The 72089-nt window shown below is 41.9% G+C and overlaps 5 protein-coding genes and 3 pseudogenes across 5 annotated transcripts; 4 read left to right on the plus strand and 4 right to left on the minus strand.

Annotated features, from left to right (window-relative positions):
• Positions 1–6150: 6150 nt before the first annotated feature.
• LOC106847409 (ras-related protein Rab-40B pseudogene) lies at positions 6151–7164 on the minus strand (annotated as a pseudogene).
• On the plus strand, positions 7041–10917 carry LOC106847381 (olfactory receptor 13H1-like; annotated as a pseudogene).
• Positions 10918–21035: 10118 nt separating this feature from the next.
• On the plus strand, positions 21036–22001 carry LOC106847380 (olfactory receptor 2A1/2A42-like). The gene has a single exon (XM_014866635.3). It carries the CDS (start codon positions 21036–21038, stop codon positions 21999–22001), a length of 966 nt encoding a protein of 321 aa, XP_014722121.1.
• Positions 22002–28537: 6536 nt separating this feature from the next.
• On the plus strand, positions 28538–29521 carry LOC106847379 (olfactory receptor 10A7-like). Its single transcript, XM_014866634.3, has one exon. It carries the CDS (start codon positions 28538–28540, stop codon positions 29519–29521), a length of 984 nt encoding a protein of 327 aa, XP_014722120.2.
• A 9700-nt stretch (positions 29522–39221) lies between these two features.
• Positions 39222–40160, plus strand: LOC106847378 (olfactory receptor 6Z7). The gene has a single exon (XM_014866633.1). It carries the CDS (start codon positions 39222–39224, stop codon positions 40158–40160), a length of 939 nt encoding a protein of 312 aa, XP_014722119.1.
• Positions 40161–43944: 3784 nt separating this feature from the next.
• Positions 43945–44883, minus strand: LOC106847377 (olfactory receptor 6Z7-like). The gene has a single exon (XM_014866632.3). It carries the CDS (start codon positions 44881–44883, stop codon positions 43945–43947), a length of 939 nt encoding a protein of 312 aa, XP_014722118.2.
• A 10689-nt stretch (positions 44884–55572) lies between these two features.
• Positions 55573–56500, minus strand: LOC106847376 (olfactory receptor 6Z7-like; annotated as a pseudogene).
• A 7066-nt stretch (positions 56501–63566) lies between these two features.
• LOC106847375 (olfactory receptor 6Z7-like) lies at positions 63567–64505 on the minus strand. Its single transcript, XM_014866628.3, has one exon. The coding sequence runs from the start codon at positions 64503–64505 to the stop codon at positions 63567–63569; it is 939 nt and encodes a 312-aa protein (XP_014722114.3).
• Between the last annotated feature and the right edge of the window lie 7584 nt (positions 64506–72089).

A 72089-nucleotide genomic window follows, 5' to 3' on the forward strand; every position in this document is an offset into this window, starting at 1 on the left:
CAGGATGTGGATAGCTGGGAGTTGTGGGAAGATCATGGATATTAGCATATCTAATATGCTTGCCTCAGCAGTATTGAGATTTGGGGCTGGACCGTTCTTTGTGTGGGAGAGAGGGCTGTTCTGTGGATGTAGCATGTTGAGAACTTTGCTCTTTTTTACCCAAATGAGCCAGTAGCACCTCCTCCAGTTGTGACAGCCAAAAAAGTCTCCAGATTTTGCTAGATGTCCCCAGGGGGCATCATTGCCCCTGGTTTATAAATATTGATCTACATGTATCTTAAGATCATTTGGAATGTAGAGAGAGGTGGTGTTGGTGAGCTGACCATCCACGCCCACAGGGGTAAATCAAGGAATCAGCGTGGTTCCTGAGGATGTCTGTTCCAACTCAGATTTTATTGTCTGTGTTCTGCTGATAGAACATCTGGGCATTGCTGACCCTGGAGGACTTCTCCTCTCAGGGCAAGTCATCTCCTCGCGAGAGTAAACTACTCACCTGAGAGTGTGCCTTCTTATGCCAACAGTCCAACCCAGATCCCTCACCCCTACCTACCTCCTTTAAGGGGCTCCCACACTCAGGGGTACAATCCACTTGTCCTACTCACCCCAGGGCCATGCACCTGACCCCTAGGCACAGCGTCTATGCTCCTGAACACAGTGAATTATTCAAATCAGCCAATCCCAGCCTGCTTACCCTGTCTTGCCCCGTCCCTGGTGTGGAAACCACAATAGAGGCCCTTGACCACACTCCTCACCTCCCTCTGCTTCCTGACTGACCCTGCTGCTCCCTGTCAGGCCCCTGAGCCATGACGTGTGCCCTCCTTAGGGCCTGTGAGTGACAAACTGTCTGTTCAATGACAGTTGTTCCCTGATCTGTTGGCCTCACATACCTCAGATTCTCTATGAATGCACTATGTTTTAAATCAATGAGGAGGTGACAGTTTCCCTTGAGACATGTGCCAGCACATCTCCCTGTCTAGGAGATTGAGCATCCTTGACTGTAATGCATTGTGTGTCCCTCTGTGTGTGTGTGACTCTGTGTGGTTGTGTTCTTTAGGACTGTGAGTGGTCATGTGTCTGGTATTGCACACGTGATTGTCCCTGACTCTGTGTGTCCATGTGTGATTCTGTGGGACTGCCCATGGGAATGTCTGTGTCTAATCCCGATGGGTCTGCACCATCTGTGTTTCCAAGTCTTTCTGTGTTTGATAAGAAAGTGCTGCATGATTGTGTGTCCTGGGTGAGTGTGTTATATGTCGGTTGTGTGTGAGACCGGCCCAAGTGTGAGGGTGACCCTACATGGGGATAAAGCCCTGTGTGTGAGTTAATGACTGGGAGGTGTGCACTGATTATGTGGGTATGTGAGTGTCACTTGAGTGTGGAGGCAAGTGTGTTAGTTTGCTGGGGTTGCCACACAACAGAAACTTATCATCTCACGGTCCTGGAGGCCTGAGGTCTGAGGTCCAGTGTCAGCAGGTTTGGATTCTCCTGAGGCCTCTTTCATTTGTTTGTGGATGGCTGTCTTCTTGCTCTGTCCCCACACAGTCTTTCCTCTGCGTGAAGTCAAGTTTTGTGTCCAAAATTTGCCTTCTTATAAGGACACCAGTCAGATTGGTCTAGGCCCCCCCCAATGATCTCATTTTAACTTAGTCACCTCTCTAAGAACCAATTTCAGTCACATTCTGAAGCCCAGGGCTTAAGGCTTCAAGATAAAACCTTTGGGAGACCTCAATGCGGCCCATAGCAATGTGTTTGCCCGTGGCTATGTGCCTACTTAGGAGACAGTGTGAGAGAGTCATTGACTTCACATGAGTGTGTGTGAAACTGAGAGATTAATGCACTTATGAACCCCATTTTGCGAGCCCCATGAGAACCCAGACACATCTCTTCACGTGTGCATGTGTGTGTGTGCACACGTGTGTGTGTGGTTGAAGGGGCATTTGGAGACTACTCCATGGACAACCAAACTGGAGTCTCAGTCACTTTTCCTGCCCCATATCTATCCTATTAGGACCCTTCCCAAACCCCAAATGCACAAGCCAAAGGGGGAAGAGAGAAGCCAAGTCTGGAATCCTCCATCTTGGAGGTGGCCCAGGACACCTGGCCCCCGATGTTCACAGAGATAGGATGGGGTGCTTGATGAAGGTGACATGGACTCAGGGTGAGACAGTCAGGAGACTCCGCTCTCTGAGCCCAGTGTTCTCACCTGGCAAATGCACACCCTCCTAGGACCATGCTCACAGCAGGAGTGCTGGGCGTATCTGTGTCATTTCATTCTGCTCTGAGGCACCCGTCCAGGAGGTGAGCGCATGTGACATCCAGCCTCACTGACTCACCCATCTGTGTCCACGCCAGGGCTGCAGGATCCCACAGGAGCATGGTGCTGACGTATGCACAGTCCTGCAGCCTTTCCAGGCCATGTGAGCAATGACTGGAATTTGGTGAAAACCTTTTATTAAACACAACCAAAAAAACCCACAAATAAATACCAATTTTAAACATATTCATTTTTTTTCTTCTAGTTTGAGGCAATGACTATGAGATTGTCCAGTGCCTTTTGCCATCCATAGATGGCGCTCTTGAATCAAGGAAAACCAAGGAAGCATTTCTTTAAAAAATGATTTTAGCTTCTGTATTTTCAATTTTACTAAAATACACAACATAAACATTTACCATTTTAAGCATTTTTAACTAATATCCATCTATCAGAATACGCACGCTTTTTACTATTTATTTTTGAAGTGTGGTAAAAGATTCAGAACATAGAATTTACCATTTTAACCATTTTTTAAAGTATACAGTTCAGTGGCATTAAGTACATTCGCATTGTTTTGCAGCAAACATGGCTGTCCATCTCTAGAACTTTTCAATCATACCACCTGACGCTATATATTCATTAAATAAAAAGTCCCCATTCCTCTGCTTTCAGCCCTGGCACTCTTTGTCCTTGAAGACAGACTTATTTCACCTGGCATTGTGTTCTGAAGGTTCATCCCCGTTGCAGCATGCATCAGGATGCACTTCCTTTTTAAGGCTGAATGATATTCCACTGCATCTATAGAGCACGTTATGCTCATCCACTCGTTGTTGACGGGCACTTGGTTGCTTCCTTCTTTGGCCCCTGTGATTAGTGCTGCTAAAAGCGTAGGGGAACAGCTATCTCTTCTGGACCCTACTTTCAGTTCTTTGGGTGTGTATTCAGAAGTTGAATTACTGGATCACATGGTAGTTCTAGTTTTAATTCTGTGAGGAAATGCTATTCTGTTTTCCACAGAGCTGCACCACCAACAGCACACAAGCGTTCCTGTTTCTTCACTTCACCAAATCTTCCCCAACACTCATTATTTTCTTTCTTTCTTTTTTTCATGGTAGCCATCTCAATGGGTGTGAGGTCATATTTCATTGTGGATTTGATTTGCATTTTTTCAAATGATTAGTGATATTGAGCATCTTTTCACCTGCTTACGGGCCATTAGTTTGCTGTTTTTAAAGGGATTAGATTCTATTGGTCAGGTTAACATCACTGCCCGTCCTGCCCAGGTGTGTCTGTGAAACCACCTTGGAAACATGAAGCAAGAAGTCTACACTTAGGGAAGTGGAAGGAGTGGGAGACAGGCGTGAAAAAGACAAGAGGTGTCATGACCAGGATATTGCAGTCTGAGCAAATGACTCACATAATTCCCATTACAGGGGTGAATCAGGCAGACTGGAGCAGGCAGAGCTCTCAGAGCTGGAAGGAGAGAAGAAGCAACCCTGGTGAAGGAGATCGGGAGGGAAAGTGTTGTTGGCAGAATAACAGCCCCAAAGATGTCCGCAGCCTCATCTCCAGACCTGGGAATGTGTTACCTTACATGGCAAAGGGACTTTGCAAGTGTAATTAAGGTTGTGGGCCTTGAGGTGGGGAGATCATCTTGGACCATCCTAGTGGGTCCATCTATCCACTTAAATCCTTAAAAGCAGAGGCTCTTTCTGAGCTGCAGTCAGAGCGAGATGTGAGGATGGAAGAAAAGCATGAAGAGATGCAACACTGCTGGGTTCAAGTTGGAGGAAGGAGACCTTGAGTGGAGGAATGGGGCAGCCTGGGAAGATGCAAAAGTCAAAGAAATGGACTCTTCCCTAGGACCTCCTGGAGGACTGCATCCCTGCTGCCACATTGAACTTAACCAAGATCATGTCGCACTTATGACTCGCAGGACTATAAGATAATAAATTTCTCTTACACAAAGCCACAAAGTTTGTGATATTTTTTTTACAGCTGTGTTTTAAAGGCTTTATTACCAATACAAGTTTTTTTCTCTGTATTAATGGTTCATCGCTATTGATCACTTTTATTAGATTTTTTTCCCCTCCTACTTCCAAATTCATCCCTGGAGGCTTAAAAATATACTAGATATTAATCCTTTACTTGCCATATTTGTTGCAAATCCCTTCTCCCAGATTTTCATGTGTCTTCATACTGTTTACTCCAAGTCTTGTCATTCATATGTTTTCTCATGCTTTTAGTAAAAATTTTCTCTATGGCTTTTGGATTTTGCAAAAATCAAAGAAAAATATCTTCTCTAAGAAAAACTCTCTTATGCCAAGGTTATAAACATCAGCATATGTTTCTGATGAAAATAATTTTCTTTTTGGTGAGGAAGATTACCCCTAGCTAACATATATGCCAATCTTCCTTTATTTTATATGTGGGACACTGCCACAGCATGGCTCGATGAGCGGTGTGTAGGTCTGCACCCGGTACCTGAACCCGTGAACCTCGGCCTGCCAAAGTGGAGCACACGAACTTAACCACCACACCAGTGGGCTGGCCCCCAAAATCATTTTTTTATTTTTAAAAATGAGATAGTCATACCATCTGGAATTTAATTTTGTAAAGAGTATACCATAAAGCCATAGATTTATTTCCTTCTAAATGGATAGTCTGTTGTTCCTACGGAAGAGGGAATTCTTTTACAGCGGAACTGGAACACTTTATGCTTCTCTGAGGATGCCTATTTATCTGGCCTTGACACTTGGCCAAGATAAGTGTGGCAAGATTTCTGATGTGCTTACTCTGGGATTTCTCTGTCCATTTCAAAGGTAAGAAGTGTGATGCTCAGAAAGGCCCCATAACTAACAGACGTTGTAACTGAGATGGCATCCACACGTCCAAACTGTGAGTTTCCACCTGCAGTCACCTGCACACTCACAGCAGCACAGGTTCTGGTGGGAGGGAGGAATCCACTCTTCTTCCCCTGCCCTGGCTCCATCCTTTCCCACTGTACTTTCAGGACACTGTGGGCTACTGAAAGGGAAGATACAGAGAGAGGGAGAGAGACAGGATGTCCTTATTCTCAGGGATACTGCTTGAGCAAGTGCTCGGATCCAAGACTTTGTACCTGGGCCTCCCTGGGACTTTTTTCTTCTATCCCAACAGCATCCCAAATCCTGCTTCTGTGTGGCTTCTTTTTTACCAAGAAACAAGTACACATTTTATTGTTGAGAAACATTTTCTTAAATAATAGTGTTCACTTCATTCCTTACCGAAACAGCTCTGAGTGACACTTTCCTTGCCAGTCTGCATCTGTAGTGCCTATGTTGTGGCTATGTTCAATATAACAAGAGATATCTTTGGCATTTTCTTCCCGTAGCTTCATAACTTGTGGCACATCTTATACAAAAAAAATGTAGATTTACAGAAAAATATGCATATAAATGACTTATTAATTCCAAAACGTAGTAAATAACATAGCAAAAGCTTTATCAAACCCATTTCACGCACAGCCGGACAGATCTGTTATGCATAATCTCTAATGTATCTGCAGCATTTTATAAATTAGTGCTCTGACGTGAAAAAGGAGGTTTAAAAAAAGCCCCTTTCATAATGTTGATGACTCTAATTTGTCTATCATTGCTTTTCAGAGTCCTTGAATTTATACTCATCACACACATATCACCATTCTTATAAAAGCAGTTATTTTAAGGGAAAAGTTGCAATCATGATATAAGTGACACTCAAAATTTGATGTTATTAGGAGTTGAGTAGAGAACTAACTTTCCCTTTACAAACACAAGTCTGAAACAGGAGCGTCATGCACATCCACGTAGAAACATCAAAGTCAAACCACAGGAAGAGCTTCACTGTGGGGAGTGGTATGGTCACCACCAGGAGGTGTCTCTTGGATCTAGAATGGCCTCTCGTCTCCCAGTGCAACTGCTCCGAGTCTCCTGGAGATTCCAGCCCGTGTCTTTCTTATGCCTTTTCTAGGAGACTTTACAACTATTTCTGGTGCAGCGTTTGGGCGGGCTCTGGGGTGGGCGGGAGACCTTAACTTTGCGGAGGCTGCTCCTCTTGTGAGTGGAGCTGGCGGTGAGGGAGTAGGATCGGCCGTGCATCCTCCTGGTGTTCAGGCCATTGGCCATCAGCCATCGAGAATGATTTGAGGTGGCTTCTTAAGGCCATAGGGAGCGGTAGCTTGTCCATCAGGTGCACAGGCGTGCAAGACACCACTGCTCGGCAGCCTAGGTCCTGCGGGCTCAGTACCTTGCTGGGCCACGAGAGCCGGTCCATCTCATGCCACAGCAGCACGACCCTGGCCAGCTCCGTGAAGGACTCGGTGACGTTGAAATTGCAGAGGGCTGACCTCAAAGAAGATCACGCCCAGGCGCTCCCCGTAGGCCTGGGCCTGCTCTGTGGGGAGCTGCCGCTTAAAAGCCAGATGCAGGCGGATCAAGGATTTTAGGGACACTGGGGGCGGACTCATCGATCTCCTTGATCCACCGGTCGATGCCATCAAAGGACCAGCAGTTTGCGATGTCGTAGACGAGGATCACACCCTGTGCACCCCGCGAACAGGAGCGGAATATGGTACAAAATCTTCCCTGCCCAGACGTGTCCCGGCCGGGTGGCCGTACCGGGACTCGGCCGCGTCGTCCTGCAGGCTCGCCAGGATCTCGCCCTTGCCCACGTCGCTGTCGCCCACCAGCAGGAACTTGAGCAGGAAGTCGCAGGCGCGCACCGGGCTGCCCAAGGCGCTCATCGTGCTGCCGCCGCGCCGGTGCCCATGCCCGGCCAGCGGAAGCGCAAAGGGGGCGGCCCGGCACGCGGGACCCCGCGGACCCGCTGCCCGCGACCGCCGCCTGTGTGTGTGGTTTCTTCATGGAAGAAATAGAGGGAGTTCCTGGATTAGACTCTGCTGGTGGCTAGGTAGGGGAGAAGTGTGGGAAGAGGGTGTTCTACCAGATACAGCTTTATCTCTGCATCCATCCATCCATCCATCCTATCCACCCACCCATTCATCAATCTATGCTGGGAGGTTCTTTGCGACGGGATCATGGTCAGAACACAGCAAGGTCTTTGGTCGTTCCAGGAGCGGCGGGAGCCTCTGGGTTGGTAAAGGGAAAGGTAGGAGAGCTTGTGTTTACTCAGCGTCCAGGACGGACTTGGTCAGCCTTCTGCCTTGCTGCTCTCCTCTCATTCAACCCCCTAACTCACCTCTCCGCATAGTTGGGGCAATTCTTCCCATTTTTAGATGAAGAGCTGAGACCACGGGCAGTGACCGGACTTGGTGATGGTGACACCAGCTTCCAGAACACAGTGACTCTTCATGTGAGGTAGTTGTCACAATCAGCTCCCTCAGGGGACTCTTTTCTCTAAGGATGTCCAGATTCCTCATTGAGGACAAAAAGACCAGCACTGTCTGTATACCTTTTGTCATCAGTTCCCTTGATAAACCACTGCAGGGTTTCAGGGTTTGTTTGTTGATTTATCTACATAGCTGCTGTCTGTATCCTTGGCTCCGCTTATAGTTGGAATAATTTTGATGTCAGGCACATTAACTTCTTTATTACTTGTCCCTATACCTAGAACAGACTCCTAGGAAACAGGTAGTAAACATTTGTCAAAGTAATGAATGAATGAATGAATGGCAGGGCTCGCTATTTTTCTTTTAGATTTCCTTTATATCTCCACTTCGTTCTTAACACGATTTTAAATATCTAGCCTTACCCGGTGCTAGGAGATTTCACTTCTTGATAATTGTCTTAAGGAAATAATCTTACAAGTGTGCTAAGGTGTGCAAAATAATGCTTAAGAAATTATTGTTTACAGTAATCAAAAAAATGGAAAGAATCTAACTGTTCAAAATGAGGGATTAATTACACGAACAATGACACATATCCTAATGCTTTGGAAAATGTCATAACTTGAAAGAAACAAATCTGGTTTATTTCTATGGACTATGTCAGTGCTATCTTGATAAGAGAAAAAGAAGCTAGAAAATAGAATGATGTACATATTTCTGTTTTGCTTCTTATGTGCGTGTGTGCATGGGTGTATGTTCACAGAAAAATATTGCAAATGAGTTATATTAAAAAGTAACAGTGGCTAAATCTGGTAGTGGACCAATGGGTTTTATTTTATTTCTTTATCTTTGCATTAATTTCTATGTCTGAAAATTTTGAATGTAATTAATTGAACATTGAAGAGGTTACTGACATAAGTAGTTGCCTTAATTTATACCTACAATGAGCCAGAGTCTGTGCTTAGTACTTAAACATAATTGCATGTAATCCTCCCAGCATTCCTGGGAGGGAGATTCTTTCTTTCCACTTTACAGATGAGCTCAGGATCCTCAGTGGGTTTTCCAAGTTTTAACAGCTACTGAGACACAGAACTAGGATTTAAACCTGGACAAAAGTGACACCTGAGGTCTTACACAATGCTATCTCCATTCTGATGGTATTAACACAAGTCTATACATGTGACAGAAGTCATGGAACTGTAGACCAAAATATCCAGCGTTATATATATTAGTTTTAAAATTAAAAATTAAGTCATTCAGGATGAAGAAGATGTGTAGTGTATATATATATATATTATACACACACAATGGAATACTACTCAGCCATAAAAAAGACAAAATCGTCCCATGTGCAACAACATGGATGGAACTTGAGGGAATTATGTTAAGTGAGGTAAGCCAGACAGAGAAAGACAGACACCATATGATTTCACTCATATGCGGAGGATAAAGGAACACATGGACAATGAGATCAGATTAGTGGTTTCCAGAGGGGAAAGGGGTTGGGCGTGGTCATAATGGGTAAAGGAGCACACATATATTGTGACTGACAAATAATAATGTATAACTGAGATTTCACAACGTTAAAAACTATTGTGACATTAATAAAAATGTTAAGCTATTCATCTGAAGGATTAATAAATGAAGGAAGGAGCCATCTGCATATCCCACACTTTAGTGGGAAGATAGAAGACTATTTTGAGATCATTACTCATAAACTCAAACATAAATGGGGACCAGCTGGATATATCAACGTGTGAAGCAGGACAGGAGAAAAAGTTCACAGCTTCAGTGAGACATCAAGTGACTGACAGAAGTCTTCAGCGTCCCAGACACTGTAGTAAATAAGCTGGAGAGAATCCTCATCTGAAGAAGGTAGGTCACATCCCAATCTCTAGATGATTCTAAATGTTTTCATTGCTAATAAGTGAGCCAGTTAAGCACAAATGTGAGCCAAACTTAACATACTAGTGTTGCTTTTCCAATTTTCCTTTAGGCTGTCAACTCTATGAGGACAGAGCCTGTTTCCCTTGTTCTCCACTGTAATTCCATTGCTTGGGATAGAGTGTTGACCTAGTTAGTAGCTGCTCAAAAATGTTCGTTGAATGAGTGAGTGAATACATTAAAGAAAGACTCAACTATAAATGAATGAGTGAAAAAAGCAATTAACCAATTTTAAAAGAATCAAGGAATGAGTGACTGAATCCATCCAACAATCCATCAATCCACAAATCAGTGAATGATTAATTGAATGAGTCAATGAGTGCTGCTGAATGGTAGAATCTATTAGGCAACATTCCCAGCATGGGACACAGCAATGGAGGGTAAATGGGTAAGAATCCAGGTAGTAGTTCCCAACACCTTAATGTTGGTGCTTGAAAGACTCAAACGTTATTTATATGAAGTTGCCAGTCTCTGAACACCCCCTGAAGATGATCCATATTTTTCTAAGCGGCTAGTTTCAGCGGGAGCATGGACAGCCAGAACAGCACAGAGGAGGTCTACTTCCTCTGGTTGGGCTCTCCCAGTACCCACGGGCTCAGACCATCTTCTTCTGCCTGTTCCTCACGTCCTCTGTCATCACCCTTTTAAGGAACAGCCTCATCCTGCTCCTGCTCTACTATAATCCCCAGCTCCACACTCCCATGTACTTCTTCCTCAGCAACCTGTCTTCCTGGACGTGTGCTGCACCACATCCAGTGTGCCCAAGATGCTCATCAACTGTTTAGTGACTATTCCTATGATCTCATGAGGACAGTGTTCAGCCTAGATGGCTGCAAAACTTTATCTGAGAGTTGTGGAGTGTCTTCTGTTGGCCACCAATGCCTATGATCACTGTGTGGCCACTGTTGACCCCCTGCACTACTCCCTGTGCACGGGGCCCTAACTTTGTGGCCTGTCGGCTGGGACCTCATGGACTGCAGCCTTTCTTCTGACTGTGGTCCCCGTGCTGACTATGCCCTTGGAGTTCTGTGGTCACCAGGTCATCAATCACTTCTCATGTGAGCTCCTGGCCCTGTTCAAGCTTGCCTGCTCTGACCTGAAGTTCTATGAGCTGTTCATGGTGAGCACTGGTGCCCTGATCCTGCTGGCTCCTTTTGCTTTCATTGTGGGTTCCTATGGAAGGGTCTTGGTGGCTGTGCTGCAGATGTGGCCCATGGAGGGCTGTGGCAAGGCCTTTTCTACATGTGGATCACATCTCATAGTGGTGGCCCTCTTCTAAAGCATGGCCACCTTCATGTATATGATGCCTCAGAATAAGACCATCCATGACTGAGACAAGATCATCTCCATCTCCTATGACATCCTCACCCTCATGATGAACCCCTCATCTACAGCCTGCAGAACAAAGACATGAAAGGGACCTTCAGGAGACACTTGGGGAAAAAGATTAACCTCTAAGATGTGCTGCTGAGGGAAAAAGAAATAAATTAATATTCTGGATTACCTAGTTCAGACTGTGAACTGTGTGTTATTTCTTTGCAAGAGTTCTATGGAGGATAGACACACTTACACATTTATACACACTTACACAGAAACACACAAAAACTCATATTTTAAAAAGTGGTTCTGGGGCCAGCCAAGTGGCGCAGTGGTTAAGTTCACACCTTCCACATTCGCGGCCCGGGATCCACCGGTTCAGATCCCCGGTGTGGACATGGCACCACTCATCAAGCCATGCTGTGGCAGGTGTCCCACATATAAAGTAGAGGAAGATAGGCGTGGATGTTAGCTCAGGGCTAGTCTTCCTCAACAAAAAAAGAGGAAGATTGGCAGCAGATGTTGGCTCAGGGCTGATCTTCCTAAAAAAAAAAAAAGTGGTTCTATACTACTTTCCCTGAGGAAATCAAGCAAGGTCAGTGTGTGTGTGTGTGTGTGTGTGTGTGTGATGTGGACAAGAAGGAAACTGTTCTAGAGATTCTCAATGACTGAATGGGAAAAGGGATGACCAGATGGTGCCCTTCACATATTGACTAGTCTTACAGCCTGTTTCAGGCCACAGAAGCCAGCCCCCAGTAAGAACTGACTGTAGTCTCATCTGCTGCCTCAGTAGCTCACTCTAGGAAGCCACAAATGGTGTGTGCACGTTAGAAGCATTTGTACTGCTGCAAGAGTGGCACCTGCCAACTTGTGCTTTCCTACCTGGGCAGTGTGTTTCTGTCAAGAACTATGAAAGATCTCGGATTTCACTCTAGGTGGTAGAAGATGTTGGTAGAAGACGAGAGACTACTGGGTCAGAGACAAAGGACTTTAGTACTCCAGCTAAAGAATTAGCTAACGCTTCTTGTTTGTTTGTGCCAGTTCTCTATGCTCTCTAAGTCCCACAGGGACAATCACAAAGAGCTTTTGATGGATAACTACGTGTGCAGTGGGATGCATTAAAGGAGAGGAACACTGAGTTTGGAGGATTTACTCTTTGTATTCAGTGGAAGCAAGTCTGCTCTTTCTCTGTGTAGGAGACGTCTTTTCATGCTGCAAGGTTTCTCACTGCCAACACAAGCCTGAGAATTGTCTTTGGGAAAGAGTAGTCAGGTTTGCAGTCCTGGCATTCCCATGAAGAAGCTGCATGGGCACTCAGGACCCAGTGATGATTGCTTCTCCCAACACCCTCCCTTCCCTCTCCAGTGCTCTCTGGTGTGGTCCCATTTGGCAAAAGGGGAAAATTGAAGCACATAGAGTGACAGACTAGCCCAAGACCCACCACTTGACATTGGTACAGGCAAGATTGAAACCAGTTCATCTGATGTGATGTGCCCTTGCAGCATATCATTGCTGAATATTGCAAGGAAAAGACTAGATATTAAGTCTTCAGCTGGCTGTGGTTCCCTTATGTCCTGGCCTGGCTGACTCTACACTATCCCCTATGACAGAGGTGTCATACTTTCCCATTTTGCAGAGAATTTTGAAAATCATAATCATAGGTGGCATGTTTAACTACTGCTGTGTACTAAACTCTCCAAATTACTTTACTTGCATTGTTTCCTTGTCCATAAGTTCGATATTATCTTTATAGGAAAGACTGGTACTTTGCACGGAGAAAGCAGGCAAATATTTCCATGGTTAAGCCCATGACTTAATCTGCCCAGCCCCTCCATTGCCCAAGATCTGTCCGTGGTGCTGAAATCACAGTGAGACTATGGTCTCGATGACGGCTAAGGGAGGCATGTGATGCTAACTGTCTTGTGCAAAGGTGACCTTAAAGCATATTTATGGGGTAAAGTGAGGTCAAGCTCCATAGTTTTTAAAAGAAGAACCGGGGTCATGACATGCCTTCAGCCACACATACAGTCTGGGTATGTATTTATCCCATCACTCCACAGTCACATAGCATACACATGTGAAGGACCCATGCTGGGTGATGAGGCCATAGAGTAGAGATAAAGTATCTGTGATTCCTAAATTCAAAGCATCTACAGTCCATGATGTGTCTATGGTTCTATGGTGTGTGTAGGTACTATGCTGATCACAACATTCACATGCTTGTTTCCTTAATTTTAGAGCAGTGCCTATATAAAAAACTGCGCTGATTGTTAAAAAATTGGGTTTGATGACCCTGAAAAAAATCATACTATTTTTAAGAACAGATGACAAAAAAGAGGAAAAAGGACAATATGGGAGAAGGAGAGTGAAAATATGGTGGGAGAGAAAGTGAAAGAGTGGGAGAAAAGTACCTTCAGATAGAAAGAAATTCTAGGAGAGAAATAGAGAAGTAAATAGAGAAAGTCAGAGAGAGACAGAGAGTAGAAGAAACCAGAGATGCAGATACTGACCAGGTGAGTCAGAGAGACAAAGAGAAATGAAACAGAGTGAGGGACAGAAAGGTAGTGACAGGGAGACAAATAGAGATATTTGCAAAGACTACAGCAGAGAAAGACTAAGGAAAAAAGGCAGAGATATAAAGAACGATGAGACATTGAAGAGGGAGGCAGAGAGAGAACTTCAGAGAAATGGATGGGGAGATATTTAAACAGATCTATGAAAAGGGAAAAGACAGGAAGAGAAGGAAAGAGGGAGGAAAATACAAAAGACAAAGAAATAAGCAAGGTTTCCTCCCAGGCTGCCTTCAATTCTCGCATCCAGAGAGGGTAGGCAGAGGTCCCAGAAGAGCCCAAGAGAGTCTGTGCTCTTGTGCCAAGGCCTCCCCACCAAAACCTCATTAGCAATGGCCAATTAGGGTTCCTTGTGGGAGCTGAGGGTGGTGCCCAGAGCCCTGGCCTGGGGTGTGTGTTTAAAATGGGGAGACTGATAGTTACTTCCTTCAGTCCCTCGTGACAAGGTTCTCCAAGGAACCAGTTAGAATGCTTTAACTCTTCCTGTGATGAGGCCAATTGGACTTCTTGCTACTGTCTCAGCTTCTGAGCCCCAGCACCGTGAATCCCAGACAGAGTGCCCACCGCTAGTCTTGGGCAACCATCTGACTGCTCTGCTATGGGGATGTGGAGCTTCGAAGCTGCCTTACAGTGAAGAAGGAATTAGGAGATTTCTGTGTGGAGGTGAGTCTGTTGCAGGTCATGGATTCCTGGAGAGACTCACATGCAGGCATTTTTGTGCTTCAGAGATCAAAACGTGCAAAATCACTTATGAGTGAGTGTGTTTATGAGGGTGATTTTTCTCCTCAAAGACTGTCGTGACCCAAATGGCACACACTAGCTCTGCATGCACCTCTTCCGTATGGCCTCACCTGCACCCATGACTTCAGTTGGTTTTTAAGTGCTGAGGGCATTTGATCATCCAAAATCTCCATTTCTAGCCATCATCCCTCTCCTGAGCCCCAGAGTCATGCATACAATTGCCTATTGTAGACACTATTTCCCCCCTCCCCCAAAGTCCTAAAAAACAACAATTTCAAGAGACCAAGTTGCCTTCCAAAATGGGAGTATTTGGAGAGCAAGGATTCTTAGCATTCACTACATTCATCAAATTATAAGCACAGCTGCACACGCATAAGACCCCTGTTCACTCAGAGACTAGAACCCACAACTTTTCTCTGATTACCTCAGGTTTTGCAAATCAGAATTGTGCTCTCTGTCGTGCTCCATGTCTTCTAGCTCCTACATGATCTGCCCCGTGCTAGCCTCTCCATCCTCACCCATATTATCTTTCCTTTTACTCACAACACTCTGGCCACTGACCTTCTGTCTGTTAAACCAACCAAGCTACTCCTGCCTCAGGACATTTTCACTTGCTGCTCCTCCACCTTGAATGTTCTTTCTCCAGATCTTCACTTTGTGGATCCTCCTCGTCTTCAGGATATCCACATATCTAACATATGACTCAAGTGTTACATTCACTGGCCTCTGCTTTAAAATAACCCACTTGCTGATCACATTCTATCATATTACACCCTAGTATTTCCTCCATAATGCATAGTCTCTCTATGAAATTACAGGACTGATTAATTGTTAGTTGGTTGGTTATCTCCCTCCTAAGCTGCAATATACATTCCGTGAGAGGAAGGACATCATCTATGAGTTTCTCTAATGAACCCCAGGGCCCAGCACAGTTCCTAACATTTGTTCAGCGGGTGTTCAATAAATGCTTGAGTGGGTGAACAGCAAGGCATAAAGGTCTCTAGAGGCTGATGTATAAGTGGAAGGTGCTGGGGGTGCTGGAAAGATATTCCAAGGGATGAAGGGTCTCGTAGGAGTGTTAAGGAATTTCCACCTTATCCTGGAGGCCAAGGAGACCCATTGAAGATTTTCAAGCAGGGAAGGGACATGATTAATATGTTGCTCAGGAAAATCACTAGTATTGAATCTGGAGATGGGAGACAAGACAGTGGCCACTGCAGCAGACAAGACCAGAGGGGATGCCCTCAATGAGGTGAGGGAAGGATGAGAGAGGATCAGGAAACGGGGGGCTTTCAGCACCATCTGTCTTTATTCTGAGATGAAAACAATTCAGTGTTAGTGAGAGTTATAGTCCTAGGAAATTTGAGAACATTTCTTTAAGTCTTTGAAGAGAAAGTCTGCTAAGCATTTTTTAAAAAAGTCTCCCTTGGTCCTTCCTTCACAAGTCTAAATATATTTAATTCTTTCAGTATTTTTCCTATAACATGGTTTCACAAAGCTTTGAGCACACTGTTCTCCTCAAGGGCCCTAGAATTGGCTCAGGGACCAATCACCTCCAAATTTATATGCAAAATGTTATGCATGGGATATTTCCTGGGGAAAGATCTGTGTCTTTTCCGCACTCTCAAAAGGAGCCCTGATACAAAAGAGATTAAGAACCAGTGTCCTATAATGGCTGGAGCTTGGTGTACGGGGAGATACCAACAACATCAATAAAAGTAATAGATTATAACAGTAATAATCATAACAACAACAATTATAATAGTTACACTCATAGGGCACATTCCATGTGACAGGCAGTTTTCTTAGGGCTTTATGTGTATAAACATTTTTCAGATAAGTGTTTTTTATTTGTAAAGCAAAATATTTAGGCAGGGTTTCACTCTTTTTACTCCAACAGAATTTCTGATTTTCAGAGATTTTATTGACTTTTAAGAAAATTGTACTAAGTCATAAGTGTAAAACTCAACATCTCGCGGAATTTATGATATTAATGTTATGTCAAATATGTACAATTTAATGGGAAGCTAAATGACTATGAGACACTTTTTAATTAGAGATCTGGTATGCACAAATTGAAAATTGTCAGAAGTTAATTTGAGACTGTATCCTCCAACATTAGTTTAAAATGAGAATAAAGTTGATATTGTAGCAATCTAAAGAAACAACTTATTATTAGAGATTTTACCACAGATCTGGAAATCTATCTAGGCCACGTTGAAGATAAATTAAATAACTCTAAAATGAAAGGAAGTATGCCAACTTTGCTCATCATTATATCTCCAGCACCTAACACCAAATCTAGCCTGCAAATTATTCACAAAGTATATTTGCTGAATAAAGAAGAAAGCACGCACACACTCTATATAATTATTCTCTTTCTAAAAAGTTGTAGCAAAGACCTCTTGCTGGCTTCTACATTAATTTCATCAGATCTAGACATACTTCTGTATAGACTCTAAATGCTTCTTTACTTAACAATAATTTCAGCTTTCACGCTACAGAATGCCTAATAGACCAGTCCTAGGTAGGAATTGGAACTCATTACCTATTGAAACAGTAATCAGGTTAGGATTATAATGCTCTTATAACACTCTTTACTTAACCAATATATTCTTCAAATGTTTGTGACTTAGGTATAGTAATTGTCATCACCTTACAAATGAGGAAACTGAGGGTCAGAGAGTCTACACCATTATTCCATGACAAAGGCAGAATCTTCACAGAACCAATCAGTTGCAGAGACCCCCACTCTCAGCCACTGTCCTCCATTCTTTCAACAAATATATACGGGAATTTCCTCATTGAAGGCTCTGGGGTCAGCCCCAGGGATGTGGTCAGCTGGGAACAAGGCCAACAAATTCCCTGTGACTTCTGAAAGATGGGTGCCCTCTATAGACTTCCTAGGAGTGGTCTTCTCCTGGTGGAGGACCAGGCCAGATTTCTCATGTGTTCACTGCCTGCCCTGTGCTTGTCTGTTCCAGGCCCTGTGCTTAGAGAGGAGGAGTGGAGACCAGAGTCATAAGCCCAGCTCTCCCCAGAATGGACTGACAGCAGCCACTGGTACAAAGCAGGAGAAGGAAGGAAAAGGAGGAGGGAGAAGCCAGGGAAAAAGTTGGGAAGGATGTTGAGAGATGAAGGAGAGAGGAAAGCAGGAAGATGAAGGGAAGAATGATGATGCAGAGGAATAGCCTGAGAGGAGGCGAAGAAAGTGACTATCAGAGACAGAGAAATCTGTAGGGAGAGGAGAAAATTGAGAACTGCAAGGAACCATGAGAGTGATAGGGAGGGAAGGAAAGACAAGAGAGCAGAGAGAAGACAGATGTGTGAAAATAAGGGACAGGCAGAGGGAAAGGAAAGAGAAAGACATAGAGACAAATAAAGCTGGAAAGAAGGAAGAAAAAGGAAAAAGAGAAATAGAGACTAAGGAAGGAAGAGAGGGAAGCGGGAGTGAGAGAGGGAAAATGAAAGACCCAACTGGAGGATCCACAGCAGGACACCGCAGAGAAAATAAGACACAGAATAAATAGAAATGGAAGAAAACCATGGAATACAGAAGCAATGAAATAAGGAGAGGAAAGGAGAAATAGAAATGAAAAGATTGTGAGAGATCAAGAGGAAACGGGGGAAGGAGAAGACAACCCCAGAGAGGGGAAGGGAAAGAGGAGTTAGGAAGAGAGAGAGCAAGGAGGTGCTGACCATGGCTCTCTCTTGTGTGGGTCATGAGCTCTTAGAGAAAATTGCCCTCATTCCAGCAAAATGGACAAAGGCAACTCACAATTTAATGTTGGGGGTTTGCAGACTCCTGAAGCATGACTGTGGACTCAGGGTAACTGAGCTTGGTCCATGGAGTGGAAAAAGGGGCTTTCAGAATCTGTGCCTGGTCCATGGAGCAAGATGAGAGGAGTGTAGAGAAAGAAATGAAGGGAGAGCATAAGAGGTGAAAAGAAGGTGGCAGAGAAGGTGGGACTGGGCGGTGTGTAAATGACCCCTGGGCTTATGTTTGGGGATGGGGGTCATGACCCACCGGGGGAATGGGTTCCTGTGACCCCCATGTGTACACACACATGCCCTTGCCACAGGATGAGAAGACCAAAAAGAGAGGTGAAGACAGAAATGGAGGGAAACGGATAAGGGAGAAGAGAGGAAATAAAATAGGAGAGAGAGAGAAGTGGAGAGAGAACAGAATGAGGTTTTACTAAATCTCCCAAGTAATTGATCAAGCAATTCCTGTACGAAACATTACAGAAAAGAGAAAAAGATACAATGCCATCTAGTTTATTTCAGGCATGGATAATTTTTGATTGATAACTGGTCAAAAGATTGATAGTTGACGAAACTTTTGTCAGGCACGGATAATTTTGATCTGATAATTGGTCAAAATAGTACAGGAAACACAGTCTAAAAGTATAATCAATATGAAACAAAAGACCCAAATAAACTTGTAATTAAGCAAAACCAGCATTCTAACAAAATATGTATACAACATGAAACAAGTAAGTTTTATTCCAGGAATGTAAAGATGAAATATTCAATATAACTGGAATGGCATAGAGAGAAGATTATTGGTTCCAAATTGAGAATGTTTAGGTTTGAATCACACCCTGAAAGTTTAAATGGCTGTATTAACTTGGGCAAATTAGTTCACCTCTCTATACCTCAGTTTTCTCATTTATAAGATGGCAATAACAGGAAAATAATAATAACATAGCAATATTAAGAAGAAAACTTACCTCATAGGGTATTTATGAGGATTAAATGTATTAATCCACATAAAAGCTCCTGAATTACTTCCTAGGACATAATTGGTGCTCAAAAACTATTAGATATAACTGTTCGAATGTATATCAGTGTACAGCCATGTGTCACTGAATGACAGGGATACATTCTGAGAAATGCATTGTTAGGCAATTTTATCACTGTGTGAACATCACAGAGTATACTTACACAAACCTAGACAGTATAGCCTGCTACACACCTATGCTCTATGGTACTAATCTTATGGGGCCACCATCGTATATGTGGTCCGTTGTTGACCAAAACGTCGTTATGTGGTGCATGACTCTAATTCACGTTAACAGGATGAAGAATAATGTATGATGATGAAAAGCAATAAATGTCAGAAAAGTATTAGATATAATACAGCATTTACTTATGATCCAAATAAACAAATATCTTAGTAGATTAGAAGAAGGGGTAGCTTTCCTTAATCTGATAAAGGATGTAAAGAAAAGACACCAGTAAACATTAGTTGAATCCTTACAAAGGTCGGGAGAAGGCAAGAATCTCTGTTGTCATGGCCACCATTCAACCCTGTCCTCAAGTTCTCAGCCAATGCAAGAAGACAAGAGAAGGAAATGAGACGAATGTGGATTCAAAAGGCAGAGAGAGGAGAAAAGAATAGAGCTGGATGTGATGGTTAAAAGCCTGGCCTCAACAGTCAGGCAAGACTTGGTTTTTGGTTTGTTTTTTCCTCTGGTTGACATTAACAAAAAATGTGTCTCAGCATTTGTTTCCTCATGTGTAAAATGGGAATAATAATAACACCACTTTCCTTGCAAATAAGTGAGTTAGTGCATACACGGTGCTTAGTGGAATGTGTGGCCCACCCACAGTGTTCAAACAATGGCAGCTGCTGGTATTATCATTGTGAAACAGAAAGCAAGATGTGGATACAGAGAAATATGAGGTAAGAGGCAGAGGAAAGAGGGAACCAGGAGCATAAGAAATGACAGGAAGACCAGAGAAGGATGAAGGGTGTGGGAAGACAGATGGAGAAACAAGAGAGAGGAGAGGAATAAAAATACAATATTGTGAATGAGGCACTGTGCTGGGTGTATCCATTATGCAACCTTCCCAATCCTGTGAGATGGATTTTATGATCATTACTTTATTTATTTTTTATTTTAAAAATTATTTTATTGAGGTCACATTGGTTTATAACATTGTGTAAATTTCAAGTATGCGTTATTATATATCAATTTCTCTGTAGACTGCATTGTGTTCACAGAAAGCCTAGCTTTCATACACCACCATGCACATGTTCCCCTTTACCCCTTTCACCCTCCCCCCATCTCCTTCCCTTCTGGTAACCACTAATCTGTTCTCTGTATCTATCTGTTTGTTTATCTTCCTCATGTGAGTGAAATCATGTGGTATTTGTCTTATTTCACTTAGCATAATATCCTCAAGGTCCATCCATGTTGTTGCAAATGGCACAATTTAATCTTTTTTTATGCCTGAGTAGCATTCCGTTGTATATATATACCACATCTTCCTTATCCATTCATTCATTGATAGACACTTGGCTTGCTTCCAGGTCTTGGCTATTGTGAATAATGCTGGAATGAACACAGTGGTGCATATATCTTTTAGAATTAGTGTTTTCCTATTCTTTGGATAAATACCCAGAAGTGGGATAGCTGGATCATATGGTATTTCTATTTTTAACATTTTGAGAAATGTCCATACTGTTTTCCATAGTGGCTGTACCAGTTTGCATTCCCACCAGCATACACTGATTGCTATCTTAAGAGAGACATAAGTCCTGTTTGGAAAGGTTGGGAGTAACCTGGCTGGCACTGCGCAAAGACAAAGTTGAGACAGAGGAAGGGAGTGTAAGAGGAAAAACATATTGCAAAAAGAAAGGGAAAGAGAATGCAGAGTTTGGTAGGACTAGAGAGATAAGAGGGAGGAGGACGGGAGAGAGACAGAGAAGGGAGGAGGGAGGAGGGAGGAAGAGAGGGAGAGAGAGAAGGAGAGAAAAAGAAACAGAGAGACAGAGAGAGGGAGGGAAGGAGGAGGAGGTAAGAAAGCAAAGAGACAAAGGAAAAAGATCAGTGCCGACACCCCCAGCCCCAGAAGTGGCTGCAGTGGAGCCTCACAGCTACCTCTCTCCCCCAGGATGGGCGCGGCCAACTGGAATGAGACAGGGACCTCGGACTTCGTGCTGCTGGGGCTGTGGACCCCGCCACCCCTGCGGCCCTTGCTGTGGGCCGCCCTCCTGGCGGCCTATCTGGCCACAGTACTGGGCAACGGCGCCCTATTGGGGCTGATCGCACTAGACCAGCGGCTGCACCGGCCCATGTACCGCCTGCTCGCCCACCTGGCGCTGCTGGACACCGCGTATGTGAGCACCACACTCCCGCAGGCGCTGGTGCACATGGTGGCACGCCGAGCAACCCTCTCCCCGGCACGCTGCGGGGCCCAGCTTTACGTGGGGATCTCCCTGGGCAGCTGCGAGACCATTCTCCTGGCTGCCATGGCGCTGGACCGCTGCCTGGCCGTGTGCCAGCCCCTGCGCTACTCGGCCATTATGACACCCCCACGCTGTGCAGCCCTGGCCGCCACCGCGTGGGCGCTGGGCTTTCTATTGTCTGTGCCCAACGCCGTGGCTGCGCTGCGCCTGCCCTTCTGCCCCGGGAGGCCCCCGGTGGACCACTTCTTCTGCGAGCTGCCCGCTGTGCTGAGGACGGCGTGTGCGGACACCACTGCCAATCACATGCTGGTCTATGGCTTGGGCACGCCCATCCTCTTGGTGCCCTTGGCCTTCATCCTTGCCTCCTACGCCTTGATTCTGGTCGCCGTGGGCCAGCTACCCTCCGCCAATAGCCGCTTCAAGGCACTGTCCACCTGCAGCTCTCACCTGGCCGTGGTGGGTCTCTTCTACGGCACGGTGACCGCCATGTACCTGCGCCCCCGGGGATCCAGCGCTCTCCCCGCCAAGTGCCACAAGCTGGTGGCTGTTTTCTATCTTGTCATCACGCCAGTCCTGAACCCGCTCATCTACAGTCTTCGAAACCGCGAGGTGCATGCGGCAGCCCGCTATGCCCTTGCCCGGCTCCGGGGGTCGCGCGCTGTGCTTCGCTGACCTGGAGGAACCGGAAACAGAGCTGGAAGCTCCTCCCAGCTCTGACGCGTAGCTTTGTCATCTTATACACATTCCTTTAGCTCTCTGAATCGCTGAGCGCCTTTTGGTGCATTCTATCTCTATGAATTTCTGTGCATAGGTCAGGGGCCCACCAACATTTCCTATAAAGGATCAGATAGTAACTATTTTCAGTTTTCCCAGCTATATGCTCTCTGTCGCAACTGCTCAGCTACACCATTGTGGCCTGGGAGCAGCCATAGATGATACATGAATGAATGAGTGTGGCTGTGTTCCAAAAAATCCCTTTATTTATGAACACTGAAATTTGAATTTTATATAATGCTCATTGTCAAAAAATATTCTTCTCTTGATTTTCTTTTTGACCATTTAGTAACATGAAAACTGTTTCTAGCTTGAGGGCCATGGCCAACAGGCAGAAGGCCATAGTTTGCTGACCCCCGATAAAGGACAAAAGACTGACCCAATAGAATCATTGTCAGGGTGTAATAAATAAGGTATGTCAGGCATGGATTTTATGGGTTTTGGGGCCCCCAATCCAATGTAAGACATCCATTGTCACACAGACATTATAGGTTACACTTCATATAGAGTTTGTATGTGCCAAGCATTTTTATAAGGGCTTTATGTGTTCAGCTGCAGAATAACCTTATGAGGTTGCTAGCACTGTGACCCTCATTCTATACGTTTAATGGGTGAGAAAACAAAGGCACAAATAAAAGAGGTAACACATATGGCTAGTAAGTGATGAGTGATAGTCAAGTGCAGGCAGTCAGGTTCTAGAGCCATTTGAAACGACATAGACAGACTTAGAGGGCATTGTGCTAAGTGAAATAAGCCAGACAGAGAAAGAAAAATGCTATAAGATCTCACTTAAACGTAGAAGCTAAAATTAAGATGGATATTGACATGGACATAGAAATAGACATACAGATACATCAACATTGAATTCGACATGGACATGAAATAGATATAGATATGGATGTAAGTAGAGAAAAAGGGATATAGATGTAGGTATAGACACAGACACAGGCATGGAGGTATCTGAAACTTCACTTACTCTTATGCCCTGAGATGCTGATATTCTCTGCTCTATTCTATTTTTAACACTGTTTGTGACTTACGGAACTGATTCGCTTTTTATAAAAAACTTAAACAGGCATCTGGCATAAAGTAGGCATTCAACAAATGACAACAGTCATTTGCTTACTCATTCATTCATTCTACAAACACATATTGAGTGCTCACAATATGACAAGAACTATTGCTGGCCCTGGAGCTGAGGCTCTGTGGTTGGGCATGACTAGTGAGCATTTACTGATGGCATGGAAAGAACGAGGCATTGTGCTAATCACTTAGAATCATGATTTATTTTGATCATCAGACACACACACAACACGAGGAGGTAGGTACTATTTTTATGACCCGTTTATGGAAGAGAAAACTGTTGGTGATGATGTTCAAACCCCTTGCCCAAGCACGTGGGGAAAAGTGTGGAGCCCACACATCCACCACCATCATCAATAGCTAGTATTTTCATTTTCTACAATAAGGCCCTTAAAAAGGCTATTTTTACCTTTGTGATTGATTGAACCATGGCGGCCATACAGGAAAGAGCACAAATCATAAGCATAGAGCTTATTTCAGCTCCCCAGACATACCGGCAGGCATGGGGTGTGGGGACGTGGGGCCAGGATGGGGAGATGGGTAGGGGCAAACTTCAGGGGCCCTCAAACATCAGGGTGAAGATTGCGGGTTTCTTATGTGATGACAGGAGCAGACAGAATCCAGTCCATCTGAGATATCCCGGAGGCAGGAGTTCAGAAGGAGCGTGGGATGGAGAAGCCCAGGAAGAGGGAATGTGGTGGAGGCCACAGCCTCTAGGGAAGCAGAGGCTCCACACTCCCCATCTCCCACTGCCTTCACATAGGGCACAAAGGCACGGAGTTGGTAATGAGCAGAATTCTCTGTGGGTCGAGTCCTCAAGGCTTTCATCCTGTGTCCAGAGCCAAAGATTGAAATCTCTGATTCCTGTGATCCCAGCCAGCCCCAGAGCTCCTGGATCAAGGGGGTAATCAGAGCTTTGTCCTTGGTTCCAGACAGACCAAGAAGGAGAAGGTAAGTGGGTCCTTCTTGAAGGAGAAGGGCTCCAGGCTGTGAGGGGAAGAGGTCTGGGGCTCTGCCTGACTGTGTGATGCTGGGACAGCCAAAGTCCCTCTCCAGATAGTGATGCTAATCTGTAACAGTGTTTCATGGCATTATCGTTCTTTGATGGTGATGATGATGATGGTGGTGATGATGATGATGGTGATGATAATGATGGTGGTAATGGTGATGAAGCTGGTGGTGGTAGGAGTAGCGATGAGATGGTAGTGATGAATTTGACAAACACTGCAAACAGTTGTTGAATGCTTACATGGCTTGTACATGATCTCGATGAATTCTCACAACAGTCTTATATGGAATAGACACCATTATTATCACCAGTTTCTAGGCCAGGATACAGAGGCTCAGAGAGGCTTAGTAAGTCACACAGCTAGTAGATGGCAGAGCTTGAGTTTAAGTTTCCATCTGGTTGGCTTTAAAATGGGCTTTCTGAAACATTTGGGGACGCTTGCTCTTTGCCAGGCCTTTCTCTTCCCACCAGGCCTGAGCCGTAGGTATTATTACCTCCCATTTGCAGATGAAGGAATGGAGACCTCGTCAAGATTAAGCACCTTGCCCAAGGTTGCACAGCTTATGTGAGCTCTCACTCTGGGCTATTCTCACCCTGGTGTTTGGTGGGATAGTTAAGCTCTAACTCCATCCTCCCATAGCAAGCATTCCACCATTAGTGCTGTTTGCATTAAACCTCTGTTTAGGGGAGTAACTTGAAAGCAGATGATTCCTTTCCTGTCCAGAGTTGAGCATCCTAGGTGAGTCCGGGGCTGCACAGAAGGTTCTGGGTCATTCTGCATCATATGCTCGAGTCATCCCTGACATGACCAGGGAAGCCCTTGAATATGAGACCAAGGGCATGGATGACCTCGTAGGAAACAACAGTTAGTTATTTTGGCCGAGGTTTGGACACTGGCTGACATGTTGCCCCTATGAGCTGTGGGATCCCTGGCAAGTTACTTAACCTTTCAAGTCTTGGTTCCCAGCACTGTTATATGGGGGTGATAGTACCGAGGACTGCCGTGAGGATTCAGTGCATTAGTAACATGCTTGAAACAACACCTGGTACAAAATAAGTCCTGTCTAAGTGCTTGTTGTGTATAATATTGAGTCCCTCTCTTTCTCTCCCTGGGCATAAGTGCTAGCCCGAACATTTATCTGTGTCATTCCCAAGAGGGCAAAGAAAATGGCAGGGATTTCATAGGTGGAGAGTGTGGATACAATAAATGCTGACAGAGAGTGGAGTGGGGAAGGTTGATGGGGAGGCTGTAGCAATGGTCCAGATGACCCACTAGTGGATCCTGAAATCAATTTATAATGGGTTTCTCAGCCTCGGTTGTGCTGGCATTGTGGGTAGAATCATTCTGTGTTGTTGGGGGGCTATCCTGTGCACTGCAGGATGTCAGCAGCGCCCCTGTCTTCTACCCAATACAAGAGGAAGAGAATTTCTTTAAAAATGTGTGAAGGTTAAGCTAAAACTGTCAGGCATTATTGATTTAGAAAAGAAAATCAAGAGTCCATATGCAGCAGGAAGAGGAACCAATGGCGCTGCCCCTCTCTTCCTCCAAGAGTTATTTGAACTTTCTAGAGATCTGAAAGATAACGCCCCCAGACAGGAATTTGATAAACCGCTGGGTCCTGGGTCAGTATAAACACACTGATACCGTTTATGAGCTGCCGTTGATTTTTCCCACCTGCTAGTGTTTTGTTACTTTTTGCAATGTTGTAAAACAATGTTTCTCAGCCTTATTTGCAGTTCAAACAAAAGAAGGTCCTGGTGTGCATTTCTTCTTAAATAAAAAGCAATTTCTATAGTGGTGTTTCTCAAATTTCTTTTGACAATGAGAACTAGGAAGAAAGACAGTTTACTTTCTGGATAAGCACAGACATAACTGAAATGAGAGTTTCATGAAACATTCTCAACCTTATTATACACCATGATCTCATTTAAAAAAAAACAAGTCTACTCATTAAAAGAATGCCGGTCACATCCTACTAAACTTATTTCATAGTGGATCATGATCCACAAGCCGCATTTTGGAAAGTACTGCTCTGCGGCACAGGAAGGATCTGTGCTCTTCGGACGTCAGGAAACTTAGGGAGAAAACACACCGAGAAGCATCGATGCTCCCTGATGGGCAGCTTGTTCTTAGTTTAGTGAGTCCAGCTGGTGAAGCAAATTGTGACTAAAACTCGCTCCATAAGTGCGTCCTTGAACATGGGCAGGCCCAGCAAGGGTGGAGAGGGGAATGTGGATTTAAGGAACATGGGCTTTTGCCGCTCCACGTGGCTCTGAATCCAATCCTGCCGGTCAATTTCATAAAGAGTTGATGAAATCAGACTTGATAGTCAGTCTAATTTTGCAGTAAATGATGAATGTATTATCTTAATAAAATTTAAAAGAGGTAAGTCTAACGTTCCCCTTGACTTTTACGTCCAATTGCAGTCCTCACCTGTAGGGTAACCTCCATCATTGGTTTGGTGAGTGTCCTTCTTTACATTTATATACATATATATGAGCCTGAAGAAAAATACACAGTATCTGTCCAGATGGCCACTTTTTCATAAGTTATGTCATACCATCCTTCTCACTCTACAACTTGCTTTTAATTTTTTGCATAGTACTTCCTGAATATCTTCCATTTCCTTGTATCCGGATTGCATTCCTTTTTGATGGTTGCATAATATTCCATGTGAATCTGCCATAATTCTGCCACCTTCGAAAAACTTCTCACTGCACTTAGAATAAAATAAATAATGCCCAAATCTCTCATCTTGGCCATAATTCTGAAGAGGAGCATGACATGATATGATTTTTTTTTTAATGAAAGTATCGTCTGGCTGCTTTCATGTTTTTAGATGAAGTGCTGAATGCTTTAGTAGAGTTTTTTCATGCAATCCTCCAAGTGAAGGAAATCCTACTATCACCACTTTACAGACAAGAAAGCAGGTTTAGAGGTGATGACACCTGCCTGAGTTTGCTCACACATGGCAGGGCTTGGAAGAAACCCAAGTTCTCTGTCACTCAAAACCCTCTCCTGCCTCCTAATATCACTGTATCACACTTTCTCATTTACTGGTCAAGTCTCTCTTGCCAGCCTGGTGTTTTTCTTTTCAAACTGCAGGTCATGACCTATTAGTGTATCCTGAAATCAATTTATATCAAGGTTTTTCAACCTCGATTCTTAGAATCTTTCTGGGTGTTGGCAGGGGGTGGGGTGTGGGTGTGGGGAGGGGGTTGTCCAGTGCACTCTAGGGTGTTTAACAGGATCCCGGTCTTCTACCCACCAGATGCCAGCAGCACCCCAGTTGTAAGAACCCAAAATGTCACCACACACTGCCAAATGTCCCTTGGAGGACCAAATTATCCCCAGTTGAGAACTACTGATTTAGATGGTCAAAACTGACATTTAAAAACATGAGACAGAATAGATTTGAACCAAACAGAGTAGAAAATAATGTTTGGGGAGAAAGTGCATATTTTTGTTTACTGTCTACTGGAAAAGAGACTCAACCATTCAATGGACTGAACTTCATTGAACATCTACTGTGTGCCAGGAAGTCCCACGTGCCATGAACACAGCTGCAAACCAGGCAGAAAAGCCCTCAGGGATGTGACGCTGTGAGTGGGGCAGGCAGATGACAGACAAGTGAGCAGATAAACCAGGCCACTTCTGCTGTGCTTTCAGGGATAGACGGTGTCCTAGAGAGTGACCAGGGCATGGACACGTTAGGGGGCAGGTCACTAGGAAGGGACTCTCTGAGGAGGAGGGGCATCTTAGCTGATATTTGTAGGAAGAGAAGAAAACTGTCATGCAAACACCCAGGAGAGAAGCATCTGAAGCGGAGGGCCCTGGGAAAGAAATGGCAGACATTTGGGAAATGAAGTCTTTGAAGCTGGAATTAGAAAGCAAGATCAGAAGGAGATGGGACGGAGAGGTAGCCAGTCCACACAGGACCTTTGTAAAAGAGAAACCGTGATACAAATATCCAGGGAAAGAGCCACTCAAGGGGAGGGAATGGCCAGTGCAAAGGCCCTGAGGCAGGACAAGCCATTGTGGACGGAGCTCAGTGGAGATGAGGTCACAGGGAGGGGAGGGGCAGGCCAGCCAGGGCTTCGTGGGCCTTGGTAAGGGTGTTGATTCTCATTCCACGTTCACTGGGTGTGCAAGGAGGGTTCTGGGTGCGGCATGTTCTGATCTGCCGTTTAATAGGATCTGTCCGCTGCTCGGTGTCGCGTGCGCTGTAGGGGACCGAGGCAAGGCAGGAGCTATTCTCCTCTATACGCTTCTCCTTACGCCTATCCTCTCCCCCAGGCTCTGTGCCTCCCTGGGTGCGGTCCCCACGGCCCCTCTGGGTCCATGACGGTGGCCCTGGGCTCCCCCGGCGCCCCCGCAGCCCCGCCCTGGGCCAACCAGAGCTCGGGCCGCGAGTTCTTCCTGCTGGGCTTCGCGCACGTGCCGGCACTGCGGCCGCTGCTGGCTGCGCTCTTCCTGGCCATGTTCCTGCTCACGCTGCTGGGCAACGCGCTCATCGTGCTGCTGACCGCCCTGGACCCGGCCCTGCGCGCGCCCATGTACTTCTTCCTGCGCCATTTGGCCCTGGCGGAGATCTGCTTCTCGCTGGACATCGTGCCCCAGCTGCTGGTGACCCTGTTGCGGCCCGGGCGGGGAGTGTCACCTGCGGGCTGTGCCCTGCAGCTGCTCCTGGTGCTGTCCTGTGTCACGTCCGAGTGCTTCCTCCTGACCGCCATGGCCTGGGACCGCTACGTGGCCATCTGCAGGCCCCTGTGCTACGGCGCCATCGTGAGCCCACGAGTCTGCCACCTGCTGGCTGCCACGTGCTGGCTGGCTGGAGTCCCCGTGTCACTGGTCTTCACAGTCTGGCTGTTCCACTTCCCCTTCTGTGGACCACGTGGCATCCGCCACTTCTTCTGTGACATCGCCCCTCTGCTGAGCCTGGTTTGTGCGGACACCAGGGTCTTCGAGGCCCACGTGTTGGTGGCCACGGTGCTGATTATGATTGTTCCCTTCTGTCTGATAGCCGTGTCCTACACCAAGATTCTGGCCACTGTCCTCCAGATGCCATCAGCCACTGGCCGCCACAAGGCCCTGTCCACATGTGCCTCCCACCTCATTGTGGTGGTTCTGTTTTATGGCACAACAGGGGTCATCCACTTGCGACCCAAGGCCAGCTACTCCCCAGAGAGCAAGCAGGTGGTGTCCCTCTCCTACACCCTGGTGACCCCCATGCTCAATCCCCTCGTCTACAGCCTTCGGAACAAGGAAGTGAAGGCTGCCTTGGGGCGCGCGTGTGTTCAAAGAAGAGGAATTCGTATTCCATGACCTCTCTGTGATCGCAGAACCATTCATCCAACCGTTTCCTGGACTCTCCTACCTGGAGTGGCCTTTAGGTACCTCAATGTGCATTAACCTGAATTATTTTTGATTCTCCTCATGTGATTCCCTCTTTTGGCAATGGCACCAACACTTCCCTAATGACTGTTTTGAATCCAGCCATCATTCAGGTGCATTCAGTTTGTTGAGTATGATAAGGCTCTGTTCCTGGTAGTGGAGCATGAGCTGTATCCATGTTTGAAAGCATGGTAAGGTGCCAGCCCTGTGACATAGTGGTTAAGTTTGGTGTACTCTGCTTCAGAGGCCTGGATTTGCGGGTTCAATCCTGGGTGTGGACCTACATCACTTGTCAGCCATGCTGTGGCAGTGACCTACATACAAAATAGAGGAAGGTTGGCACAGATGTCAGTTCAGGGCTAATATTCCTCAAGCAAAAAAAGAGAAGATTGGCAATAGATGTTAACTCAGGGCAAATCTTCTTCAGCAAAAATAAACAAATAAATAAATAATAAAAAAATAAAACCATGGTAATAGCACAGTTCCTGTGGAAGTGATGTTGCCGGCTTTAGCAAATATAAATGCAAGACACTTAGTTAAACTTGAATTTCAGATAAACAATAAATAATTTTTGAGTATGTCTCATGCAATATTTTTTGCAATTATTTTTGAGTATAAGAGTGTCCTTCTTTCTCATGGCTGAATAATATTCCATCGTGTATATATACCATGTCTTCTTTATATACCACATCTTTATCCATTCATCTGTTGATGCATGCTTAGGTTGTTTCCGTGTCTTGGCTATTGTGAATAATAAGACAATAAACACAGAAGTGCATATATTTCTTAAATATCCTGTTTTCATTTAATTTGGGTATATACCATGAAGTAGCATTGCTGGATCATATGGTAGTTCTATTTTTAATTTCTTGAGGAATCTCCATACTGTTTTCCAAAATGGCTGCACCAATTTACATTCCCGCCAACAGTGCACAGGGTTCCCTTTTCTCCACATCTTCTCCAGCAGTTATCTCTTGTCTGCTTGATGATAGCCATTCTCATAGGTGTGAGTTGATATCTCATTGTGGTTTGATTTTCATTTCCCTGATGATTAGTGATGTCGAGCACCTTTTCATGTACCTGTTGCCCATTTGTATGTCTTCTTTGGAAAAATGTCTACTCAGTTACAATTTTAAGTCTGTCTGTGTGATGACTTGGTTAATGTCTGTCATTTCCCTACTAAACTGTAAGTTGACCATGTCTAATTCTACTCATTATTTACTCCTCACCACCTGGCACCATGTCTGACACATAGTAGTCACTCAATAAATGTTTGCTGAAAGGATGAATAAAGAATGAATGATATTCAGATATGCTTTTCAGGACTTCCCATCTTTGAGAGGCCTGGGGTCTCCCTCCAGAGTGTCAACAGGGAAGCAAGCGCTGATGTGATGCCCTAAGACAGCTGGGCTGGGAGACACCTGCAGTGATGTGTGCCCATCACCCACTTCCCCTTCTCCTGGCCAATAGCTCCTCTAGTTTTAGGAAAGAGCAGACACTCTGCACTCTAGCTGTTTCAGTTGGCATTGGCCCTTCCATGGAGCCACTACTGTATTTTACCTCTGTGAGCAATTTTTGTTTCTGAGATTAGCAAGGACTCAAGTCAGTCCAGTCAAAATAAGTCTCAATAATTGTGCTGGTCCATCTGGGGCAAGACTTGTTCTCTTTCTGTCATACTTGAGGCTGGGGGATATAGACCTGGACTTGCCAAGAAGCACCTAGAAGTGGTACATCAGGAATAAATGCATATAATTGCAAGAAGATTCATAAAATGGAGAAAGACACCAAGTCCTGACATCGTTGTCGCAGTATCTGAATTTCTTTGTGCCATATTACCCTGGATTTTCAGTTCATGAGTCAATAAATTCCAATTTTTTATCTTAATCAATTTTGAGTTTGATTTTTTGTTTGCAATTGAAAGAGGCAAGATATTAAATCAGTTATCTGAATCCTGAATTTGGTCCGTGCCTAACTCATCCCCCTCCGTGCCCCTTTCAATAGCCCCAACTCATGGCCTTTTCTCAGCTGGACACAGCTACAGCTTGGAATTGATGTTCATCCTTCAAATCCACTTAGCAAAACTGAAGGTCATGCTCACTCCACTCCACATTTCTCCCAGAATAACTTCCTTTATTCCTTCTTCCCTTTCTGCAAGTATTTATGTAGTAGTTCTACTGCTGCGTGCCTTGGATGAAAGATGAATAGGACCGTATCCTGTCTTCAAGGACCTTATGGTGTAGTACTGATTTCCTTATCTGATGCATCTTTAATAAGTCTTCGTTAATAATATTCTCTTCTCTCATTCACTACTGATAGGAGGGTACACCAGAACAAGTTTCTAGGGAGCAACTTGGTAATATCTCTCAACATTGATATTTTATATTTCTTTTGATCCAAAAAAGCCACATCTAGGAATTTACTTACAACTACACTTGCACCAATACATAGAGACATTTGTACATGAATGTTCACTTTAGAATTGTCTATAATGGTAAAAAACATGAATAAACTTAAATTTATACCATTGGGATTGGTAAAATAAATTTTGGTGCCTAATATGCAATGGAATACTATATAACTGTTAAAAATTATGAGAGAGACCTAGATAGTGATATAGAAAGATGAACCATGATATAGGGTTAAACAAAGAAGTTGTAAGAGTATGCATAGCATGATCCCATTTGTAAAAAAAAAAAAAAAAGCACACACATACACACACACGTGTGTGTGTGTGAAAGATATATAACAATTGTTTCTCACATTACCTATGAATAGCTGTCTTGAAATTGGAAAGGGAGTATTCACTTCCATAGGACTCAAACTTCTTATAAAAAGCAAATATTTGTTTCAAAATGTAAACAATTGTAAACTTCCTCCAAGTACATTGACACCTCTTCAATCGTTCGATATCGGTATAAAATCCACACCAAGCCCTCAACTACTAAAGCATGAAGATATTAGCTAAATTTAACACAAAAGATATAGTTATGGGGGAAATATTTTCACACAACTAGTATCTGGCGTTATCAGGATTTTAACCTGAGCCTCCCTCCAAAGCCTTGTTTCTTATGCTTACCTAACCTAGTTGTGATTTGCCTTATGAATACCCATTTTGTTGACCCAGCTTGCTGAACTGAGCTTCTTTACATAGAAACAGGTGCCATAATTCCCGTCACCAGGACACATCAGGTGTTGGAAGCCACTCCCATATCCATGAGCTCCAACTAGGTCTGGGTCCAGCCCTAAAGACCCCTGATCTAAAGACATCTAACTATCCCCAGGCAGCATTGAACAAAAGGTGGTTGGGGCCACAAAAGAATTGAAACCAGAGTCTCAAAGAGATAATTGTACACCCATGTTCATAGCAGTTTTATTCACAATAGCTAAGAGGTGGAAGCAAGTGTCTATCGACAGATAAATGGATAAACAAAATGTGGAGTACACACACAATGGAATATTAGTCAGCCTTAAAAAGGAAAGGAATTCTGGGGCTGGCCCCGTGGCCGAGTGGTTAAGTTCGCGTGCTCCGCTGCAGGCGGCCCAGTGTTTCGTTGGTTCGAATTCTGGGCGCGGACATGGCGCTGCTCATCAAACCACGCTGAGGCAGCGTCCCACATGCCACAACTAGATGGACCCACAACGAAGAATATACAACTATGTACCGGAGGGCTTTGGGGAGAAAAAGGAAAAAAAAAATCTTAATAAAAAAAAAAGGAAAGGAATTCTGATGTATGACACAATGTTGGTGAACCTTGAGGACATTATGCTAAAAGAAATAAGCTAGACTGAAAATGGCAAATACTGTATGATTCCACTCATATGAGGTACCTAGTGTCATCAAATTCATAGAGACAGAAAGTAGAATGGTGGTTTCCAGGGGAGGAAAGAATGAGGAGTTAGTCTTTAGTTGGTACAGAGTTTCAGTTTTGCAAGGTGACAGGAGTCCCGGAGATGGATGGCAGTGATGGTACAACAATGTGAATATACTTAATGTCACTGAACTGTACACTTATAAACATGGCTAAAATGGTAAATTTTATGTTATGTATGCTTACTAATTAAAAATACATTAAAAAACGAGGGTTGGGATCAGTGATAAAGGAGGCCGGTGATAGCTTTCCCAAATAATTCAACCTCAAAGAATGAATAATATTTCTACAGGAGAAAGGGAGACAGGGGATGGGACCCCAGGCAGAAGGATCAGGAAAAGCCAAGATGCAGAAGTATGAAAGGGAACTAAGTGTTCCAGGCATGGGGAGGAGTCAGAGACAGTGCATAATCATAGCAAATGAGGCAGGATAACTTTTTTTGGTACAAATAATGTAGGGCCTGGAATATCATACTAAGAAAATTTTAGTTCATACAGAAGACAAAGTAGAGAGTGCTTTTAAAAAAAATCTTGCATGCGACTTAACATGTGTCTGCCATACATATGGAGTCTTTCTTGACTTATGCTGAGTGGAGATAATCTTAGAAGGCTTCCTGAACCTTCAATTCAGTTACCACATTCTCTTGAAAGTCTTCTAGAAGTCCCCATACTATAGTCTCTTTCTCTCTGCTTCCCCAATTTCTAGCCCACATCTAGTTCCAAATCTGCCTTTACCACAGACTTTGGAGGAAGAAGGAATGTCTAATTTACTTTTGTGTTCCTAGCACACAGAACGCATTCTAGCAAACGGTAGAGTATCAATGAATGCTTATTGATATGACCTAAAGATGAATTCCAACTTGGGAGTGCCTTTGCCCTCTTCCCTCAAGCCCAATTTAGACTCAAAAAAAAAAAAAAATCTTTCCCATCTGTTCTTTATTTCCACAGAGATTAGAGGAGGGAGGTCTCAGAGATCCATAGCTTTGGTTTATGCTGGCTTCTTCTGCTTGCCTTCTTGCTGTGAGGACGGAGGGAACTTGGCAGTGCCCAGACAACACCAGTTCAGAGGATGCAGCGGGTAAAGGTGAATAAAGGTGCGAGAAGGGTCTGGTGAGAACTCCAGCTCAGTACCAAGGACAGCTCCTTCCAGGCTGCCGTGAATTCAAGGAGCTACCCTTGTCTTCTGACCACTGAACCTCTGGCTCCATTCCTGAAAATTCTGTCCCCATCTGAGTGGATGCTCAGGCCATCTGGTCACTGACCAGAGACCCTAAGGAAGGAAGAAGACTAACAGTATCCATTCTGATATATCCATCTCACTTGAGCTATTCAGGTAGGGAGAATGGATAACTCACTTGGGGGGCAAAGGGAAGGGAATATCAACATGAGAAGAAAAGAAATGGTAAGTATATCACATCTACTCGATGCCAGGTGCTTTTCTGAGTGCTTTCCTTGTATTATCTCCATTAACACTCTCAATAACCCTATGATGTAGTTGCAAATACAATTCCTATTTTACAGTTGGAGAACCAGAAGGTCAGCAAGAGTAAGTAAAAATACTCAATTTCATACAAGTAAGCAGTAGAGCATTTGGAGTTAAAGTCCAGGTCCACGTGGTTCTACTGCCTGAATTCTTTCTACTGTACCAAGATGTCTCTCAGGGATGACTGAAAAGGAGTGGCTGGATTGGGAGCTGGATACCTGGGCTGAAGTTCCCAGTTACCTGATTGAACCTGGTCAAAGTGTGGTTACATCTTTATGTCTTTGCTAGTATGGTTCTTTCTTCTGGGTTGCCCATCACTCTGCCCATTTTCTAACCTTCAGGATTCTACCAGTCCTTCAAGTCTCAGTTAAAATATCAGATCCTCCACGAGGCTTTCCCAGTCCTTCCTTCTAGAAGTAAAACTCCTTCATCAAACCTCTACCCTGCCTTGCTGTTTTCATGGCTGCCTCCTCTGTTAGAATGGATTAAATTAATATGCCAGCACTGAAATCCAGTTTGGAGGTCAGGCCAAAGGATAGCTTCACTGTATAGATTCAAACATGTGCAACTTCTTTCACACAGAGGGGCAGCAAAGTCTAGAAGAATGATCACTGGCTTCAGAGTAAGATAGACACAGGTTTGACTGTTGGATTAGCCACTAACTATCTGTGTGACCTTAGTCAAATTTCTTCACCTCTCTAAGCTTTAGTTCCTCTTCTGCAAAATTCAGAGCACAATACTTCACTCACAGAGTAGTTACAACCTGGATAGTGAAACAATGTATATATGATAAATGGTACCTATATTTTGATGGCATACTACTTAATAATAATGGTGAGCATTTATTATTTACCACTTGTGAGAAACTTGGCACATGGCAAGCCTATACGTACTAAAACAATCCCCAAATTGCATGAAAGGAAACCGAAGTTCTGAGGACTTGTAACCGTCCAAAGCTTCACAGCTATAAAGTGGAAGATCTAATATTCAGAGCCAGGCCTATCTGACTCTTCTTTATAATGGAGGTATTACATAATTTGAGATGAAGATAATTACACCTCTCTTTTTTTTTCAGAAAAAGCTATTGAGGGTCAGAAACGTAAAGTAACTTGCCCAAGATTAGCCGATAGGAAAGAGTCAGATAGAAAACTCCTCTGAGTGATCCGTATCTTGTTCATTGCCATATCCCCGTTGTGCAGAGCACAGTGGACAGTACGTTATTGATGCTTGATAAATGTTTGTGAGATGAAGCAAAGATCCTAGTCACTGTGCACTCTGATTTTGGGCCTAATAATTCCAAAGTGACCTTTAAAGTTAAATTGATTGGTTTTTGTGTGAGTAAGCAAAAAAACACCTCTTGGTGTCTAACGTCTGTGAGGTTTGACTCATGAGAGACTTCATAGCAGAGGTAAGTCTGGTGCAGGTGCAAAGAGAGGAATTATTAACAGAAGCAGGATCAGAGAGAAAGTGGATCCTAGAAGAGAAAATTCCACGAGGGGAGGGAAACGCGAAAAGAAGAGGGGAGTTAAGAAATTGTTTAGAACCGAGGGCAGCTTCACCACGCGGTGCTAAAACTGCTTGCCTGGAGTGTCGTATTCAGAACCACGGACAGCTGCCCCGCGGCGGGGACGAATGCTCTCAGGGCAGCTGTGAGGTGCTTGTTTCAGAACTGGGGACAGCTCCAACCACTACTGGACTGAAGAGAATAGACTTCAGTTGAGCATTAAGCATACTAATCTCATTGCCTTATTTAATCTTCTCTGAAATTAGATATGTAATCCAGGGAACCGAGACCCAGAGCAGTGAAGTACCCAGGTGGATATGGCTCCAGAAGGCAGACCTTCATCTCTAAACCAAACTAAATTGAGTACCAACTCCATAATCTACTGAGAGACCTTGAGCAATGCCTTCTACTTTCTAAGGCTCTGATTCTTCATTGGCAAAGTGGGGCTAAGAAAGATTACTCCACAGGGTCATTGGCGTGATGAAGTAGAATCTTATTTACAGCGTCTTTGTCCAGGATCTTAAGCTTTTATAGCTTCAGCCACTTCACATCTGGTATTTTGGGAAACTCAGATCCGTTTTAATTTTGTAATCATAACATCAGACACAACCCTTGCCTCTGTGTAGGTATTTTTGGTTTCCTCCTATAGAAAATGGAGATGTCAAACTGAGTGCCTTCAAATGGCTTTTCCAGCCCTAATATTTCCTTCCTAGAGTGGAAGAATAATTTTCTTTTCCTCTTTGGTCAACATGTTTCAAAAAAATAAAATGAAAATTTCACCCCAAACCCCAAGAGATAAAGGAGAAAATAATGAGTTATGCAGTCAGCCACAACTGGGAAGTTTGAATCTGTATTCTACTATAGATTGAGAGGCCTTGTGGAAACTATTTGACTCTTTGATCATTAGTTACTACATCTGTAAAATGGGAACATTGATTCTCACTTCTCAGTGTTGTGATGTGGATATAATATGAATAAAAATCACCTGATGCAATATTTGGCATTTGGGAAATGCTGATAAGTGAGAATTATTGTTATTGCCAGTCCAGTCTTCACTCTGGCACTGAGGATCCCAGAATTTATTTATGAGCCAACCAGGATGGAGGGAAGTTGACTTGCTCAAAGCCCTCTTAGGGAGAAAGCGGCATGTCAAGGACTCAAAGATATGTCTGTTTTATTGCAAAGAAGATCCTTGTAAAAGGCATAAGACCAGGATTAGAGTCAACCTCATCTGTCCTGTGCAGTTGTGATAGACATAGCTTCGTCTGTCCTCAGGAAGGTTTTGTGAAAGTGATGAGACTTAAGATAGGTCTTAAAGAGGCCGAGGGCATGTTTCATAAACAATGCAAGACATTGATGGGTAGCAAAATCAGACAGAACTGATTTGAAAAATCCCAGGGTTCTCACTTTGTAGTTGTAGCCTCTGGGAACCACAGTTTCTTGGTCTTTAACAATAAGTGAAATGAGAACTACTTTGCATGGTATTGAAAAATGAATGAAATCTTTTGTTAAAAGGACCCAGCCTGGATATAAGTATAAGTAATAAATGTTATCTTTGTCTTTATAACAAGAGATTTTTTTTCTGGGTGTGGGGGGGCGAGATAGAGTTCTCTCCAAAAGGAATCAGGAATCAAAGTTCCACTTGTTTTTCTAGAAAATTACCATAGCTGACTCTCTTCTCTAACAAATGGTGGTAACTTTTATCAGTAAATGTGATCAAATCAATAGAAGAATCTCAGAATAGAGAGATAAGGATTATTCTCTACTCCAAGATACCTAGAAGAACCGCTGAAGTCCACATAGAGTTGTTTTTTTGTAAAATGCAATCTAAAAAGAGACAGATCCAATGTGGTCAAAATTAATAACTCGTTTGTATACAACTTTCCTTTTCATTTTCTTACATAATCTCCACAACATCTCATGGGGGTCAATATCATTATCCTCATTTCACAGAGAAAAAACCTAAGGGCTTGCATAAATCAAAAAATGTACTAAAGTTTGTAATAAGTAGATAAGGCAGTATTTCTGATCCCAAGGTGACTGTTCTTCCAACCACATATCATTGACTCTCTTCAAAATCAATGACCATCAGAGATTGAAGAGAAGGTCACCAAGGAAGAGTCCCAATGCTCCCAGACAACATCCCCTATCATTTGTTGCTTCACCTACTGAGAAATGTGATGCCTAGAAATTCATCTTTGATCCACTATTCCTTGAATAAACACATATTGAGTATCTATCATGTAGCAGGCAACGTACTCCTTTGCTAGGCATTGAGGATAGATTTCAGAGTGAGACAGATCTCATCCCTTCCCTCAGGAGGCTTACAATCCAGTTGGAGAGACATTGAATAACCGAGAAAACACACAGGAAATTTAAAATGATTATAATCACTCTGAAAGGAAGTAGTTGGATACAGGAATAGAAAATAATGGCATAGGGTTTGACAGAGGATTTTCAAGGAAGGCTGATACGAGGACAATACATTGAAAACTTATTGAAGACCATGATAAGGAACATGATGTTTATTCTAAGAACAATGGGGAATCTGTCAAGAGTTTTAAGCAGAGGAGTGACCCTATATGATATATGATTTTGAAAGACCCCACTAGCTGGTACATGAAGAAGGATGGACCATAGAGGACAAGGATAGAGGCAGAGAAACCAGAAAAGAAATTATTTCATTTACTCAGGTGAGATAATGGCTTGGATCTAGGGCAAGGCAAGATGTAGAGAGAGATTTGCAAAATATTTTGTAGATGTATTTTGTTCTTAGATGGAGAGATCTCTGGAGCTGGGCAATATGACCAGGGTCCAGCAGTTTGTCCTGCTGGGTTTGTCCACAAGCTTGGGCATAAGAGATGTTCTGTTTGCTGTCTTCCTCACTCTCTACCTGCTGACCCTGTTGGAGAACACACTCATCATCTACCTCATCTGCAGCCACAGGGAGCTCCACAAGCCCATGTACTTCTTCCTGGGCAACCTGAGCTGCCTGGAGATGTGCTACGTGTCAGTGACCATACCCAGCCTGCTGATGGGGCTGTGGACTGGACCCTGCCATGTGCCCTTCACAGCCTGCATGACCCAACTCTTCTTCTTCATCTCTCTCATCTGTACGGAGTGCACCCTCCTGGCCTCCATGGCCTATGACCGCTATGTGGCCATCTGTCACCCACTCCACTACCCGTTGCTCATGAGGCCCCAGGTTTTCCTGGGCTTGGCCATGACTTCATGGTTTGGTGGGCTCCTGGTCTCAGTGATCAAAACAGCATGTATTGCCAGCCTGTCCTACTGTGGCCCCAATGTCCTCAATCACTTCTTCTGTGATGTCTCCCCTCTGCTTAACTTGTCCTGCACCCATGTGGCCCTGACAGAGCTGGTGGACTTCATTTCTGCCATTGTCATCCTCTGGAGTTCCCTCATCATAGCCATAGCCTCCTATGTGGCCATTGTTAGGGCTGTGCTCCACATGCCATCAGCTGCTGCCCGTTGCAAAGCCTTCTCTACCTGTGCCTCCCACCTCATAGTGGTGGGCATCTTCTACTCAGCCACTATCTTCATCTATGCCCGTCCCAACCGCATAGAAGCCATGGATCTCAACAAGATATTGTCTGTCATCTACACGGTGGTCACGCCTATGTGCAATCCTGTCATCTATTGTCTGCGGAACAAGGAGGTCCAGGCAGCTTTCCATAGAACCATACACTCATCCTGAAGCTGACCAGCTGACCAGGGCATGGGGGAGATCTCAAGCTATCAATACTTTACATTTTTATTGAGATACAATTCACATACCATACATTTCACCCTTTAAAAATGTACAATTCAGTGGTTTTTAGTATATTCACAAAGTTGTGCAACCATCACCACTATCTAATTCCAGAATGTTTTCATCACCACCAAAAGAAACCTGTACACATTAGAAGTCACTCCCAATCCTCCACCCCTCACCCTAAGAAACCATTAATTTTCTTTCTGTCTCCACAGATTTTTTCTGTTTCGGACATTTCACACAAATAGAATCATATAATATGTGGCATTTTGTGTGGCTTCTTTCACTCCGTATAATATTTTTGAGGTTCGTATGTGTTGAAAATTGTATCCGTACTTCATTCTTTTTTATGGCTGAATAATAATCCATTGTATGGATATACCAGGTATTGGTTACCCATTCACCAATTTATGGATATCTGAGTTGTTTCAACTTTTTAGCTGTTAAGAATAATGCTGCTGCAAACATTTGTGTACAACTTTTTGTGTGGATGTATATTTTCATTTGTCTTGAGTGTATGCCTAGGAGTGGGATTGCTAGGTCATATGGTAACTCTGTGTTTGACTTTTTAAAGAACTGTCAGATTATTTCTTAAAGCATTCAATGCCCTGCTTTTAAAATACATGTATGTCAAGGCAAGGAGAGCAGTTATGGATAGTAATTTATAGATGAGATAATGCAAGTGACCAACATATCTAAGAAATATCCTTGATACTCAAGGAAAAATGCTAATTACAATAAGTTATACCATCACTGTATCAGACTGGGAAAATTTAAATGGTTGTTGACATCTAGAGCTGAGTTGTCTTTGGGAAAGTGGGCACTCTTGCTCAAATACTGTGGGTGGTGGCATAAATTTTTAGGACCTTCTTGCAGAGCAACCTGGTATCATCCATCATCTATTGCCTACACTTTGACCCAGCATCTCCGCTTTTGCAATATTTCATAGAAAAATTAAAGCACTGATTTATAAAAATACATGTTCAAGGATATTTATTGCAGCATTGTTTTAATTGGCCTAAACTGGAAAGAGTGAATATTCATCAATAAGATAACAACTGAATAAGTTATGGTACCTTCACATTGTGAAATCTTATGAAGCAATTTAAAAAAAAGAATTGATTCTATTTCTCTATATTGACACGGAAGCCTGATATATTTGTAGGTGAAAAGGAAAAATTTTAAATAAATGTTTAAATATTAAAAATTTAAAGACAAAAATTCAAGACATGTCTACATATGCTTGCATAGAGATTTTTTGGGGATGCACACCCAAAAATTCAAGGAGTGTGTAAACATTTTTTTTTGCAAATTTCAGTAATAATAAAAGTTATTAACTGAAATTGGTACAATGTTTCTGGAGGGCAATTTGGCAAAATGCATAAAAAACCTGAATGTGCATGGTCTTTGACAGCATACCATTTTAAAACATTTTTGCAAGAAAATAACTTAGGATGCTCGCAACAATGTAATTGTGAGAATGTTCACAGCGATTTTGTGCTTTTAATGGAGAACTATTGGGAGAAACCTCTATTCAACAATCTAAGGAGGAGTAGTCAAAATAAACTGCAGCATAGCCACCCAAGGGAATGGTGTCATGAAAAATAACATTCATCAGTTTATTTACTGCCATGAATGTTGTCAATTATATATTGTGATGTGGAAAATTCAGATTATAAAATGACATGTACAGTGTAATTACGTTTTCATTTTTTAAGTGCATGTGTGTATATGTGCGTATAGGAAAGAATTTGGGAATAAATACTATAACATGTTAATGGTGATTGCCATTGTGTGGAAGACCCTGGGAGGCTTTGCTTTTATTTTCACTTTGTTGTATTTTGTTTGTGGTAAGCATGTATTGCTTCTGGAATAAAACTGTGTTTTTCAATATTAAAAAATCACCTTAGTCTCTGTCTTTTGTCAATAAGATAGAGCTGAACTTACTTGACTAGGAATTCAAGATCCCAAACAGTGCTTTAGTTTCGGCCACACTAGACCCAACATTACCTAGACATATACGTCTGGATACCTTTGCAGATGCTGTTCCATCTGCCAGGAATGCCATGATCTTCCTTGTCCTCCCTTTGAATGCAGATACCCTCAAGGCCCAGCTTCCGGTTTCCTTCTTCACAGAGTTCTACATTATTGCCCCGGTTCCTATGCACAAGGCAGTGCTTCTTCTTTTCTTCTGTGGCTCTCATTCACACAGGGTGAAAATACAGATCAGAGCGGGAGGGGTGCAGAGCACAGACTTCATCAGTCTTGCTGAAAATCGGTGAAGAACATTAAGGACTAACTCAACGTCTGTAGAATGAAGGTAAAATGGTAATTTCTGTGTCAAGTGTACGTGAATTTAAAATTAATCAATATTGGCAAATTATTTTACAAAAATGCTGCCTCAGTCTGCATTCCCAGAGCAGTTTTAGAGAATACCTTCCCCCCACATCCAACCAAACCTGAGTTTTCTCAAATGATTTCCTTTTTTTTCCCAATTTACCACGTGTAAGTGCATCTTATTACTTTGATTTTCACTTCTTTAGTAGCGGTGGAGATTGAACACCATTCCATAGATTTTTATTGGACGTTTGTATTACCCCTTTTTGGATGAACTGTTGGGCTATGTGTGCTTGTGGAAATAGTTGAGAATGGGTATCTTTGCAGCTTAACTTTTCCCCATCTTTCATTTGTTTCTTCACGATAAATTCCCCAAGTAGAATTGATGAGTGCAAGGCTTTCAGATTCTCAGATCTTTTTGTATTTATTAGCAAAGTGTCATTCTAAAATGTACCAATCTGTACCCTCATAAGTGACACCAGAATGTGCTTGTTTCCCTTGAGACATTGTCAACATGAATTTTTATTTTTTTAAGTAAAATTTAACAATATGCTAGTCTGATGAGCAAGTCATTCCATAGAAAGTCATTCTTTGAATTTCTATTTTATCTTATGTTTATTTATTCAGTTATAATTGGTGAAAAGTAATACAAGCTTATTGCAAAATATTCAAATATGTAAAATAGAAAATATTGGTCCTCTGTGGTCTCATGCCTGAAAACACAGCTGATAACTGTTTGACATATATCCTTTCTAGGTATATATTAACATAAATAACTATTGCTATTAGTATATTTCTCTTTATTGTTTTACAAAACATTGACATACTCATATACTGCGTTCATTTTTAACTCAACAACATACATCTCCCCACAGCAGTATCTACAGGTCTAGTTTAATCTCCTTAGTGGATACATGTTATTTCATAGTATAGGTATAATGTAACATATTTAAATAATATCCTGTTGATCTGCATTTGAGTTGTTCCCCAAAAAATGGCATTTAGTCCAAATTTCACAATTTTTCAGTAGACATTCTTGTATATATATATATATATTGTATTAGATTATAATATTTTTCAGTTGTCAAGGAGTAAATTTCTGTCTTCTGATTAAATTTGCATTTCTTGGATAACTCGTGAGATGCGCATCTTTTTGCAGGTTATCAGCCACTTACATATTTCCTTCAATAACCTTCCTGTTCATGACCATTTCCCTTATGTTTTTCTCTTGGAGTAGTGATATTTTTCTCATTTATTTTAAAAAAAAGTTTTAAACATTATGTTGCAAATATTTCCCTCCAGGTTTCTATTTGCCTCTGAAATTTGTGTATGTGTTTGTGGCCATGAAAGTTTTAAAATCAGGAACAGAAAACTGCATTGCTGAAGAGACTCAGCGCAGATGGAGGGTTTTCCACAAGGCTGCGTGCACCTCCTTGTTCCGCAGGCAGTAGATGATCGGGCTGCATGTGGGCGTGGCCACCGTGTAGATGACTGACAGCATCTTGTTGAGGTCTGTGGATTCAACGCAGCTGGGTCGGGAATATATGAAGAGGACCATTGAGTAGAAGATGCCCATCACAATCAGATGGGAGGCGCATGTGGAGAGGGCTTTACAGCGGGCAGTAGCTGAAGGCTTGCGAAACACAGCCCTCCCAATGGCCACATAGGAGGCCAGAGCAATTAGTAATGACCCACAGAAGATGAAGATGGCAGAGATGAAATCCACCAGCTCTGTCAGGGCCACATGGGTGCAGGACAGGTTGAGCAGAGGGGAGACATCACAGAAGAAGTGATTGAGGACATTGGGTCCACAGTAGGACAGGCTGGCAATGCATGATGTCTTAACCACTGAGACTAGCGGCCCACCAAGCCATGAGGACATGGCCAAGCCCAGGCAGACCTGGGGTCTCATGAGCAGTGGGTAGTGGAGTGGAAGACAGATGGCCACATAGCGGTCATAGGCCATGGAGGACAGGAGAGTGCACTTGGTACCAATGAGAGACACAAATAAAAAAACCTGAATTATGCAGGCTGTGAAGGGCACATGGTGCAGACTGGATCTCAGTCCCACTAGCAGGCTGGGCATGGTCACTGACACATAGCACATCTCTAGGCAGCTCAGGTTGCCCAGGAAGAAGTACATGGGTTTTTGAAGCTCCCTGTGACTGCAGATGAGGTAGATGATGAGCGTGTTCTCCAGGAGGATCAGTAGGTAGAGGGTCATAAAGATGGCAAATAGGCCAATCCTTACATCTTGGCTGGAAGACAAACCTAGTAGGATAAACTCCTGGACTCTGGACACATTGGCCAATTCCAGAGACCTTTCCATCTAAGTGAAGAAAGAAATAGGTTTGTAGAGACAGTGGTCCATGCAGAAGTAAAATGATAAAAGAGGAAGAGTGCATAGGGTTAGGGGCTCTAGGGCCAATGTAACTTTGTCATGATGGCTGTTGTCAGGAAGACCAGTGAGGAGCAACTGAGAAACTGCAAAACTGGAAACAAAAAACTTACACTGGACTTACTAAATCTGTGATCATCAGCAAGACAATCTTTATGAATCTCAGTTATCTTATCTCTGTAAAATGGAGGTGAAATCTATCCCCATGAGGTCCTTAGTCCTTATGGATATTAAACATGGCAATAGATGAGAAGGTGCTTTATAAAGTGAGGCATGACTGTTATTTCTTTACTTTTGATGACGTTAAGTGGTGTTTTCTAAGTTGGAGGGTTTTTTTCCTTAAAAAAGTTCCTAGGACATCAGGGTTTGTCTACACTATTTTAAATAGAGGAAGACTTGCAATTCCCTTATTCTGAGACATATACCTCTCTTAACTGGATTGAATTTCTGGAGGAAGTTTCCACTGTTTATTAGAGAAAAGTACCAGTAGCAATGATTTTTCTGAAAAGACCAATGAGAAATTTCCTCCCTGAATGTTTCTCAAGATGACTCCTTCCAGAAAGATAATATGTCTTTTTCTTTTTTCTGAGGAAGATTAGCCCTGAGCTAACATCTGTGCTAGTCCTCCTCTGCTTTTATATGTGGGTCGTGACCACAGCATGGCTGAAGAGTGGTGTAGGTCGGTACCCAGGATCCAAACCTGTGAACATGGGATGCCAAAGCAGAATGTGCCAAACCCAACCACTATGCCAAAATGCCTGCCCTTAATATATCTTTTTTATAAGGAAATAAACTACATACGTTGAGTATCACTCACATGCTCCTGCACTGTGCTGCATTTTTTAAACACATGGAGATAATGAATTTTCATGACCCTATGAAAATAAAAGCATTGTTTTACTCATTCATTCACGTGACTGTACTGAAGCTCATAGCCAGTAAGTAACTTATGAATGGGATGAAGTTATAGAAATAGAGGTCCTTTGCCTATTGTTAGTGTTGAGGATTCGACTTGAGTTTTAGGCAAGTGAGATGTGGAGATTATGCTATTTGGACTCAGTTCTGATTTATCATATGTATTCAATAGCAAGTATTTATTGAGTATGTACTCAATAGCAAATATTTATTGAGTATACTATGTAATAGGTGTTTGAAATCAAATAGTGAGCAAAACCAATGTCTGTGAGTTTTGAAATTCATAACGTAGGTAGTGAGGTATAGAGAAGGCAAACATAAAGACAAATATAGAATTTCAGTGGATAAGTGCTAAGGAGAAAGCAAAACAGGATGGTTGGCCATGTCTGGAGGGGAAAAAAATTCATTTTCTTCCATCCATGTGTTGAGCAAAATCCACTTCCCTGTAGCTCCACGTCCATGCCAATGCCTTCTAAGTCTCTTGTTGTGTTCTAGTCTCTATGTTAAACGCTCCCAATGAAAATTAAGTTTAAGGCATAAACAATCAGAATAATAGAATGGAATAAAGCCCAGGAACACATCAAACATATACACAAACTTGATTTATGATGTAATTTGTATTGAAGATGAGTGGGGAAAGGGATGGACTTTGCAACAAATGGTTCTTGAATAATTAATTACCCATACAGAAAAATAAAAAGAGATTGAAACCCTACATCACACCACATGCACAAAAGATCAACTTCAGGTGAATTAAAAACATGAATGTGGAGTGAAAATTCTGGAATTTTAGAAAAAATATGGAAGTATATCTTTATGACCTCGTGGATATAGAAAACAATAACAATAAAGAAAAAGAATTTAAAACTTAACCACTTTAAAATTTTAAAACTCTAATCAACCAAAGAAATTCTGATCACCACAAAAAATTAAAAGAAAAGTCACAAACTGGAAAAAATGTACTGGCAATAAATATGAGGAAAGATCCCTATGGAGGATATACAAAGAAATTGGTAAAGTGACACACAAAATAGTTTTTTCTCAGTAGAAATATGGGCAAAAGTTCTGACTGTACACCTCACCAAAGAATAATTAATTGCTCAAAACCTGGGAGTAGGCTCATCTCATTAGGAGACAAGGAAATAGAAATTAAAACCAAAGTTAGATGGCACTTAATACCCTGGAAATGGCACAAATATAAACATCTGAAAATGTTATGTTTAACAATGAGAATTTTCATTTATGGCTTCTGGAGGTCTGAATTGGTATGATCATTTAAGAAAACAATTTGGCACTATCTAGTAAATTTTACGATGTGAGTATACCCCAGAAATTCTATGTCCAAGCATATAGCCAGAGTAATGTTCACAGCAGCACTGTTTTACTAGCAAAAAAGAAAAAAATACTGTAAATATCCCAAACATCCAATAGTAGAATTGATAAGTAAATTGTGATCTTCTTATATACTGGAACACTATTCTGTAAATAAATGAATGAACCAGAATCACATCTAACGTGATCAATGAAGCAATCTCAGAAACATAATACTGAGCAAAAGAAAGTTACATAAATATGGAAGCAGTATAATTCCACTTATATAAAAGTCAAACTGCGCAAAAATTTTAAGAAACATATAAAGTGTAAAATAAAGTAGGAGAATGATGGACCCCAATTTCAAGATAGTGGTTACTTCTTAGGGAGGAGGGATGGGGTGGGAAGGGCACGAAAGAGGTTTCAAAGATAAACAATCACACTCTTCTTAAAATGGTTAATGAGTACAAGGGACTCACTGCATTGTTACATTGATAACCTACTCCTGTACTGCATATTTTCTGTTTCATCTACTCACTATTTACACAAAAGCCACTTATAAAAATAGCTCCTACGTGTGTTAAAATTCATATAACTTTACACCAAAAAAGTCAATTTTGAACATAAAGTTTAAAAGTTACTTTTTGCACTTCAGCACTGTTTTCCCCCCCTCAGAAGTAACAACTGTTATCAGTTTCTTGTGGGTCCTTCCAGAAATATTGCCAGCACATTCGTGCACTTATATGTATATGTATATGTACCCTCCCTCCTTTAAAACATGGCACAAATCTCACATCGAGTATGAGTACCAAGATCCCTATTAATCCAATACTATGTTATTTCTCTCATGCTTTAATGCCTTCTCCATAATTTGTTTTGGTAAAATTTCCCCTTGAAAATGCTTAATTCTCAACATGTCCAAATTAAGGAAAAATGGTTGTTCCTTCCAAGTCTATTGGTTTAGGCAAAGATAGATGAGATCATTAAGACAGTCCCTTTCAAGTAACAGATGAAAACATGTTGAATAAATGAATGCAATAAATCATTCTCTGTTATTGTTAATGTTAACTAAAATTATAGAGATGCAGTTTAGCCCCCAAAAGTAGATATATTCTTGGCGGGAACTTTCACATTGTCATTTTGGCACAATATCTCATTTTTCACATGAGCACAGTGAGACTCAAAGTTGGTGCTTTAAGTTCTTTTCAGATCAACTTCTGTCTGTTCAGGGTAGACGTTCTTAGTATGGAACAAGGTCACCTGGCTGGTTGGACTGTCCTTACAAGGCTGGTGAGGGGGCTGTCATTTGTCCTTATAAGGAATTCCTGCCACAGCCTCCCGCCACATACCTTCCCTCTGCTGGACTCCCGTTCTTCTCTGGCCTGCGTTATCCCTCGTCCTGCTCCTGCTCTTCTTTCCCCTCTATCTACCCATGTTCTTAACTTAACTTCTTCATGAAGACTCTTTTGAGTTATCTTTCCTCTTTGATAACTTCAGAAGCTCTACAACTTCCCTGATTAGTCTACTGAAGAAATGATAAGTGTATCTTAAAAGGTACTGGATTCTGTGAGGATGCTTCAAAGATTTTGAGCCCATTCCACAAACATCTGTCCACAAACACCTGAATTGCACCTATGATGTGGTTATGGATGACTTAGTTTTTGCCCCCATAGAAAAGTTTATGACTAGCAGCTTGCTAGCTGTGTGACCGTGAGTAAGATCCTTAATGTCTCTAAGCCTGAGTTACCTGTTACTTACGTTGCTACTAATATTCCCATTGGGAATAAAAAGATATACCACACAATAGTAGCTTTAATTTGTTGCCTGTGTTCTACGTACTGGCCGATTTAGACGCGGTATAACATAGTTCAGTGGCCCTCAAGCATTTTTACCATGGCCCACAATAAGAAATACATTTAACATTGTGACCCAGTCACAATCACACACACACACACACACACACACACAACCACATACACAAATGAAACAAAAATTTAACAAAAAACGCTTACCTTTACTCTATGTGAGTCCCTGTGATATTCTTTCTCATGTTCTATGCCATATGATTTTTGGTGCTTGTATTGACCTCATACATTCATTTTATGAACATCAGTTTAAACTACACTGTCATTCAAGTTAAGAGAAGGGCTTTGGAATCAAATAGAAACTGGTTCTGGTCTGGGCTCTCTCTAACTTAGACAAGGACTCTGTATTTCTGAGCCTCAGATCGTCATCTCCAGTGTGGAGATAATAACCCTGACTTCTTCAGGCTGTCATGGAGATTAAGTCCAAAATAGTCTCTGTGGTACCCAGGTAGTGTTTAGCACCCCATAGGTGTCTTCTAGAAGGGAGAACTTTTCTGGTCTTCTCATTTTTATTTCTCAAATCAAATGCTCTTGTTCTCTTACCTGTTAGCTAAAGTGAGACAGGTCTTGCTTTTCCTTCTGAAAGGAGACTCTGGAGGCCACAAATATTCAGCTTCTGCCCCTGGATATCATTGAAGATGCTGGTGACTTGAAGAGTTGGCCAGTGAATTCAAGAACCTCAGAAATGTTTGGAAGAAATTGTCTTTGGTCCTGAGCAATGAGCTCTCACCTGTCTCTCCTCATTTCTCCACCTTCGTGTTCTCTGAGCTTCCAAGAGAATTCTGTTCTTACAGTCAGTTGCAAGCAGAAGGGCCAGTTTAAATGAAAGAGATGGACCTTAGAGGGCTGCCCTAATCTCTGTGGATTTAGAGGAAAAATTGAAGTGAAAATTTTTTATGAAAGTGTACCGGGGCTTGGTAAGGTGAATCAAAGTTAACATTCATTCCAAGGTAGCTCTTATGCAGTTTGGGACCCCTAAGAGGTGCCATGATATGTGTTGGACACTGGGATTACAAAGCTGAATGAAGAGTAATTCCTGTTATCAAGTTGCTCCCAGAATACTGTAGTCTATTGACCCCAAAACAGACATTTATAACATATTATAGTAAGAGATGAGAAACCTGTGTGTGTTCGGAGGAGGCGAACCTGGAGATTTGGGAAGACATTGTAGGTGGGGTGTCTGAGCTCAGTCTCTGAGAAGTGTTACACGTTTACCTCTGTTCGATATAACACGAGAAAGAGGTAGATAGAATATTCTCCCAGCTAATATACACAATTAAAATATCATTTCCTCACTACCTGCTGGATATTTTAGCCCTGTAAGTCAACATTCAACATTAGGCATTCCATGCACGCAACATATCTTTTCCTCTCTAAGCCTTAGAGTCTCCACCAAATAGGTATTGTCCCTATTTCTGCCCAATGCCCGATGAAAATTTGGAGAGAGCACTATCAAATTAAATTTTATTCATTTTCTTTTTCTCTTTTGTGAAATCAAATAAAATAGATAGATTTAAGAGAAATGTGCACATAATTCTAGCATAGCACTTTTCAGGAGCAGTAAAACCATCACTACACTATGCTGCAGTCAGTAAACAATACAGAATATTTCTGAACTAACGGCATGACCCAAATCCTCTCCAGTATGTCTGCCCCTCCCATCTTTTGAGAGAATCAATGTTAAAATACTTTAATATTACATACCTATTCCTATACTCATACACACATACACAAAACAGTGCATCTTGTGCCCACACAGTTCTTCTGCCAAGACGGCCCTTTCCCTTCCTATCTGAATGAAATTTAATTCATCCCTCAAGCTCAATTGAACCTACTTAGTTAAGGTTTCACCCACTTCTTCCTTTTCCAGACACCAAGAACTAATCTTTTTCCCCCGTAGAGAGAGCAGTGTGCTGGAGTGGAAATGGCATGATCCCCAGCAGTTACCCAGAAATTCAGTTGAATGCCTCAACTCCAAACCGAGCTGCAGAAATGTCCTGGCAATTTGGAGCATGAGGACCTGAAATGCAATTCCTTATTTGTAATTCAAAGGCTGCATGACTGTGACTCCTCTGAGTCTCTGTGTTTCCATTTATAAATTGGTGATGATGATGCTCACCTGGAAGAGTTTCATGAAGATTAAACTATTCAATGCCTGTAAACTATTCAATTCATCTTTCACAAATCTTAGTACCTATTAGGTGCTCAGTAAGTAGTAGCTATTGCTATTATTAAAACCTTTAAAATGGAGATGACATACACTTCTTAGAGATGATGTAAAAATTAAATTTATAGAGATGTGTACAGATCTAGCACAGTAATGGATACACATTGAGCAATCAATGAATATTAATAGATTTTTACCTCAACTCTAAAAATTGCATGGCTCCTGACACTAATATAGCTCTTATTACCTTGATTGTAACTACTTACTTACTTTTTTCTCTTACCACGAAACTGTGACCTCAGTGGAGAAGAGACTCTGTCTTCTTTTTCCATATTTTTGCAACGGAATGTTTGTTGATTTGGCAGGAAAAGCCTAAGACCTGGACCCTGATTCTTAGAAGGTTTTTCTTTAATGTGAGTTGTTTTGACTTTGGAATACTTGATCACGAATCACATAGGGATATCTAATGCAAAGGTAGTGGTGGAGGCAATAAGAGTCTAGGAGAAGGATGGCCCGATGTCAAGTCTCCAAGGAATGGATCATAATGAATTTTAAAAGTCCTTTATTAATAAATATTTGCATAGTTTTCCAATTTTGCTACTATAAACATTGCTGCAGTAGATATCCTGGCACACTTGTGTTTGCCCATATATAGGAGTATACCCGTAAGATTCATTTAAGGAAGTAGAATTAATGGGTCAATATGCATTTAAACTTTTTATGTGTATTACAAAATTGCCATCTGAAAATATGGCACTGATTTACATTCCCATAGAAGACATCTGAGAATGATTGCTTTATACTCCCTTAACTATACTTATTTTCCTGATTTTTTTCAATTTTTTACAACTCAGATGAAAAATGACATCATTGTTTTAATATGCATTTGTGTGCTTATCAGTGATGTGGCAGAATCAGGAGACTTCTTCCTCCTTGGCATGCTGGTAAATTACATCTCCAAGCATCCTTTGCATACCACTATGTCCACGTGACTAAATCCTGGCCAATGAAGTGTGGGCAGTAATGATGTATATAAATGCCAGGCCTGGCCCTTCAAACCTTGGATGATGCCTCATTCTCATTTTCTCCCTCTCTCTTTACTTGTCTGGAGAGAAAATATTAAATAGAGAACTCCAAGATTCTAGAGGATAACAATTGCTATAAGAAAGAACTTTGGGGTCCTGGAAAAATGCAGAGAATATAGCACCTCTTCTCAAGCTGCACTGATTTATGATGCAAGTGAGAAATAAACCTTGGTCATGTTGAGATGCTTTGATTTGGGGTAATTTGTTACAGTACTATATTGCACACTGCTTGTGTTGCCCTTCAAGGTCCCTTTAGACTCACCTCTTACTGCTAGAGACTTTGATGAGCTCCACATGGGTGTAACTGGAAAGCGTTTCATCTCCAATCTATGTCAAGTATGTCTTTCAACATGATCAGGGGTACTTTTAACAACACAGCAGAAGAAGCCTCACAGGAACACGCTCAGCATCATGTATGTGCAGTTCATAGGTGTGGAGGTATAAAATACACAATAATGCAAGGAGAGAGAAATAAAAGGTATAAAAATTGGAAATGGAGAAGGAAAACTATCATTATTTGCAGATAACATGACTTTACGTAGAAAATCCTAAGGAATCTATGAAACACATATTAGAGCTAACTCATGAGCTTGTCAAGATTGTAGGATACAAGAAAAATACACAGAAATCAGTTTTGTTTCTAAATACTAGATGTAACAATCGGAAAATAAAATTTACAAAACAATTAAATATACTATAGCACCAAAACCAGTAAATACATGGGAATAAATCTAATGAAAAACATGCATGACCCCCACAGTGAAAAGTCTAAAACATTGCTGACAGAAAGATTTAAAATGCTAAATAAATGGAAAGGCATACCATATTCATGGGTCGGAAGATTCAGTATTGTTTAAAGTGTCAATTCTCCCCAAACTGATCTCTACATTCAATGTAGTCATAATCTAAGCAGGATTTTTTTTATAGAAATAAATAGCTGGTTCTAAAACTTATACAGAATGCAAAAAACCTTTGAGCCTTCAAGATAGTTCTATTTCAAACTATCTTGAGGACTTGAAACTATTTGGAGACCTCGAAATTCCTGACTTTAATACTTGCAATGGTGCTACAATAACCAAGACAATGTCACATTAGTAAAATAATAAACAAATAGATCCACAGAGAGTAAAATAAAGAGCTCAGAAATAGACCCACTTTTGTATGCTCAACCTGATTTTTTACAAAAATGTCAATGAAATTCAATAGAAGAGTCTTTTCAACAACCATGTGGTAAAACTGGGTCCACCATACATAAAAATTATTTTGAGTTGCATTATACACACAAGTGAAATATCAAAAACTATAAACCATAAAGGAGAAAACCAGGACTATATTTGTGACCAGGAAATGGAAAACTTTTCCTAGGATGCAAAAAACAATCATTGCACATTTAAATATTGATCATTCAGACTTCACCAAAATTTATAGCTTCCGTTTATTAAAAGGCACTATTAAGAAAATAGATAGGTAAGCCACAGATTGGAAAAAATATTAATAAAACATTTACATTACCAAGGGCATACATGAAGAATATATAAAGAACTCCTACAACTCAATAGAAAAAAATACACTAATGACCCATAAGTACATGAGAAATTGTTCAATAACCCTGGGCATGAGAGAAATGAAAATTAAAACCACAATGAGATATCCTTACACACCTACTAGAATGGCTAAAATTAAGGATTGACAACATTAAATGTTGATGAGAATGTGGAGCAACCAGAACTCTCATACAGTGCTGATGAGGATATAAAACTGTATACATACTTAAAGATATGTTTTGATAGTTTCTTACAATGTTAAACACACACCTATCTCTCGACCCAGTAATTCTACTGTGAGGTATTTATCCAAGAGAAATGAAGACATGTCCACAAAAGACTTGTAGACAAATGATCGTAGGAGCTTTATTCATAATTGCTGAAAACAACAAAGAACTCAAACTTCCATCAACAGGTGAAGGATAAACAAATGCGATATATTATACATCAGAATGCTACATAGCAATAAAAAAGGGTGAACTGATACACACAAAAATATGGATGTCTCATATTATACTGATCAAAAGAGGTCATACACAAAAGAATATATACTCTGGACTCCGTTTATATGAAGTTCTAGAACAGGCAAGAACTAACCTATGGAAAAATCGGAACAGTGATTACCCCTGGAAGGAGAATTTACAGAGAAAGGGCATGATAAAATAAATAATATGTAATAAATGCCCTGTACATTAATAAGGGTGTGGGTATATGCATCCTTCAAAATATGTTGAATTTAACATCTAAGATTTGTGCATTTCACTTTATATAAATTTTAAAAAGAGGTAAAAACAAACACTGAGCTCTAGTTAGTAGGGCTGATTTCAAAGAAGTATGGGTTAGAAATTCATCAGTTATTTTCCTGAGTCCCAAATTCTAAAATAATGTTCTTGTTCTTAGGAAATATACACTAAAGCTTATGTGAGTGAAGGGGCACAATATCGCTAATCCACTCTCAAATAATTTAGAAAAAATAAGAAATAATTGTGTGTGAGAGAGACAGAGAGATAGAAAGACAGAATACAATAAACAAATGAGGCAAAATATAAATGGTTTGTGATAATACATAAAAGGTATATCAGAGTTTGATGTGTTCCTGAAACTTTCTGTAAGTCTGAAATTATATCAAAATTCAAAGTCAACAAACCAAAAATAAAACTAAAGAAATCCATAGTTATTCATCTTGATTTTTTATTTAATATGTATATCTCACCCATATTTCCACATCAAACATAAAAATGTATTTCTTTTTATTTCATAGCCCAATGTTTATCTCAGAATGCATGTAATAGAAGGTATTTAAGCCATTCACTTTTGATGGACATACAGATTGCTTCTGATTTTTTTCGTTACAAAGATTCAGTAAACATCCTTGTACATGTTTTCTATCTCTCCTTGTGGGAACATACAGACACATTTGGTCAACATTTGTCAGTCTTCTAGGAATAAGATGATGGGATTGTTAGAGTTGGATTTCTTGCTTCACTATCAAAGTCGAGCATCTTGTCATGAAGTTACCGTTCATCTTTGATAACTTGCTTCCTCATGGATATTGCTCAGTCTTCTCATGGGTAATTCAGATTTTGTTATTGATTGATATGAACTCATTGTATATTAGGTGGGAAACATATTTCTTCAGTTTTTCATTTGCCTTTCAACATTATTTATGGTGTTTCATGGCTATGAAAGATTTTCAGTCCAGAGATGAGAGGTCCAATTATCCAAGACCAGGATCAAGGCCAGTGGAGAGTTTTTCGCAGCGCTGCATGGACCTCCTTGTTTCGCAGGCAGTAGATGATGGGGTTGCACATGGGTGTGACCACTGTGTAGATGACTGACAGTACTTTGTTTAGGTCCATGGATTTGATATGGCTGGGGCGACAGTAGATGAAGAGGGCTGCTGAGTAGAAGATGCCCACCACAACCAGGTGGGAGGCACAGGTGGAGAAGGCCTTACGTCGGGCAGCAGCTGAAGGCATGCAGAGCACAGCCACCCCAATGGCTGAGTAGGAGGCCAGAGCTACCAGCAGTGTTCCATAGAAGATGACAATGGCAGAGATGAAGTCCACCAGCTCTGTCAGGGTCACGTGGGTGCAAGACAGGTTGAGCAGAGGGGAGACATCACAGAAAAATTGGTTGAGAAAATTGGGGCCACAGTAGGACAAGGTGGCAATGCATGTTGTCTTGGCCACTGAGACCAGGAGCCCACCAAGCCACGAGGACAAAGCTAAGCTCAGGCAGACCTGGGGCCTCATGAGCAGGATGTAGTGGAGTGGGCGGCAGATGGCCACATAGCGGTCATAGGCCATGGAGGCCAGGAGGGTGCACTCCGTACAGATAAGGGAGACGAAGAAGAAGAGTTGGGTCATGCAGGCTGTGAAGGAGATATTGTAGGGCCCAGTCCAGCAGGCTGGGCATGGTCACTGACACGTAGCACATCTCCAGGTAGCTCAGGTTGCCCAGGAAGAAGTACATGGGCTTGTGGAGCTCACTGTGACTGCAGATGAGATAGATGATGAGTGTGTTCTCCAGGAGGATGAGCAGGTAGAGAGTCAGGAAGATGGCAAACAGGACATCCCTTATGTCTGGCCTTGTGGACAAACCCAGCAAGACAAATTGCTGGACTCTTGTCATGTTGGCCAACTCCAGGGACCTCTCCATCTGCGGAGAGACAAATAAAGTTTGTTCACATTCTGGTTCCTGGAGGGACACAGTAGTAAAAAAACTATCAGTAGGATGTTACAGTGCCTGGAGACTCTAGTGAATTTTCTAGCCCTGCTTCTGTCGGAAATTGAGTGTTAAATAGACAGACGATGTAGGTTCATGAGATAAACTCTGAACATGAGAGCGAATGTCTTGGTTACTCCGGTTGTTCTTAGTAAAGCTACGTCTTCATACAAACAACTCCACCACCTGAAAATTGGGAGGCTAACATTTGCCTCCCATGAGGTTGTTATAATAATATAAGCGAAGCAAAGGACGGCAAACTGCTGTACCAAATAAGAAATTAGAGCTGTTGTTTGAGTTCTGAAGAAAATTTTCTTTTTAAATAAATTTTTCCATTCCTTTATGCTCTACACATGAATTTATGAGTGTTCTGTAAATCTGGAATAGAGCCAGACTGTCATCTCTCTCCTGTAAACGTGTTCCTCTGCTCTTACGTAATTTTATTTTCTAGAATTATATTATGCTGTGGTTCACCAAGTACAATACTCAAGAAAGACAAAGGGGCAGTTTCCTCTCTGAATCACAGAGGGATTCCCACAAAAATTGACGCACCTTTCAGCAGAGGTTTGGAAATGTCATTTATTGTATTCAATCTCTGTGATCATATACACGTATATGTATACTTATGTTATTTCCACACTGTTGTATCTGAGAAAGTTAAGGCCCGCAGAAGAAATTATTGAGGTAAACTGGGGCACTCAATCTAATCATGAAAACTTTTATGATTCATTGAGCTCCTACTGTGAGTGAGTAACCTGCCAAAAAACCACCTTGTTCTATTTCTGGTTCTGTGCCAAAGGGCAGGTATAGGGTGCAGATAGGTAAATTCACTTGCCCAAGATCACTCAGCTGGGAAATGACAGGACTGGGAAGGAAACACAGCTGGGTCAAACTTTGGTGCTGTGCCAATTCCTTTGCACCACATTGTCACAATCAAGCCCAGGGAGGCAGAAAAGTCTTCTACATCTGAGACATGAAGAGCAGAGAGCTGGCAAATAACTCAACTAGACAGTCCTTCTATCAGATATCATTCACAGAATTCATTCAATGACATTTATTGAGCTTCCCCTTATATGCTAGGCACTGAGAATACATGAGTGAGCATACAGAGACCACCTGTGGGGAGCTGACTTCTTGTGAGAAAGAGAGACAACATCAGTTTCTCATGGACCAAGGCTTCCAGGCCACTCTCTGTAATGGTCACTATTTTGCACAACACCAAGTTGCTCCATCAAAGGAAAATACATGATTACACCTGGCGATTCTCCCCTGGACCAACATCCAGGCTGATGATGTCAAGATTCAGCCACCAGGTTTGTGTAGAAGACCCTTAGATGATCTGACAGCCTCCCATTCAATTTTCCTCTATAGAAAAGAGAGAATAGAAATCTCTCTCTGTCTCTGCATTCTTGTAAGTAAAAGGCATTTTATTTTACGCCTTATCTTATAAGACAATACATTTACAGGTAACAAAAAACATTCAAGTAAATGTCGCTCTCAACCTTGTCCATTAGCCCTCCCCACAAGAAAACCACCAAACCAGTTTCTTGGGTGGACCTCAAGAAATGGTTCTTGGGAACACTCTCCTGTGTAGGTATATGGGTCTCGCTAATCATAAAGGGTAACATACTGGACATACTTTCTGCACCTCAAAATTTTTGTTAATAATATATCTTGAAATTAATTCCATATCTGTATGGAGATGACATTTTCTGTTTTAATAGGTGCAGAATAGTTCCTTGGATGGATGCAACATAACTGTAGTTCCATGCTAGGGATCTCCACTGTCCTCCCGAGACATCATAAAGATCATAGAAGGTCTGATTTGCCTATTAATCTCCAGATCCCTGCTCAGTGCCTGGTACATTGATTTTGTTTTGATGAAAGTAAATGGGTCAATGTAAGGATACACGTGAAAAGAGCTTTAACACAAGGCTAGTGCATTTGGGCTTCACCCTATATGTAATGTGCATCCATGGAGGGCATGAGGGCTTTGGATTCATTTAACAAACGCTGATGTCTGCGGGAATATTTTCCAATATTTATTGAGCACCTACTGTATGCCAGCCCCAGTTCTAAGAATGTCCATGTATTAACTCATTTCTTCTTCACAAAAACTCTGGTGAAATAGAACATCTAACACCATCTAACGGAGAAAAGGCTGTGCTGGCCCATCAGTTGGAATATGCCTATTCCAATGAAGTTCAATGTGTATAGATGGGAACAGACTGTATTAAACAAACTCTAAATTTCAGCTTGATTCCAGAGAGTGAGAAGGTGGAGGTGGCACTGGTTACATTAATTCAGGCCACAAGGGAAGTGACCCTGAGGAGATGATATTTGAATAGAGACTTGGAAGATGAGAGGGGTCCAGAAATGCACAGAGTTGAGGCGAACAGAATTGTACACAGAGGGAATAGCAAGTGCAAAGGCCTTTGGTGAGAAGGAATAGCATATTCCATGAATCATGAGGAGGTCCTTGGGGCTTTGCTTAGAAGCAAGAATATCAGAAAGGAGATGAGAATGTAGGGGCGTCCAAGGGCCAGTGCACATAAAGCCTTGGGAATGTAGGATTTTTGCAGTCATTTGCCGCAATTAACAGTGAAGCAAACACTGGAGAATTTTAAGTCCCTTCTTCAATATAATGTTCCAGGCACTCTTGCAAGAATTTGGCGTGTTATTTTATTCTCTCAAATATACTATTAAAAAAAAAAAAAGCTATTGCTACCCTTACTGGGTAAGAAGGATGACAGATTCGGAAAGTCAAAGTTAGTGGCTCAAAGTTAAATGGCAAATAAAGGAAAAAACTTAGAATCATTCTAATCCTTGCACTCTGTTCACTCTTCCTGATTATTATAAACATCTGATTCTAGTATTCTAAATGGCAAACAAATAATAATGGTGGGACTAGTAGTCATAATGATTACTATGTATTCAGCTCTTCCTAAGTGCCAGGTGTGCTAAAAGCTTTTGATCTTTTGCCATAGTATAGATCCTTAGAAGTCACAGAACCTCTATGAGGCCGCTATTATCACCCCAATTCTGCAGATGAGGAATCCACCTCAGAGAAGTAAGAGCACGAACTTAACCACTTGGCCACGGGGCCAGTCCCAGTGTGCCAATTTTTCATAAGAAAGATGCCTACTATGCGCTAGAATGTTAGGGATGAAAGGGGTTTTGAGAGAGATTCTTCCAAGTTATATAAGAGGAAATCCTGAGGAACTTCATGCAGGAAAGGTTTTGTTGTTATCACTTTTTTTCTAGTTACAGAGAATCAGTTTTCTGAGAAGCCAGATGTGTAAAGGTTAGGAAGTGTTTGATCTTAAAGTTTCAGGGAAAGAGTAAGGAATATGAGCTAACTTAATCTGGTACATACATTACTGCATTTATTGTCGGGCTGGGGAACTGATGTCAGAGATGTGAATCCAGCAATGTAAGTTTTCCCAACCATATAGTAGAACTTGCACTCCAACAAATATTTCCTGGATGTAAGTCCAATTACTGTTCTTTTTTGTAGGCTATGGAGTCACACATCAGTCCAAGAAAAGCTCAGCTATACTTCATCCTAGTGATGTGACTTTGGACTCCCTGATCTTTCTGAGCCTCAGTTTCCAAATCAGTACAGTGGGGATATTGCCAGTTTTCCTCATGGAGTTATTGTGAGGATTAAATAAAAAATATAGCCACATATATAGTTAGCGGCTATAAAGTTTCAGACTTTTATCAAAGTTCACACCAATGTCAGTCCTAGGGGTTGAATCTATTCTTTCTCCCGATCAAGGACTCCTCACAGCTGAACATCAGTCCTGTTTGGTGGGGCTGTCCTTGGTGCTGAACCCGGGCTCTTTATGAAATTGTATTTGGCTGCTTGGAGCCACTCTCTCTGCAATCTTAAACAAGACCCCTCACCTAAACCGTTTATGGTTCTTCAAGTGGTGTTGTCATCAATATTGGAGTCATCCTAGGTCGAGCTCTGGATGGTGGAGCTCTCGTTTGTTCTGGAGAAGAACTGCTCATCCTCCCTTCTCCTTCCACCCTTTCCTTCCCCAGAGATTCCTTGCTCAGTCTCCTTCCTGGTTCTGCCTCTGATCATTCTCCTCCCATCTATATCCACTCAACAACCATCTCCTCCACGAATCCTTTTCTGAGTTACCATTCCTGACTGAGGATGTCAAATATACTGAGATATCGCTCAATAATCTGTAGAGGAACCAATATGTGCACCCCCAAAGGGTCACAGAAGCATCCTGAAGTTCAGAACCAGAATATTCAAAGGCTATTCTATCTCAAAAACATTGGTAATCCATGAATTATTTGCCAACAGCTGTGCTAGTTTCAAAGGTGATATAGTGGTGAATAAGAGCTTGTTTCTGCTCCCTAGAGGAATTGGGACCACGATGCTTTCTAACTATATTTTGTATATTTTCTTCTGTATATTATGATGTTTTGACACCTTAAGAAACTTTTCTGGCTGGAGACAGACTGCCACTCCCTGGGCTAGACAATTTTTAGAGATAGCAAAAAAGTCAACCAGGAACATGCCTTTGATATGCAAACTAACCAATCTAGAACCAGACCTCCTCTATCTGTCCCTTGCACCCCAGGAGGCAATATTCCTCTGCCTGAGTCATCCCATGGCCAAGTGCCAGGCAACTAGGGACCAACCCTATAGCCCAAAGCCTGCTGAAATTATACAAACTAGCCAGTCCAAGTTATTTGCTCTATCCTCCCTTGCTTTTCCCTCAGAAACCGAAATAAAGGTAGTGGCCCAAGCATCTTCTGGCTTCTGACCTCCCTGGTGTCTTTCCCACGTGACCTTGCATAGTGATCCTCTTGTCTCTAGGAACTCTGAGTGTAAAACTTTGTTTTTTACTGAGCCTCTACTCTGTCTTCTCTTGTGGCCACACCTGACTAACCATCTCATAGAAGAATATGAGACACTAGCTCTATTATCTTGAGTAGGCTTTAACTTAACCTCTTCATGCTTCAGATGTGTATTATTCAAGTATAGAGAAAGTCATTCCTACCTTGAAATATACAGTTCCTTTTCTGTTTAAGTAAGGGCAATATAGTGTCAGGGTCAAATCTTGGGCTCAGAGTTATACAGAAGTGGGTTTGAATCTTATTGCCCTAAGTGAAACTCAAAATTTCTCTCATGAAAAAACAGACTTTGGTCTGATTGAAGTCTTTAATTCCACTCCATTCCACAAAGATTTTTCAAGTAAGGGCTTTGTAAAAAGAAGCAATGTTCCAGGAGTGGTGGACGTGAATGAACCAGGGTTATGGCATCCAACTGTTTGCACACTGATAATTTTCAAATGTTTCAAGTGGCATGATGAAAACAAAGCCACTGAATTCATTTAAGCCTCCTTTGCCTAACCTGTAATGCCAGAGTAATTGTTCTTTCCTTAGAATTAATCAATTCTATATAATAGTAGCTACCAAATACCAGATCCTTCCAGATGGTAGAACAGACTGATTAAAAGCAAGGATTTTGAAGTCAGATAAACATGAGTAAGGATGTCTCTCCCTTACTAATTGTATTGTATTCAAGAAGCCATTTGACCTATCTATGCCTAGAGACGTGTTAATCTCTAGTAGAGTGTATTAATATAGTCTATAGTGATATAACAACTACTTCTGGGGGCTAAATCAGTTAATATTGATAGTATTTAGAGTTGGTACCAGATATTCCTTGAGTATTCTATAAAAGAAATTCTTCCTGCTGTTCCTTATCTTCACCCCCAAAGAATTTGTGTCCTCACCTGATGGCTGAAGGACACCAGGTACAGATCCTTCCTGCTGATGCTGCACGTGGAGAAGGCTCTGATGCCCACATCGATTGGGCGTCTGCTCAGAGGAGGAGATGCCAAGGAATGGAGGAATTGCTTTTCAGTCCACTTTGGAAGGAGCTGTTCCCGGTCCTGAAAGAGGCATCCACCCCACCCTTGTTTCTCTCTACTGTTCTAGATGCTCTGAGTTACTGAGTTGACTATCCTCACAGTGAGAACGAGGCAGGGAGGCAGGCTTACTGGAGCTCTTGACCTCAGAGACCTCCCGTGGTCTCTGTGGATTTGGAGAAGTGGTGAAGTGGAAAACTTTTTTATTGATGCTCTGCAGAGGCTTAAGGAGAGGAGGAGCCTCAGGCCATCATTCATTGACTTATTTCTTCCCAAATGTCTCGTCTTGTGCTTGGAGCCTGAGGCATGAAGATGAATTAGAAACTGCTCCTGCTGTCAGTTGATCAATTCTGGGTTTTGGGGAGCAGGTTAACATGCAAATGCATGTTCATAATTTGCTCTGAGAAGCTTTAAGGCATCTGAAGATCACAGGAGAGGGCCTTCTGCCTCAATATACTCTTGAAATTTTTCTGTAAGTTTGAAATTATATCAAAATTGAAGGTTAACAAAAAATACAAGATGAAAGAATTTCATACAATGTTTTACTTGATTTTTTATTTAACATATATCCTTGCCAAATTTCCAAGTCAAGACACACAAGTCTGTTTCTTTTTAACAGTCCAATGTTTATTGGAATGAATGTACTGTAATACAGTTAACCCATGTGCTGGATGGACATGTAGGTTGTTTCTGATCTTTTTTCATTACAAAGATGCAATGAATGCCCTTGTACGTTATCTATCTCTACTTGTGGGATCATATAGACACATTTGTGAAATACGTGTCAATTTTAGAGAAATAAAAGTAATTGAATTGTTAAATTTGCATTCCTTGGTGTACTAATAAAGTTAAACATCTTGTCATGTGAGTTATCAATCATTCATCATTCATCCTTGATGACTTGCTTTCTCATGGACATTGTTCACATTTATCTTGGGTAGCTAAGATTTTGTTATTGATTGATAGGAATTTACTGTAGATTAGCTGGAAAATATATTTCTCTGGTATTTCACTTGCCTTTCAATTTTATTTATGGTGTTTTGGGGGCCATGAAAAATTTTCAATCAGAAGATAAGGGGTCTAACTTCCCAAGACCAGGATCAAGGCCAGTGGAGAGTTTTTCGCAGCGCTGCATGGACCTCCTTGTTTTGCAGGCAGTAGATGATGGGGTTGCACATGGGTGTGACCACTGCATAGATGACTGACAGCACCTTGTTTAGGTCCATGGATTTGATACGGCTGGGGCGACAGTAGATGAAGAGGGCTGCTGAGTAGAAGATGCCCACCACAACCAGGTGGGAGGCACAGGTGGAGAAGGCCTTACATCGGGCAGCAGCTGAAGGCATGCGGAGCACAGCCACCCCAATGGCTGAGTAGGAGGCCAGAGCTACCAGCAGTGTTCCACAGAAGATGACAATGGCAGAGATGAAGTCCACCAGCTCTGTCAGGGTCACGTGGGTGCAAGATAGGTTGAGCAGAGGGGAGACATCACAGAAAAATTGGTTGAGAAAATTGGGGCCACAGTAGGACAAGGTGGCAATGCATGTTGTCTTGGCCACTGAGACCAGGAGCCCACCAAGCCACGAGGACAAAGCTAAGCTCAGGCAGACCTGGGGCCTCATGAGCAGGATGTAGTGGAGTGGGCGGCAGATGGCCACATAGCGGTCATAGGCCATGGAGGCCAGGAGGGTGCACTCCGTACAGATAAGGGAGACGAAGAAGAAGAGTTGGGTCATGCAGGCTGTGAAGGAGATATTGTAGGGCCCAGTCCACAGCCCCACCAGCAGGCTGGGCATGGTCACTGACACGTAGCACATCTCCAGGCAGCTCAGGTTGCCCAGGAAGAAGTACATGGGCTTGTGGAGCTCACTGTGACTGCAGATGAGATAGAGGATGAGTGTGTTCTCCAAGAGGGTCAGCAGATAGAGGGTCAGGAAGATGGCAAACAGGACATCTCTTATGTCTGGCCTTGTGGACAAACCCAGCAAGACAAATTGCTGGACTCTTGACATGTTGGCCAACTCCAGGGACTTGTCCATCTTTGGAGAGACAAAATTTCTTGACGTTCTGGTCCCTGCAGAGACATAGTGGTAAAAAAAAAAGTGGGGGTGGGGAAATATGTTCACTGTGCATGAAGATCGTAGGGACTCGGCTAGCCCAACTTCTCTTGGAAATTGACTATTATAGAGAAATGTAGATTCATCAGACAAACTCTGAACATGAGATCTTTGTCTTTACTCTGGTCATCTCCTTAGTAAATCTGTGTCCTCATACAAACAATTCGACCACCTGAAAATTGGGAAAGTAACATTTCCTCCTATCAGATCGTTATAATAAATAAAACAATGAGTGGCAAATTGCAATACCAAATAAGAAATTAGAATTATTCTTATTTTGGTTCTGAAGAAAAGTGCTTTTTTTATATTAGGCTTTTTTCTTTCTTTTTAAACTCTACACAGGAATTTAGGAGTATTCTATAAATCTAGAGTAGAGCAAGACTGTCAGCTTTCTTTTTTGAAAACGTTCCTCTTCTCTTAACGCAAATTTATTTCAAGAATTGTATTAGACTATGAGTCACCAATGATAATGTTCCAAAAGCACAAAGAAGGAAGAATTTCCACAAAATTGACATGCCTTTCAGCAGAAGGTTGGAAACGTCATTTGTTGTACCCAATCTCTGCGAACACACACAGATATAGGCGTTATTTCCTCATTGATATATTTCAGAAAGTTGAGTTTCACAGAGGAAATTATTAATGTAGATTGGGGCACACACTCTCATAACTAACATTTCTATAATTCATAATTAGCACTTATACAGTTCCTATCATGCATCAGTAACCTGCCATAAAACATAGTTATATTTTCTGGTTCTGTGCCACAAAGCAGGCATAGAGCTCAAACAGGTAAATTCACTTGCCCAAGACCAGACAGCCAGGAAGCAAACAGCTGGATCAGACTTCAGTGATGTTTAATTCCGTTGTACCACATCACCACAATCAAGCCTGAACAGTCTTCTACACCTGAGAAGTAGAGTGGAGAGTAAAGAGCTGGCAAATAACCCAACAAGAGAGTCCTTCTGATTATAGAGTGTCATACACAGCGTTCATTCAATGACATTCATTGAGCTTCACTTTATACTCTCAGCACTGGGAATACATGAGTGAACACACAGAGACAGTACCCATCAGTAATGAGCTGACTTCTTGTGAAAAAGAGAGACAATGAACAAGCAAGCCAGTAAAAAGACAAGGAGTTTCAGAAGGGGTTGCTCTTGCCCCTGACACCTTACCCCGTTGACCCTCCCCCTTGAGGTAACCACCAAACCAGTTTCCTGGGTGTACTTCCAGAGATAGTTCTGGTGAACACTCTCGTGTATAGATGCATAGGTCTTGGTACACATAAAGAGTAGCATACTAGACATGCTTTCTCCATCTCGAATTTTCATTAGTAATATAGCTTGAAACTACTCCCACATCAGCACAGAGCTGATCCCAATGATTTTAATAGCTGGAGAATAGTGTCCTGTGTGGATGCAGCATAACAACCAGTTTCATACTAGAGATCTTTTCGGCTCCCCCAGGACGTGATGTCTTGGGGTACACCTGATTTGTGTGCTAATTCCCAGATCCTAGCATAGTGCCTGGTATAATAGTTTCATTGTGATGAGCATAATGCATCACTGGCAGTACTGTAACAGGAAAGACCTTGACCACAAGGACAACAATGCATTTGCGTTTCACCTGCATGTAATGTGGACACAGGGAGTGCATGATGAGGGCTTTGGATCCATTTAACAAACTGTGATGTTTGTGGGCACATTCTCTAACATTTATTGAGCACTCACTGTGTGCCAGACCCAGTACTAAGAATGTCCATGTGTTAACTCATTTCTTCTTCACAAAAACTCTGGTGAAATAGAACATCTAACACCAACTGATGGAGAAAAGGCTGTGCTGGCCCATCAGTGGGAATGTGCCTATTCCAGTGAAGTTCAGTGTCTATAGATGGAAACAGACTTTATTAAACAAAATCTGAATTCCAACCTGATTCCAGAGAGTGAGAAGGTGGAGGTGGTACTGGCTACATTAGTTCAGGCCATGAGGGAAATGACCCTGAAGAGGTGATATTTGAATGGAGGCTTGGAAGATGAGAGGGGTCCAGAAATGCTCAGAAGTGAGGTGAACAGCATTGTACACAGAAGGAATAGCAAGTGCAAAGGCCCTTGGGTGAGAAGGGAATGGCATATACCATGAATCATGAGGAAGTCTTCTAAGTTGGGCTTAGGAGCAAGAAGATCAGGAGATGAGAATGTAGGAGTGTCCAAGAACCAGTGCACATGAAGCCTTGGGAAATTAAGATTTTTACAGTCATTTGCCACAACTAAAAGTGCAGCAATGATCATAGGGTTTATTAAGTTCCTCCTTTAATTTTACAGGCACAGTGCCAGGGATTTTATATGTTATTTTACTCACTTTTCTCAAGGACCCTGTAAAAAATGCTATCATTATCCTTATTGTACTAGGAAGATGGCTGAAGTTCAGAAAGTAATAACAATCTGCTCAAAATCATAATCGCCAAAAAGGGAAATGGGGACAAAACAGAATAATTCTAATCCACACGTGCAGCCATTCTTTCTGAATATTATAACAATCAATATTCTAAATGCTAAATAATAATCACAGTGATAGTAATAACTACTGCGTGTTAAGTTCTTTCTGCGTGCCACACACAGTGCTAAATGCATTCCATGCTTATCTCTTTAAAGTCTCACAAACCTCCATGAAGATGCTGTTACTACTCCAATTGTTCAGGGATAAATCAAGCCCAGAGTAATAAGCAACTTTCCCAAGACACAGAGCAATGACTACTAGAACTGGGATGCAAACTGAGGGCTCTATGAATCCAAATCTTTCCTTTTCTCCACATCTTCTAATGACTTTTTATATCTTTAGTTCTAGTAGAGTTTCCACTTCACATTTAAAAATATTAAATTGGACAAACTAATGATAAAATCAATATTGCCAAATTTTAGTAGAAATATGCCTACTCTGCACAAAAATGTTAGAGATGGAAGATGTTTTGAGAGACAGCCTCTCAAGTTGTCTAAATAGGAAGCTTGAGGAACTTCATTCATGCAAGAATTTGTTGCTTTTATTTTTTTCCTAGTTGAAGAGAATCAGAGTTTTCTGAGAAGCCAGATTTGCAGATTTGTAGATGTTGGGAGATGTTTGATCTTAAGGTTCTATACAAAAGCATAAAGAATATGAGCTAATTTAATCCTCAGGACAAATAAATATTGTGTACATTACTGCACTTATTATATAGGTTGGAAAATTGATGCTCAGGGATGTGAATACACCAATTCATTTTCACAGCCATTAAGTAGAATTTGTACTACAATAAATGGTTCCAGGCTGTAAGTTCAGTCATCTTTTCACAGTCTCTTGAATCAGACACCAGTCCAAGATCCAGAAATAGCTCATTCCAGTGATATGATTTTGGGCTACTCCTTGCATTTTATGAGCATCAGTTTCCAAATCAGTACAATGGAGATACTGCCATTTTTCCTTATAGAGTTATTGAGAGGATAAGATTAGAATTATAGGCACATGTAGTTGGTGGTTGTAAAAGTTCAGACTTTTATGGAAGTTCACACCAGCATCAATCCTGGTTGGGTGGATCTATCTTTCGTCCCTGTAAAGGTCTCACTAGCTGAGCATCAGTCCTGGCTGGCGGGTCTGTCCTTGGTGCTGAACACGGGCTTCCCATGAAATTGGGTTTGGCTACTTGTGGTAATCTCTCTGCAGTCTTAAATAAGACCCCTCACCTAATCAGTTTCTGGTTCCTCATGTCTTCAATGTTAAAAAGAAGCCCTCGCCAGCCTAGGTTTAGTAATGGTTGGCGGAGGCCTCCTTTGTTCTGGAGAAGAACTACCTCATCCTCCATTCTTCCTATATCTTTCCCTTCCGCTGAGATTTCTTGCTTCCCCCAATTTGTGGTTCTGCCTCTGATCTTCATTATTCTCCCTTTTGTTTCCACTCGATACTCACATCCTCCAAGAACCCTTTTGGAGTTACCATTCCTAACTTAAGACTTCAGATGAACCAAGATATCCTTGGATAACCTGTAGTAAAACCAGTAAGTGCACCCCCAAGGGGTCACATTAGCATCCTGAATCCCAGAACTAGATACTCAGAGACTATTTGATCTCAAAAATATTCATTATCCATGAATTATTTGCTAACAGCTATGTGAGGTTTGAAGGAGATATGGTGGTGAATAAGAACTCATTCCTGGTCCCCAGAAGAATTTGGGCCATGATGCTTTCTATATCTGTTGCCTTGAGCATTCTACTTATCCTCTTCTTGTTTCATTTTTATGTTATTCAGAAATATAGATTATCATCTCTCCCTCGAACTTTATAATTTCTCCGCTGGAGGAATAGGGGCAACATAACGTGGTGGTAAAAGCTTGGGCTTAGACTTATACATAAGTGGGTTTGAATCCTGATGTCCTGAATGAAACTCAGAATTTCTCTCATGAGAAAATAGACTCTTGGCTGGTAAAGTCTTTAATATTCTTTAATTCCACTCTATTCCAAAATATTTATTAAGTAAGGGCTTTGTGCAAAGAAGCAGTGCCAACAGTGGTGAATATATCAACATAAATGAACCTCGGTTTCAGCCTCAAAGTGTTTAAGAACTTTCAAGCAGTGTAACTCTATGAAAGTTACTTAATCCATCTAGTCCTCCTTTGCTTATTCTGTAATGTAGGAGTAATTGTTCTTTACTTAGAATTAATAATGCATGTAATAGTAGCTCCTAAATGCAATGCCTCTTTGAGATGGTAGAACATAGTGGTTAAAAACAAAGCCTTGGAAGTCAAACAGCCGTGAGTTACAGGTTATCTCTCCATATTAATTGTACTGTCTTCAGGAAGCCATTTGAGCTATTTTGACTTATGAATTAATATACATTATGGAGATAACTACTAAGAGACAGTAAAATCAGTTGCTATCTCTAAAATATTTAGAGTCGGTACCTGGTATGCCTTGGGTATCCTATCAAAGAAAGTTTCTTTCTGTTGTTCTTTGTCTTCACCCCCAAAGAAGAACATTTGGTTTCCTCATTTGACAGTTGAAGGACAACAGGTACAGATCCTTACTTGCTGATTCTGCACCTGGAAGAGGCTCCATGCACGGATAGATTTAGCTCCTGCCCAAAAGGGGAAATGCCAAGGAATGGAAGAATTGCCTTTCAGCCCATCTTGGAAGGAGCTGTTCTTGGTCCTGAACAAGATAGCCACCCCAACCCCGCCCTTCCTTCTCCCTGTTGTTCTGGATGCTGTAAGTTGCTGATCTGACTATCCTCGTAGTGAGAAGGAGGCAGGGAGGCAGGCTTAAACTGGAGCTCTGGATCTCAGAGACCTCCCCTGGTCTCTGTGGATTTGGAGAAGAGGTGGAGTGGAAAACTCTTTTACTCATGCTTTACAGAGGCTTAATGGGAGGAGTAGCCTCAGAGCCACCCTTAGTTCAGGCCATCACTCATTGACTGATTCTTCCCAAATGCCTGGTCTCATTTTAGGAGCCTGGGGCATAAAGGTGAGTGAGAAACCGTTCCTGTCTTTGGTTGATCAGTTCAGTTTCGGGGAAGACATTAATATGGAGACACACATTCATAACTTGTTCTGAAAAGAGCTAATGCATCTGAGGACCACAGGAGAGGGCCTTCTAGTATATATTGGAGGCTAAGAAAGTGCTTCCCATTGAAAGTAGGGGCATGAACAGATACCGGTACATTTGTGTTCGTAGCAGTATTATTCACAATAGCCAATAAATGAGAGCAACCCAAGTGCACATGGATGGAAGAAGGAATAAACAAAATGTGGTGTATATATATAGACTGGAACATTAGTCATCCTTGAAAGGGAAGGAAATTCTAACATGTGCTACAACATAGATGAACCTTGAAGACGCGCTAAGTGAAATAAGCCAGTCACAAAAAAGACAAATACTGTGTGATGCTCTTATATGAGGTACCTAGAAGAGACAAATTCATAAAGAAATAAAGTAGGGTGGTAGCTGCCAGGGGCTAGGGGAAAGGAGAATTGAGATTTAGTATTTAATGGGTATAGAGCTTCCATTTTTCAAGATGGAAAGAGCTCTGGAGACAAATGGTTATGATGGTTGCACAACAAGGTGAATGTACTTAATGCCAGAGAACTGTACACTTCTCTTGGTTACAATGGTAAATTTTATGTTATGTATATTTTACCACAATTAAAATTAATATATCTTTTATATCCAACCTTAAGATATTTTTGTGACTACTTCCACATCTTTATCCTTGATCGTACAAACAGCTAGAAACCAAAAGTACATTGACTCCGGAGGAACTTGACCCAAACCGTCCTTTCTGAGAAGAGATTGCCTTTTCTCACAATGAATTCCATTAATTTTTAAAGTTTTAAATCAAAATCCACAGTATTTTAAAAATATTTAAGCCTCTCTTTTCTCTAGTCACACAGAATTTGTTCCCTCTTCTGATAAAGCAGTATGGTGTGATGGAATTACCTCTGGAACCATGGTAGGGGATTGGCCAATGTTGGTTAATCATTTACCCTCCAAATGAGGTTAGAAGAATGTTCTGGAGACTTGGAGCTTGACAGACTTGATATTCAGCTCTTGACCCAAATCTCAATAGCTGTAGGACCCTCACAATTTACTCTCTTTCTGAACCTCCCTATAAAATGGGATAACCCTTCCTTCCTCTCGGGGTTATTAAGAGGATAAAATTAGTTAATGCAGGTAAGTCTTTCAGCTCAGTTTAAATTAAATTCTCCCCACATGGAAGCAATATTATTATTCCAATGAGACCGATATAAAGCCAAGACATCTTTTGGAAAATTACATTAGCAAATAGGTGTCACACATCCAGCATGGTAATTTACACTTCGTAGAAACTCAGTACATACTAGTTCATCCCCATCTCAGCGTAATGATAATGGCTCAGTGTGCTGCTATAATATTCTTCACACTAAATTATAATTTTTTAATCTTATGTGTCCTCAACTAAATAGAGTTATTGCTGAAGAGGAAACTTGTCTTTTATTTATGTATCCACGGAGGCAAGCACAGGGCTGGATCCATAGTGAATACTCTGGGAATGTTTGATGATTGGAGGGGGCTCTGCTTCCCACTTCCTAGAAAGTCCTCAATCTCATAGAAAATAGCCTGAACTTTGGGAGGCTTTCTCATGATACATAAGGGGTGGGGGAAATTGGAGGGAAGAATAGGGATCTGGGAGGGTAGTGGCCTGGAACCAAGTGTTTCAAAGGTTTTGGGGAAGTCTTGTCTTCTTTGGTTGTTGGAAGGTGTGAGCCAGGGACCAGGGCTCTGAAGTCAGGGTTTACAACGCCATAAGGGTCTCAAAGTCAGGAGTCATTGTTTTCAAGTAGAACCTGAAACAATGGTTAGAAGGACAAAAAAACCCCAAGGATATCTTCTAGAGAAGAGTGCTGGAAAGTTGACCTTGGCAACCCCTGAGTCCAGGCCAGAGAACTGTAGTGTCAGGCAGGAAACTGAAGCTGGTACTGTATAATTTTAAGTCCTTTGGTTGATA

Source organism: Equus asinus, chromosome 26 (genome assembly GCF_041296235.1).
Source record: "Equus asinus isolate D_3611 breed Donkey chromosome 26, EquAss-T2T_v2, whole genome shotgun sequence".
Lineage (NCBI taxonomy): Eukaryota > Metazoa > Chordata > Mammalia > Perissodactyla > Equidae > Equus > Equus asinus.

Excerpts from the sequence above, each read along its gene's own strand:
- LOC106847380 (XM_014866635.3), top strand. The coding sequence starts at position 21,036 with ATGGGCGCGGCCAACTGGAATGAGACAGGGACCTCGGACTTCGTGCTG.
- LOC106847375 (XM_014866628.3), bottom strand. The coding sequence starts at position 64,505 with ATGGACAAGTCCCTGGAGTTGGCCAACATGTCAAGAGTCCAGCAATTT.
- LOC106847378 (XM_014866633.1), top strand. The coding sequence starts at position 39,222 with ATGGAGAGATCTCTGGAGCTGGGCAATATGACCAGGGTCCAGCAGTTT.
- LOC106847379 (XM_014866634.3), top strand. The coding sequence starts at position 28,538 with ATGACGGTGGCCCTGGGCTCCCCCGGCGCCCCCGCAGCCCCGCCCTGG.
- LOC106847377 (XM_014866632.3), bottom strand. The coding sequence starts at position 44,883 with ATGGAAAGGTCTCTGGAATTGGCCAATGTGTCCAGAGTCCAGGAGTTT.